This window comes from Pinus tabuliformis, chromosome 8 (assembly GCF_031772625.1).
Source record: "Pinus tabuliformis cultivar Carrire ecotype Pingquan chromosome 8, CPIR1, whole genome shotgun sequence".
In the NCBI taxonomy this organism is placed as follows: domain Eukaryota; kingdom Viridiplantae; phylum Streptophyta; class Pinopsida; order Pinales; family Pinaceae; genus Pinus; species Pinus tabuliformis.
In genome coordinates this window covers 540,943,697-541,015,785 of record NC_142294.1, presented here as the reverse complement: position 1 = coordinate 541,015,785, position 72,089 = coordinate 540,943,697, and the positions used below count along the sequence as shown (strand labels likewise).

General features: G+C 36.9%; 1 protein-coding gene and 1 long non-coding RNA gene across 4 annotated transcripts; one reads left to right on the top strand and one right to left on the bottom strand.

Moving 5' to 3' along the window:
- Positions 1 to 36,173: 36,173 nt before the first annotated feature.
- LOC149236548 (uncharacterized) lies at positions 36,174 to 43,164 on the bottom strand. 3 transcript variants are annotated; one of them, XR_016246231.1, is made up of 4 exons: positions 42,410 to 43,164; positions 41,486 to 41,923; positions 40,891 to 41,020; positions 36,174 to 40,656 (listed from the first exon to the last, which is right to left on the bottom strand). It is a non-coding gene; the product is annotated as an uncharacterized LOC149236548 (long non-coding RNA). The 3 variants fall into 3 exon arrangements; XR_016246233.1 differs by having other exon boundaries at positions 41,486 to 41,686; XR_016246232.1 differs by lacking the exon at positions 41,486 to 41,923.
- Positions 43,165 to 54,085: 10,921 nt separating this feature from the next.
- Positions 54,086 to 56,829, top strand: LOC149236547 (pentatricopeptide repeat-containing protein At1g11290, chloroplastic-like). Its single transcript, XM_089372428.1, has 2 exons — positions 54,086 to 54,259; positions 54,812 to 56,829. Exons 1-2 carry the CDS (start codon positions 54,131 to 54,133, stop codon positions 56,513 to 56,515), a joined length of 1,833 nt encoding a protein of 610 aa, XP_089228554.1. The 5' UTR covers positions 54,086 to 54,130; the 3' UTR covers positions 56,516 to 56,829.
- The last annotated feature ends 15,260 nt before the right edge of the window (positions 56,830 to 72,089 follow it).

The window sequence follows — 72,089 nt, the reverse complement described above, 5'->3', positions numbered from 1 at the left end:
AGTAATGTGTTCAAAATATTTCAATTATGCCAACTGTTAGCACCCCAAGAAACTCTCCTAGGTTGTAAATTGGAGATGCTTGGGAACATTACAAACTCAACAAATTGTTAATATTTTTTTCTGAACTATGGGAATAAAAGATGGTTTGGATCAAGCCAGATAACCATTTCTACTTTGTTTTTACTCAAGACACGCATGAACACCCTCAGCGTTACAAGGCTTTAGACCACTAATGCTCAATAGTTTATAGATTTAATGAATGGATGGAGAATAACTATTGTATCAATAGATGCATATATAAACACATATGAATGGCCAACTACAGGAAGTAAAAGAAGCTTGCAAATCTAATTTATCAATGCAGAGATAAGATGACAGTTATCTGGCATTAGACACAGAAGAAACATGAACAACGTGTTCAAGTGCAAGCTTGGAACAGAAGAGAAAATGGACATTGAACATATAACAATAAAAGAAGCTTATATTGCTAGAATGAAGATGAGAAGCTTGAGTAGCAAATTCTCAATAGTCTCCAGAAGTTGAACCTTTGTTACATGTAGTTTTCTACCTTTTATAGGCCCTTTACAATGCTCCTGAGCTCTCTAGAAGGCTCGGAGTTTTATACTTGTCTCATCTATCCCTTAACTGTTTGATTCCCTCAATAGGCAGGCATGACTCGGAGGTTTTCCTCTTCTGACAGAGGAATAACCATATTCCGATATTTTGGGCATCCTGTTGTGATGCCGAGGAGCTCTCTTGTGCCAAAGATGCCCCATCATGTTTGTTAGGATGACTGCTACGCTGGCAGGACTGTTAATTCCTCACGATTTCGTTTGATTTGGGTTGAGGGGTGCAGTGGCCCTTCTTCTTCCCTTTCCAGGCTCTGTTTGCCGACCGTTGTTTCTCCACTGAATCCTCCTTCTGGTATGTATCATGACTACAAGACTCCTCTAAGGATGGCTTGCCACCTAAACCTACAATGGAATGGCTATCGTGAGCAAAAGGGAATGGAGCAACAAGGGTCGTCGGATCTGGATGCGGCAGATCCGACGGTGATCGCAAGCAGGAGGTGCGCATAGTTAATGAGCGGGGGACCATACCAGAAGGGCGGTAAGCGGTTTCCCCGCACCGTTCTTCGGGAATGGTGGTTTCCGTAACGCGGGGCGTGATCGAGTAATAGAGTGTCGCGTGGCAGATAGGTCTGGCGGGAAACCGCCTTCCCCGCTGCCTAACGGACGTGCAGGTTCTAGCAGCGGGGGAAGCGTATGGCGTTGGATCAACGGGCAGAGGATCGGACGGTGGAGAATTAAGACATGTGCTTTGGGCGATGTGACAGGTGAAAAGACCCCGCGAGCTATGATTTTTATTATATGTGCGGGGTTATATCAATAATATCATATGGACTTATGGATTTAACAATGCACCCAAGAGCCAAGGGAAATAGAATTATAAAGGGGTTTATAAGGATAATAGAGAAAAATGCAAATAACGGGGTTAAGGGAGAGTAGGGGAAATGAAAGGGAAGGAGGAAATGAAGGTGGCAGGAGTTATAAGGGTAAAGAAAAAGAAAAGGGAAAGATTAAATGAACTGTTGTAGGCCTCCTTTTTTGCAAAAAACACATGGTAATAGTGTCTCTGACCCGGCAAAAAACCAAATTATGTAGCAGAGCTAACACTGGCTCCTTTTGGGGATGAGATCCTCCCTGTGAGGTCTCAAGGACCTGCAGATCAATGCCTTCCAGTTGAAAACAAATTAGCCAAAATTCCTAGTGTTCCATTGGGCATGGAGTCTACTGCATCTGTACTAAAACTGATAAAAACACAATATTTGCAACTTTTAAGTCCAAAGACCTTAAACAACATAAACTTTCAAAAACCGCCCATTAACTGGGCCATCAAAAACTGCTTCTCCCACCATACTTTTCAATATGAAGGTGTTGTTCCCTTGAATATTTGAAATGATGAAAGGCCCTGTCTAGAAAGCATAAAATTTCCCATGGTTGCCTTTCTTCTCCTTTAGTGCATCCCATTTCAAAACCAAGTCACCAATCTGAAAATTATTTGTTTTTGCCTTCTTGTCAAAGGCTTCTTTGATCTTTTTCTAATGTGTTGCAGGCTGTTCAACCAGTTGTTCTCTAATCTGATGCAACTCTGCTAATTCAGTGATCCTATTTGCCATGTATTCTTCCTCATTTTGTTCTGTTTGAAGGAATTTTGCCACAGGGAGAGTTAGCTTAATTGGAAATACAGCCTCAGTACCATATACCAGCTTGAAAGGAGAATTACCTGTGGATTTCTTAATGGTCACTCTGTCAGCCCAGCATACTTGAGCTTTGAATCCCAATTATTTTTATTTTCCTCTAACAGCTTTTTAATTATTATGATCAGACTTTTATTAGAGGATTCTGCCAGACCATTTCCTTGAGGATAATATGAAGTGGAATGAACAAGTTTAATACCCATAGAATCACACATTTCCACCAATTCTTTTGCCCTGAAGGCTGTTGCATTATCTACTAATAATTTATGTGGACAACCAAATCTGCTGAAGATATTCTCTGTCAAAAACTTCATGACCACATTATGATCAGCCTTCCTGGTAGGGACTGCCTCAATCCACTTGGTAAAATAGTCAGTGGCTACTAATATCCATCTATGCTGGCCACTGGAATGTGGATTGATTTCTCCAATGAAATCCAAATCCCACTACTGAAAAGGTCCTTTTGCAATTATTGGTTTTAGGGGCAGGGATTTCAACTACTGTTTTCCTTCAAATCTTTGGCACCTATCACAAGATTTAACAAAAGCAAATACATCAAAAAATAAAGTGGGCCAATAGTACCCAGCTCTGAGAATTTTATGGGTTGTAGTTTTCCAATAATGGTGCCCTCCACACATGTTGTTATGTAACTACTACATGACTTCTTTTGATTTTTCCTTGTCCAGACACCTTAAAAATATTCCAGATGGATCCCTCCAGTAAAGCAGATTTTGATTGATGCAATACTTTGCTGCCCTAAGTTTCAAAGTTCTGGCTTGACTTTGAGTAAGTTCTAAAGGGATTTCTAGCTTCAGCAAGAAATTAATTATTGCAGCATACCAATTACAAGAAGCTAGATTCTCGGCCACTAACTGCTTTCTGTCTGGTTCAACTGCTTCCTCTTTTTTTGCCTGATCATTTTTTGCAATTGTGCACAAGAAATCAATATCTAAAGACCTACAATTTTCTTCAGCCAATAGCTTGGCAAGACCCTGACCTCTGACCAGCTTAGTGGGCTTCAGCTCTATGTTAAATTCAATCAGTTTAGAAATCCACTTTGCCTTTCTTCCATCAACATCAGGTTGTGTCAAGACATCTTTAATTGCAGCAAAGGGTACATATGCAACTATCTTGGAATGCAAGATATAAACTCTAAAAGCTTTCAAGGATTTAATAAGAGCATATGCCTGTTTTTCAATAATATCATACCTCAGTTCAACATCCCTCAAATTCTTGCTGAAAAATGCTACTGGATGTTCTGAACCTTCTTCATCTTGCTGCAATAAAATAGTTGCAATGGTGTCTTCAGAGGCAAATGAGAAAATATGGAACTCCTTGTTGTAATCTGGGATGCTTAATGTGGGAGCTTCCATAATGGCTCTCTTAATGGACTCAAAATATTGTCTTGTTGTATCAGTCCATTTGATTTATGCTCCTTTCTTTAACATGGAGGTAATATGCTTCACCAATTCAACAAAATTTGGGATAAACCTCGTTAGAAAGTTAATTTTACCCAGAAAGGACTGGATGTCCTTCTTCGATCTCGGGACAGACAAGGTCTGTATCGCTTTTACTCTTTCTGGGTCAATTCAGACACCTGCAGCAAAAACAATATGTCCCAACAACTTGCCTTCTTCTAAAGCAAACTGTGACTTCTTAGGATTTACTGAAATCCCAAACCTTTTGCACTTCAAAAACACTTTCTTCAAATGTTGCACATGGTCTTGATGGCTACTGGAGTATATTGTTATATCATCAAGGTAGATAAGGACAAATTTACCCTTCACTCCCACAAATGCTATATCCATGACTCTCTAAAAGGTGGCTCCAGCATTCATCAACCCAAAAGGCATATTGGAATACATAAAGGTGCCCCAAGGAGTGGTAAATGCAGTCTTCTCCTAATCATATGGATGCACAACAACTTGATTTTACCCTGAAAATTAATCCAGGAAAGACATCACTTTGGCTCCTGAGACCTTCTGCAGCAAGTGCTCCATCTTGGGTAGAGGATAATTGTCTTTCTTGGAGCATTTATTTAAGTTTCTGAAATCAACACAAAGTCTGATTTCTCCACTTTTCTTCCTCACCACTACTAGGTTGGCTACCCACTTGGAATATCTGAGAGGGACTATGATTTTGGTATCCAACAGCTTTTTTACTTCTTTTTCAATTAGAGGGAGGAGCATAGGATTTATTGGTCTCAGCTTCTGTTTGAACGACATGGTGTCTTTCTCTAAAGGGATTTTACGCTGGATGATATCTTTATCATATATTTTCAGGTCACTATGCTCCCAGGAAAACACATCAGCAAATTGCCTCATTAAATTTCAATATTCAGCACTTTGATTGGCAGACAAATGAGTGGAAAAATTTACATATTTAGGCTGACTTGGACTTCCTATATCATGCTTACAGACTGCAGATTGGTCTTCTTTTTGGGCAGCTTTGTAAGGTACATCATTCTAGTCAAACAATCTTTCAAGAGGAATTAGACCCTTCGGAATATGATTACTAGGAAGCTGGACAATGCTTTCTTTGCCAATTTTGTTTCTAAGCTGGGATTAGGGGGCCTCTTGCAAGGCTTCATTTTCTTGGTCAATTTGCATTTCGAAAAATTCATCAATGACTTGCAGAAACCTATTTATCTCATCATCATCATCAAAAACTTTCCAATGCTGGACATTATCAAGCAAGGATGGTCTATATTTAATTTGAACTTCATAAACTAGTCTGGAGGCATAGGAGGGATAAACATGCTAGCAGACACAGCAAGGGAATCAGCAAGCTGATTTTTTACTCTAGGGATATATGAGATATAAAAACTATCAAAAGAACCTTTGAGTCTCCATACCTCATCTCTGTATGCTTTCAACCTTGGGTGCTTTGCTTGAAATGTTTTGTTTACTTGCTAAATGATCATATCAACATCTCCAAACACCTTTATGTTTCTGATTCCTCTGTCTTTAGATGCATTAAGGCCCAGTATCAAAGCTTCATACTCTGCCATATTATTGGTGACTTGGAAGGCTAGCTTAAAAGACAGCTCTGTGCTTTCTTGTTTTGGAGATATCAGCACCACCCCTGCTCCTGCAATCTCCCTGGAACATGCTCCTTCAAAGAACATCTCCCAAACTCGACTTCCTTGCCCTTCCTCGGCCTGAACTATTGGTTCCTTGAGTTGCATCGAGGTCTTCTGGGATTCTTCAATTTGGAGTATGCATGCTCCAAAATCGGTGCCCACAGCATATATGGGATGATTAGAAGGATTCTTTTCATCACTGATGATGTATGCCAGTTGTGCCTCTCTGTACAATCTCCTGCTTTCTCCTCCAAAAACTAGGACAGTGGCATAAGATAGATCATTCTGTAATGTCCCACCTAGTCTTTAATCCACCCTCTGGACAACCGCATGCCAAACTTGGGAGGGACATCTGCTACCACAATTTCCATCACCATCTCTTCATGGGCAGCTGAGTTAGGCTAATGGCTAAATCTTTGATCAATCCCAGACATTTCACTTTTCTTGAATCAAAAGAGAACAAATCATGATATGGTCTGATGATATCAAGGCCTAACTCTTCCATGACTGCTTTAGGCATTAGATTGTGGCTAACCCCTATATCTAGCAAGCAATTGTGGAGGATTTTATCATGAACGGTCAAGGAGACATAAAACGATGGAGAATTATCATCAGCGGGTTCGATCATTGGGCTAAGCACAACTGCAGGTTTATTATCTTGCAAATTGACAGAGTCATTGGAGGTTTGTGTGGCTTTCAGCTCAAGGGCTTTAAGGATAGGCTTTCTAAACTCTTCACTCTTTACAAGTTCTAACAGTGGTACAGATATTTTTAACTTCTGGACTTCTGCTTCAAAGCTGAAAGGGGAAGGGGACTTGTCAGAACTTCTTACCTCTTGAGCTGGTGCTTTGAGGATGACTTGATCAGCTGTTGGCCTTTTCTGTCTTGTGTTGTATGATTCTGTTGGGACAACAACTCTTTGGGCAAGATTCTCCTTGACATTATTTGCATTTGACCTCAGATTTTATCTTCACTGCTCATTAGTTTGTAGAACAGCCTCTCTGTCCCACCTTTGACTAGTTTGGTCCTGCATCAATGATTCTTTGTATGCAGCCAATGTCAAAAAAGCAGCACTGCCTTTATCTTCCATGCAATGAATTTCATCCTCATCTTCGAACTGTTCCTCCTCCATGACTACATTCTGGAAAGGAGCTTTAGCCTTTTGTTGCTCATTAACTTCTTTACCCCTCTGAATGATTTGCAACTGTTCGTTTGCTTTTCTGAATGGATTTGGGTTTCTTGGAGCAAATGTGCCTTGAGTTCTTGCATTCCTGAGTTCTGCTCAACCTTCAGCTTAGATATCTCTACAGCCAATGACTCTATCATTTTAGTCATTTTATCTAATTTAGGCTCTGAAGATGAGGTAGAGGAACAAGAAGCCTCACCCCTCTGTCTCCTTCTGTCACCATGACTTTTGAGCTTTTCTGCAGCCATAACATTTTATTCTACCTCTAGGGCTGCATCTTGCATATCAGCCAAAGTGGCACATCTTCTTTCTCTTAAAAGTAGGCAGAAGTCAGAGTCAAAAGCATTGGCATATGTAATTTTAGCAGAGGTAGTAGTGGGCTTTACTTCAGTTGGTATTTTGTTGTACATACGGTTAAATCTCTTATTAAAATCAGACAGCAGTTCACCATTTTCTCTCTTTAAGTTCCCAAACTCAGTGCGGTAATAGAGGAGATCCTTCTTATCCCCCTAATGCTTTAGGAATGCATCATCTAAAGCTTCGATATCCACTATAGATCTTGGGGCTTGTTCTCTGAACCATTTCCTAGCCTCCCCATCTAGGCTTTGGACAAAGACTCTCATCCACACATCATCTTCACTAATATCTAGATTATCAGCATAGCTATAAAATGACTCAAGATGTTCTTCAGCGGTGACACCTTCAGTCCCAGTGAACTTAGGCATATACTTCTGATATTCTCCAGTGGACATATCATTCAAAGGAGTGGGCAGTATCAGAGGTCCATACCTAGCGGCTATGATTCTTTCCATTTTGGTGGGTGCTTGCAGACCTGCCATAACTGTGGTGACTAAAAGAGTGCTAGAAGTCTGAATGACAAAAGGCGGAGGAGTGATTGACGAGACCAAAGGAGTATGGTGAACAGGAGGTGAGGTTCCCTTTGGGCTAACAACAAAAGGAGAAACTAAAGAATAAGGAGCTTTATGAATTTTTGAGATCTTTTCTTCACTGCTAGCATTAGAATCTGTACTCTCAACATGTATTTGTTCTATTGCAGGATCTTCTTGAAGAGATATAGAATATTGTTTAGGTTTACCTGAACCCGATTCTCCTTTCTGCAATAATTTCTTCCCCTTGATGGTCTTTTTGGGGTCAGGTGCTGGGTCAACTCGCGATTTCTGAGGATTTCTCCAAGTATGCCTCACAAACTGAGCCAAAATTATGGAGTGGAGTTGCCAAGAGGTTCAGCCTCCAGTAGAGTCGTTAGATAGATGATTACAACCAAAAATGTACCCAGACTTTGTCTATCATCAAATTTGGGTCTGTGTCGTTTCCCAGGGAAGTTGAGATTTAGTTTCCTCTCCCCGGAAACGGCGCCAATTAATATTAGCACCCCAAGAAACTCTCCTAAGTTGTAAATCGGAGATGCTAGGGAACATTACAAACTCAACAAATTGTTAATATTTTTCTCTGAACTATGGGAATAAAAGATGGTTTGGATCAAGCCAGATAACCATTTCTACTCTGTTTTTACTCAAGACATGCATGAACACCCTCAGATTTACAAGGCTTTAGACCACTAATGCTCAATAGTTTATAGATTTAATGAATGGATGGAGAATAACTACTGTATCAGCAGATGCATATATAAACACATATGAATGGCCAACTACAGGAAGTAAAAGAAGCTTGCAAATCTAATTTATCAACGTAGAGATAAGATGACAGTTATCTGGCATTAGACACAAAAGAAACATGAACAGCCTGTTCAAGTGCAAGCTTGGAACAGAAGAGAAAATGGACATTGAACATATAACAGTAAAAGAAGCTTATATTGCTAGAGTGAAGATGAGAAGATTGAGTAGCAAAGTCTCAATAGTCTCCAGAAGTTGAACCTTTATTACATGTAGTTTTCTACGGTTTATAGGCCCTTTACAATGCTCTTGAGCTCTCTAGAAGGCTTAGAGTTTTAGACTTGTCTTATCTGTCCCTTAACCGTTTGATTCCCTCAATAGGCAGACATGACTCGGAGGTTTTCCTCTTCTGACAGAGGAATAACCATATTCAGATATTTTGGGCATCCTGCTGTGATGCCGAGGAGCTCTCTCGTGCCAAAGATGCCCCATCATGTTTGTTAGGATGACTGCTGCGCTGGCAGGACTGTTAATGCCTCACAATTTCGTTTGATTTGGGTTGAGGCGTGTAGTGGCCGTTCTTCTTCCCTTTCCAGGCTCTGTTTTCCGGCCGCTGTCTCTCCGCCGAATCCTCCTTCTGTTATGTATCATGACTACAAGACTCCTCTAAGGATGGCTTACCGCCTAAACCTGTAATGGAGTGGCTATCGTGAGCAAAAGGGAATGGAGCAACAAGGGCCATCGGATCTGGACGCGGCAGATCCGACGGTGATCGCAAGCGGGAGGTGCGCACAAGTTAACGAGCGGGGGACCATACCAGAAGGGCGGTAAGCGGTTTCCCTGCATCGCTCTTCGGGAATGGTGGTTTCCGTAACGCGGGGCGCGATCAAGTAATAGAGCATCGCGTGGCAGATAGGTCTGGCGGGAAACCGCCTTCCCCGCTGCCTAACAGATATGTAGGGTTCCAGCGGCGGGGGAAGCGTATGGCGTTGGATCAACGGGCGGAGGATCGGACGGTGGAGAATTAAGACATGTGCTTTGGGCGATGTGACAGGTGAAAAGACCCCGCGGGATATGATTTTTATTATATGCGCGGGGTTATATCAATAATATCATATGGACTTATGGATTTAACAATGTGCCCGGGAGCCAAGGGAAATAGAATTATAACGGGGTTTATAAGGATAATAGAGAAAAATGCAATTAACGGGGTTAAGGGAGAGTAGGGGAAATGAAAGGGAAGGAGGAAATGAAGGTGGCTGGAGTTATAAGGGTAAAGAAAAAGAAAGGGGAAAGATTAAATGAACTGTTGTAGACCTCCTTTTTTGGAAAAAACACATGGTAACAGTGTCTCTGACGTGGCAAAAACCCAAATTATGTAGCAGAGCTAACACCAACATCCTTACAAAATATGACTTTTGAAGGAAAGTTGTTGCAAGATGACACTCAACTGGAAGATTATGGCATGCAAAGGAACTCTACCATTATACTAAACTTAAGGTTCCGAGGTGGAGCCCTAGGAGCAAGAATTCCAACTGGATCCTCTTATGTTGTTAGGGATTTGAGTTCATTTAAGGACGCATTGAGAGGAAAAGTTGCCACACCGGACAAACAATCCCCAAATCTGACAATTCTAGGTCCCTACTTAGTTGAGAAGATGGAGAAAGCTCCATATTTTTCAATAAAAGTGCCAAAGGTGAGTGGTATTTGCACTATTCTATAGGCCAAATCTATTATATGTCGATTCAATGGTTTCTAGCCCAAGTCTGATGATCTCCACTAATGGATCTACCTTAACTGGACTAGAAATTGTGATATGCACCTGTGTGCGAAGGGAATTTTTGTGGTTCATTTTAACAATCAGAAAGAGTTGGGATATATCATAGATGAAGGCCCATGGTTTTGGGCAAGGGCAAGTCTCTTTGTAACTCCATGGTTTCCTGGATTTGATGCCAATACAATGATGGTTACAAAAGTTTTGTTATGGGTAAGGTTACATAATCTCCCTCTTCATTTTTTGCACCCCAAATCTTAGAAGGCATTGGAAATTCACTGGGGATATTCCTAAATATGGATCGGGAAAGAATGGACAAAGGTATCTTTACTTTTGCACACATATGTGTGGAGATAGACTTAAACAAAGGTCTTCTAGATTCTGTCCATCTGACTCACCAAGACTTCAAGTGGACACAATTGTTAGATTTTGAAAATACTACTTTCAGGTGTTGAATTTGTCATCATATAGGGCACTTGCAGAAAACATGTCCACAAGAAAAGAAAAGGAAAAAAAAAATCACAATAGCCAAAAGGATGGCAATTTCCATATCCGCACTCTTCTGATGATGAAAATGAATAAATGGACAAGAACTGACAACAACCAGAGGCTCATAATCAACAAGTTTCCCAAATAGAGGAGGGAGAAGAGAAGCAGAAGGACCCAACCAAACATACAGAGGAACACAATGCCTTAGCAGTGATCGAGACTCCTAGAAACCAACATAAGGAAAAGAGAAATAATCATGGTATATGTGGAATAAAGTGAACACATGAGAGTTTGAACTCCGACAAGGAAGTGCTAGCAATATTAGAAGGAGAGGAGATGGAAATTGTTATGGCTACTCCATATTTTGGGGTATGTCACAAAGTTCAAAAGAAAAAAGGTAAAAAAGAGAAAACCAATTTATATGGGTAACTATAAATTTTGGTAGCTTGGCTACAATGAGGTCTTCAAGCACATACAAGTGGTCCTTAGGGATCTTATATGAATGCACTTGTGCATCTACAAACAAACAAAAAATTCGCACCACTGGAAAATCGACCTCCTACTGCAGAAAAATCAATCTCCAATTCTCCCCAGAAATATTTATGAGGAATATCTTTGGTAATCTCATCTCCAACCACTGATGATCTCTCTCTATTAATTTCCCTATGTTTCCTCTGCATCCTTATTATTACTGCAAATTTTTGTCTCGATGTATTCTCCAAAATCCCTTTTCTTTCCTCTTATAATCTCTCATTGAGGAATCAACGACTATGATCTAATCACAATCGATGGCTAAGATCATCTTGACCCCATCAAGTGACTTTTTTGGAAGTCTCTAGAGGACAATCTATTTACCCTAATTAATTATGATTAATGAAGCCAATTCCCTAAGTTAGACTTAGGAAAATTAATTAATTGGCTAATTAGTTCTAATCAAGGCCTTTTCTTGTGAAACCTTTTTTGGTTATTGGAGAAAATGTCTTCGCTAGCCACATAGACACAATCTAAGACTAGAACACTTATTTGAGGTACATAAACTAACACTCATATCATCTTAACTAAAAAACCAATAGTATTATATGACCTTCTTATCTTTTGTGTTCCCAAAGTTGAACTTGTTAGAACTAATTCATCCATTTTATTATTAGTGTGGATTGTAAAAAGGTAAAAACATTAATTGTTTGACCTTTTGAGTGAATCAAAATTGTTTTTTTCTTCTTACATATATAATTTCTTTTACCTTAAAATATAATTATTGTTATCCTTTATTAAGAGCGGAAATGATTTCCTCAATAATCTAATAGCTTAACCAATTATGTTGATTATTTTCCAAATTCACTTACTATTTGATTAATTTTCATTGTAATACATGTGATCATTTCAATGTGGTTCAACTACACATTGAATTAATCATCCACTTGTACAACCCCTAAACATAATAGATTAGTATCCTTTTATAAAAATAGACCATTCTCTTTTGCGATATAGCTTTCTCTAACATTGTTTACTTGACATGACATTAGAAAGTATATCGAGTAGAGTCATGTTCCAAATGAAATTATTTATTATTCCAAAAGCCATTGTGTTCATGTGAATGTTGATGTCAATATTTATAATATATGGCATTTACTTATCCTATGTTTTGGTGATTTATACCAATCTATACTTCCATTAAAATTGATCTACACTCGGCTTTGTTTTAACATTATGTGAAGTCTATCGACCTTAAATTATTTTAGAGAATAAATATGTCTTCACTTATTTTCCTCTACTTAGGAATGATATTCAGCGCAGTGACTAATTTATTCCTCCATTTAAGAATGAAATTAAGCGAAGTGAGTAATTTGTAATTTATACGGTCTTTTAATCAAAATATGAAGAAAATCTCACTATATTTTTGAATATTTTTTAAACCAATTAAAAAATGCTCTTGATAAATAACCAAGTAAGTTTATTTAGATTTTTTATAATATTTTTAAATAATTTAATATAACTATTATATTTTGAAAATTATTAGAAAATAGTTTACTATTTCACGATTTTTTAATTAAAAAATCTAGTTTGTGTAATTTTTGAAAAATGTTTGGTTTTTAAAAAATTTCTTTTTTCCAAAACGTTGAAGGATGTTTTAGGATGTTTTCGTTACCCTATTTTTAAAATAGATTTTCATTAACTATCAAAGATGGAATTCCAATCTCTTTTATTTTCATTAAAATAACTTATTAATGAAAACAATTTATCTAATTACTAACATCTAAACGTACTATTCAAAATGTGAAACCTTCATCCTTGTGTTATAGAGATAAATAAATAACATAATACTTACACATGAGTGCATGGCTCAGCGGATAGGGCAGTCGGCTAACTCGCACCCCGTCTATGTTCGAACCTCCTTCTGTTCTATGACGATTATTCCAACTGATGTGATAGCGAATATTCCAGTTGATATGATGGTTTCGGATGTGACAGTTATCGGCGTGTAACCTCATACCTATCCTATCCTTTACGCCTTAATTTCTACTCAATTATTATTTTATTATTTCTTAAGTTTTATGGCATTTTTGTTGTATATATATTGTTTATCTCTATAGAGTTCAAGACTTCTCATACTTTCCAATTTCCATAGGTAGGCAAATAGTGAGTTTCACCATTCTAGTGTAGTTTGCTTTTTAACGTCATAGGAAACTTACACCCTTTATAAAGTTCAATGTTATATCTCCAAACGATTCAATTATGAATAATCGTGTATCGAAGTTTTCTAAAGTTTGCCATTTAAATTTTCATTCTTTTGTCAACTGTCTTCAAATTTTCCTTCCAGTTGTTCTAACAAGTAACCTTAGCATTTAGCTTTGGCTTATGCTATTTGAACATTTTTGGTTTTCTCTATTAAAACATGATATTATCAAAGGTGCAATATATATGTTTGATTTAAATTTTCCTTTTAACTGTTGTAACATGTATTCATAACATTTAGATTTGGCGTAATACCATTTTAACACATTTACTTTTTCTATACTACATTATAATACATAAGGTTAAATTATTTTTTATGATACATATAGTATTAATTCTAAATAAAAGGAATGAAATCATAAAAGTTAATTTATCTAAATTAAATTAGAATCATTTTACTCTTTGATATATTTTATATAAATAAAATTTGTTGTGAATTTAAGTTTTTGACATTCAAGAGTAGTAGTCAAAATTCTCTTTCTCATTATTTATTTTATAAGATAAGACATATTTTGGGAATGGTTGTGGGGCTTTAAAGCGCTATTAGTATTAGAGGTGCAATTATATATGGTTATAAGGCTAAGGAGTTCTTTAGAGTTAGTCATTTCTATTAGTGGGCATCACATTGGTTCAAAATATTTTGCTTAGTTCATTTTATTTTTCTCAAGGATTAGTTTCATGTCTTTGCCAAGGGAGTCAAGCACATCAGAGGATAAGTTTACCAACATTATTATGGTAAAATCTAAATCATTCTCACAAGAATTAGCTAGTAGTTTGTTGAACTATCATATATAGTCTTAACATGTCATCTCAAGACTAGCTTACTTTTAAATGACTATGAGTTTTCAAAAAATGTTGACTCTATCCTTTCTTGGCTCCCTCTTTAGATAGGCTATGGACTCCAAGAAGGATCTAATAAGTTTTTTCAAGACTCTTTTGTTGGGGAAAGGTTAGAGTTGTGTCAGGATTTCATGAACAATTTGCAGTGATAGAACTTCAATAGTTCTATGTCAAAGTTGACATCCTAAGATGAATTTGAGTTATTATAGCATAGTGGTTTTGGTCCCGTGGGAGCTTGTTGCAAGTTTCTTGAATTTTTCTCATTCACGAGTCTTAGTCTATTGTTGTTGTATAGTTATTAATTAATTGTGTTGGGTTTATCTAATTATTGATTAACTGATTGACTGTTGTTTGAAGCTACTTTTCAGTGGCACTTATTGGGTCTAGACTAGTACATTTGGTAATTTCAAGGCATCATTTTTAAATTAAGGCCATGGGAAAGGAGACCTCTTATAGTGACTTTGGTTTGCACGAGGCATGGGTGTTTTCACTAGATGTTTGACCTAATATTTTAGATTAGTTGTATTCAATCAAGTTCAAACTTGATGCAAGCAAGTTATTAGATCTATTTGACACGTTCTTGAACTAGTATGCTTTTGAATCAAGCATTAATCCTTTGGATTAGTTGTTGGGAATATCAAAATTGATCCATGTAGGTTTTTAGATGTCTTTTGAGGCAATATTGAATTGAAATCCTCTTGAAGCAATAGTTGGTCCTTTAGATCAATGGCTAAGCCAAGTTGGTTTTGAGGTTTGACCTTGCTCTTCATGTAGATTTGCATGAGTTGAGAAGTTCTAGTTTATTGAGTTGGCATGATGTAAAGGGTTAAATAACTATGATCTCAAAGGGATTTTATATCCCCCATAGGCTTAATATGGACTAACCATGTCAAAGTTGTTGTTATTTAATTCTAGTAAGGCCAGGTGTTGTTTGAAAGTTTACAAGTTTTATTCATGTTTGAAGGTTTTCTTCACCTCATAAAATTAAAACAACTCATGTGGTAAGGATGTGTTGAAATCAAAGGAATTTTTAACTTTTTACGTCCAATATTACTACAACCATATGTCACCAATGTTGTTTCTATCTCCACATAAGGATATTTTGATATCAATTTTTGTCATTTTTGCATTGGGAATTTTGATACATTTGACAACATTTCGGTGCTTTGTTACTTCATTATTATTTTTAATTAGTTCCTTGAATTATGTTATGTATTCTACATTGCATAGTAAACATGCCTGCATATTGGTATTTGTTCAAGGAAGAAACTGACAATTGTTCCATTATGGGAGTTAAGTTATCTTGAGATGTAAGAAGTGACCTTTTTGAGTCAAAGATGATAGTAGGTTACACCTGCATAAGAACCTTGGTTTGATTAAATATTTACATGGTTTGTCCATATACATTTTTATATGGACATAAATATAGATGATCAATACTTATGTGGAATATGGTTGAGGTAGGTGTGAGTTTGAGTTAATTTTGATACAAGATATTCCCTTGGTTAGGGCCTCTTATCTCAAGGGATCTTAAAGATTACTGCTCAAGTAGATCTTATGGTCAAAGAGTTTGTTTTCACTCATAGAAATTGCATTCCCTGACACTTAAGGAACTTTTTGATCTAAATACAATCATTCTTTGGTTTCAATTAGAAGAAAAGAGACAATGTTTTTCCAATGATCTTCAAATTGGCCAAGAACCATAACATGAGTATTCCTTGGTTGACTAAACCCAATCTTTGATGAAAGCGACCAAGCCAATGCTATATGTTGCTAACATATATACCAATACAAGAGTATGTTATTATCAAATCATAAACGAAAAATCCTTCACTAAAGAATCTAAATCTATGTTTCTTTAAATTTTAGCCTAAATTTTTAAAGTCCTAAAATACAATTAGTTATTTTCCAAGAGAAAACAAATTATTCTTGGGAATGAAACTATTAACAATACAAAAACCAAAATGTTGAACTAATTACAAAGCATAAATTTCATCTTTCTTTCATTGTTATAATTTAAGATCCAACATTAAAATAATTTTTTTATAATCTTATATTATAAAATTGAAAAACAAAAAGATCCATTCCACTAGAGAGTGATCAAATAAAGAATCCAACATGTGAATTCTACATTCACTATAGACATATAAAAAAAAAAAACTTTAAAGAATGATAATATGACATGGTATGGACATATCCAATGTTGGATCTCATAAATGACTGAGAACATAACTCAAAGGATTATGGTGGAAATGTCACATGCTACATGGAATTTTATTATAAATAAATAAATAACATTGGTTGTCAAACTCACTATGTTTCCAAGCATTGGAATTGTGATTTTTTAAATAAATAGTCATACTTTTGGCATTATATCATTAGATTACTAATATCTTTGTCATTTCCACAACAACATGGATGTCAAAAACATCATTAATAAATAAAATATATCATCGAAATTTTGAATACATAATCAACACAAGCTCCAACCTTTTTTTTGTATTCACACTGACGAAATGAATGTTGTCTTGGGGACATCTGTCCCCAACTAAATAAGGAAAAATATCATCATAATATTACAATATATTATTGATATTATGACAATATGTTTTAGAGATTCCAATGTTTCATAAAGATTTTAAGAAGATAAAATGTTGGTTAGATGTTATTAATTCACTGGTGTTATGATGAGATATTATTTTATTTTATTTTATAATTAAAGCTTATTATGCAATATGCTTATTGGGTTGAAAATACAATTCGATTAAATGGCTATCAAATTCTTGATGTTAAATTTGCAGCATTTTTCCATTTTTTTCTTGACATTATGTGTGATGTATTAATGTGAGGACAACACTGACATTTTTACTTCAAATTTAATAGTATTTTTATCTTAATAATATCATACTCTTGAGTAAGCTCCAACATAATGCTTTAAATTGGACCCACTGGTAATGTAAGGAAAAATCCTATCATGATTGTCTTTGTGTTAAAAAGTTTTTTTTCCAATGGTAAAAAAGCATCCTATAGGGAGGAGGGCCAACAGGCTAGAGCTCAAGGCGCGAGCATACATAGAGAACGCTCACCTCAGGACATGAGCTTAGTATGGTCGATCGAGTGTTAAAACAATGGCAACTTAGTTGGGAAAAAAGAATAAGTAGAAAAATGAGTGGAGTCCAAGGCTAGGTTTATGATACTAAGTATATTTTCCCTCTTGAGAATGAGGAGAATCTCAAAGTAAAACACATTGGCCTACATTGAATGCCTTGGTTTTGGCCTTTCTATCAAAATGTTTTTTTGACCACTCATAATCAATGTTTCATATTAGGTAAGGAACATTTACATCATTATTCTAACATAAACAATGTATGGGACTTTTGGGATAAATTGGGGGAATCCAATTCTTCATTCTATAAGGAAAGACGAGAGGAGGATAACTCAAGCTCAACAAGCATAATGGGTTCTTATGCATACAACAATTGGAAAGGAGTCTCTTTAGTTCTATTTTATTTTTTGTCATAGTGTGATCAACTCATAAGGTGTATGGATGTTGAGTCTGCCATTAGTGAGGCTTGTCTCCTATTATTTTCTTTAAATTTTTTATTATGTTCTTATTAATTGATTCTTTTTCTCCCTTTCCTTAGGCATGATAAGTAAGTGGGTTTGAATGTTTCACTCTAAACTTGCTAAAAAATTGAGTAACTTTTCTTAAAATAAAGGCTGAACATTATAAAAAAATTATTTCTAATGGTAAATGAAATCAGGAGAAAGTTTTAGTTTCCAAACAATCAATTATCTACTTATTATTAGCATTTTTTATTGGAATATCATTAGTCCACTTAGTGAAGTATTTATTAGCTATAAGAATAAAGATATGAAATGTTGAATATGGAGGAATGGTTGCACCATTGATGTCTAAACCCCACTTTGTGAAAGGAAAATTTGAGACAATAAGCTTCAAGGATAAGGCTATAATTTTTTCTCTTCGGATTGTTGATCCGGATTTATGCAGGAATGCAACAAATGACAGATATAAACATAAATATAGAGATGCAATATAAATAATATTTCATTTCATTGATGTAAAATACTAAAGTATGCTTACAAACAGAAATGAAAATAAACTAGCTCGGGCGATGGTAGCTTATCTCTGAGGAGAGATGTGGCAGCTACATGCTTCTGAATTGTGTTACAATGAGGCTCAAAGGCCTATTTATTATTGAGAAACAATGGAAAACCCTAAACATCAAAAAACCTAACCCTAGGAGATGAAGCACCAAACTATAGACCCTGTTTTGGTAAATTGGTACATCAACTTCCCAGGGTCGTAACTTTGGCATACGATCTTCGTTTGACACGCACAATACCTCGTTAGAAAGATCTATCCGAGGCCTACAACTTTTGCATGACAAACATCAATTCGTGTTGGTCCCAATTTTCCAAAAAAACATCATTTAGGGCCTCAAAATGGCTCCGAAAGTTCAGGACCTTAAAAAACTGCCAAAAATAGTAAATTGTGCTACAATTAAGGAAACTGAAAAACTAAAAGAGACAGTTGTGGAGGTCCAAGTGGGATAGGCGAGTGGCCACCAACATCCACTTGGATCATTCCTCCCCCCCTCAAGAAGCAATGGTCCCCATTGCATTGAGTGCCTCCATGAGATGGGGAAACTTATGTTGATCTTGGTCCTTAGTGAGCCGTTGTACAATCTCTGATGTGTCTAGTAATGGTGGGAAGCATAGTTGAGGGCGGTCCACATTGAACACTCGGTGTAAGCCAAGGAATGGGGGAATGTTGTGCTCCAAAGCATTGTTTCCCACAACCTTGTTAATGGTGTAAGAACCATATCGGAGTGGTCTGAGCTTCCGATGGGCTCTTATAAGGCGTTCTTTCTACAAATGAAACCAGACTTTGTCACCCACTTGAAACTTGTGTGACACCCGATGTTGATTATGTCACTGCATGTACTTGGAATTTTCTGGAATGGAGCGGTGATATATTGGCCTGTTGGGTAGAGGTGCTCTGGTAGTCAGATCGAACGAATGTTTGACATGACAATGCTACGGTACCCCTGTGGGTGAGGAGAAGATGTTCTTGTATTCTTTCATGAATGTATCCACCTGCTTCTGTTGCGTGGAGGAACCCTTCCCAGGGACCATGGATGTGGCTATGATCTTCCCCTTACTTTGAGAGCAAACCAAAAAGAAAATAAATTTCCTAGTCTGGGAGATGATCTTACTGCCTTTCTTAGCATAGATCAAAGAGGTGGTGGTAAGTGGGGCTACCTCAGGTATCCTATATAATGAATTACCCAAAGAAATAATAATAGCGTGACGCCTTGACTCATACACAACATGTCGCTTCCACAAGTATGGTTGGCCTAATAATACATCACAAATATCAAGAGGTGCAACATCACACAATACCTTATCTGTGAAGGGCTTGATGTTATAGGGAAGGCGGCACTGCTGGCAGACTCGGAGATTGCGTCCTTGGTGAAGCCACCGATGTTGTACGGTTGTGGGTGTGGTATTGTCAGTAGGTCTAGACGCTTCACGACCTCTATTGAAATGAGGTTCTTTTCATTGCCACCGTCAACAATGAATTGCAACAGAAAACCCTTCACCCACATTTGTGAGGGGAAAAGACTCTCCCCCTCCTTTGGATCTTTGGGCTCATTCTTCTAGATCTTGGTGGTGGCAACAGTGGCACTGTGCTCCACATCAATGATCTGATTCCCTTTTTCATTCCTCTTTTCGGGTTTTGACTTAGGGTCAGAACATGCATTTGATTCTGAAGCCTTCAACTCTGCCACCAGCGACTGCTTGGCCCGACACTCACTTGTGTTATGAGTGGGGCTGTTATGGAACTCACACCACTTTCTTGTGTCCTTCTTTGACTTTGTGGTGTTTTTCTTTACTTGCGGCTTTGACGGGTTGACTTGGGTCACACCATCTTGGCTTTGTCCTTGGTTCTACAGTTTGGGAGGCCTTTCCCTTGCTTCGGATTCACGGATCCAAAGTCTCACTTCTTCTCTTTAAACTTCTGCTCGATCTTGACAGCGTATTGGTACATCGTGCTGAGCAAGGAGATGTCCAGGAACTCCATCTCGTCTTTGATGTACATGTGTAGGTAGTCGCGGTATTTGAGTACTAAATGTCGCTCAGAATCCTTGATACCCAACTTTGTGCGAAGGGTATGAAAAATGTTGGTAAACTCTGGCACGTCTTGGTCCCTTCCCTACCGCAACGTGGTCCACTTTATGTATTTATCTTCAGAGCTTCTAAGAGGGTAGTACTGCTCCTTGATGGCATCCCAGAATGAATTCCAAGTGGGTGCGGCTGAAAATAGTGAGGTCGTACTTTCGTCCTTCTACTTGTGGTAGGTTTCCCACCAGTCCTTGACGTGGGGGGTATAGCTTTGAGAAGAGAAAAATTAATATTTTCCCGGCTGGAAAAATCATGAACATAAAAATATCCTTCTAGTAGATTTAACCATTTATCTATGGCGTCTGCATATATTTGACCCTCAAATATGAGAATGTCAAAGTTAACTTGTACCTTAAAGGGTGTGGCACTTCCAGTGTAGCTGCTAGAAGTAGATGTGTCACCCTTGGGTAGCCACTAAAGGATCTGGGCAAAGTTGTCCACCATCGCATTCCTTTGTCGCTCGAGGGCTTCTTCGAGTAAGATTTGGATAGGATCTCCTGCTCCCTCGTCTTTCTTTTCATCCTCCATGGGAGGTCGCCGGGATTTGTGAGGCTGGTCTTGCAAAGGTTCGACCAGTTCAAGCCCTAACTCCTTCTATCCCGACCTCGTTGGGGACATGCAAAGAAAAACAGAGAAAGAGAAGACCCCTCTGATACCACTAATTTGGATTTATGCAGGAACGCAACAAATGACAGATGTAACCATAAATACAGAGATGCAACAGAAATAATATTTCATTTCATTGATGTAAAATACTGAAATATGCTTATAAACAGAAATTGAAATAAACTAGCTTGGGCGATGGTAGCTTATCTCTGAGGAGAGACGTGGCAGCTACATGCCTCTGAATTGTGTTACAGTGAGGCTCATAGGCCTATTTATTATTGAGAAACAATGGAAAACCCTAAGCATCTAAAAACCTAACCCTAGGAGATGAAGTGCCTAACTATGGGCCCCGTTTGGGTAAATTGGTATATCAACTTCTTGTGGTCGTAACTTTGGCATACGATCTCTGTTTGATGCGCACAATACCTCGTTAGAAAGATATATTCGAGGACTACAACTTTTGCATGACCAACATCAATTTATGGTCCATGTTGGTCCCAGTTTTCCCAAAAAATGTCGTTTAGGGCCTCAAAACGGCTCTAGAAGTTCAGGACGCGAAAAACTGCCAAAAATAGTAAAGTGTGCCACAATTAAGGAAACTGAAAAACTGAAAGAGAGAGTTGTGGGGGTCCAAGTGGGATAGTCGGGTGGCCACCAACATCCACCTGGATCAATTGTACATTAGCTAATGTCACAAAATTGCATAAACTTGTAGGAATATGGGAAACTAGAATGAAAGTAATAACCAATTCGAATAATATTTTGAATAGTGACCTTGGCAATGAAATGACCTCCAACATGGATAAACTGAGTGGCCATGCCTTGAAGGATTCTCACCATACCTGAGAAATTTATTAATCAATGAGTTATAAAAGCATGTCATTTACAAATCCATGAAAAAGCAGAGTCCCTGAGATGACATAGATTGACTCCTTAAGCCTTAATCTTTGTTTTTATGACTCTCAAGATGAGGAGGGCACTACTTGTTCATAAAAAATAGACAATTCTATGATACCAAGGGTGGTAAGCAACATCAACATACTTGGGATCAACAATACACAAGGAAGATAAAGATTCATCATCTCTATCTTCAAGATCCAATCCAACATGTTGAGATAAATGTAAAAATGAATAAAGTTATATTATTACAAAAATGAATAGTTTTAAATATAAGATGACGAATACTTATTAAATTAACATCAAATTTGTTGTTACTACGAAGACGATGTGAAAACTCATTTCAAAAAATTTGAGATAATGAGAAATTTATGGAATTGATAATTTGTTTTGTAAATCTAAATGGTTATAAATTTCAGCAAACTATTATTACAAGAGTATAAAATCTTCAAGATCCAAGTGATAGATAAATATTTTCAAAAGTAATTGAGAATTGTAAAAATATTTACAGCTTTCTATGTGTAAAAGAGACACATTATTTTTGTTTTATAGTTAGTAAATTTCTTATATTAATATATGGCACTCCTAGTAAACTTATCGATATAAATTAGTGCATGTGACTAAGCCCCAATTAGAATGAAACTAACATAAAACCATCCAAATGCTGAGCAAATTTTTTGAACTCTAAATTACAATTATTTAAATATAAAATCTAATAAATATGCAAGTTACTAATAAGTGAAGTATAAATTTATGGTTACTAATAAGTGAAATATAAATTTATACGGGAAAATGATAATGATTTAATTACTCTTTAAAACTCAGTTTATAGATTAATTTTATTTTTTCTAACATTTACTATTTAAAAATACTAATTTTAATTTAAATATTTTTTATTATTCACTGTTTTGTATTTTTTAATTAATTCAAATTACAGATTTCAAAATATCAAATTACAAAATTAAAATGTTACTAAAATTTTAAAAAAACCTAAATTAATTTATATATTCAAAATTATAATTTAAAAAATATAAAATTACAATTTATTAATCAGTGATTTACCAAATTCCAATAATAATTATCAATCAATTTAAAAACATAAAATATTTATACTCATCCCATCCATAACCATTAAAGATATAAAATTCATCATCTTCCCTCTAAAATGCTACATATAAAGTTATATCTTCCCTCTGAAATGCTACCTATAAAGGTGCCCTACAACATGTTTTAAAATAAATATAACTGCAAAATTTTTAATACCTTACTCTTTTCAAAATTTCATTTTAAGTTATATGGAGCATGAAATTAAACTTATTTGTCTTTTCATCTTAGAGGCATAAATTTTAAAGTTGACTAATGAAATGAGTGTAATTAAATTAATGTGTTTAAATTAATAATAATAATAATAATTTAATAAAAAACACTGACTCATAAATTTCAATTATCTATAATACATCTTCCTCCATATAACATGTTTTAAATTAAATATTCTTGTAAAATTATTAATACATTACTCTTTTCAAAATTTCATTTTAACTTATATGAAGCATGAAATTGAACCTAATTGTCTTTTCGCTTTAAAGGTTATTAGTGAAGTGAGTATATAATTAAATTAATATGTTTTAAAAAAAATAAAAAAAATATCTTTTATAGAAAATATTGATTCAGAGATTCAATCATCTATGATACATCTTTCTTGTTCATTACATTTTTGAACTTGAAAATGGTTTTGAGCTACTATGAGGGCTATTTCAAATTGAAAATGTTAGACCAGTTGATATGGTGTCATCCCATTTTTTTAGATGAGACCTTACTTTACTCTTTTTAGGGAAAAATGAAAATATAGATAAAATTTAAGTTCCTTCCAAAGATCATTATAGAATGATAACGCTATGTATGATCAAGCTTAGTTGCAATAAGAAATTCAAATTTAAGAATAGTTATTTTTTAATTATTATTTTTTATATTAGAGAAATTGGTGACTGAGCTGGTGGGTTCACCCAACTTTGGTGTCATAAATAATTTCTGATTTTGCACACATACCAGTTCATTATCAAGCCCCAATTACGTTGCCTTGAGAGATACCATTTTCCAATCTTACTTGGCTCGTCAATTTTATATTTTATCTCAATCTGAGGAACATCTTAATCATATTAATCTTAATCTGAAGAATTAATTCTAAAATCATTATTTTTTTCAGAACGAAAAAAGCTTTATATTATATGAGAGATATAAGAGTCCAAATAGTAGATACATCAGAGATGGTCTAAAATAGTCCATATGTCAAAATAGACTTAAGCTCCTAAGATCTGCATGGGGAATATCATGGTTCACAGCCCATCAAAAAACTAAATACAACATATGTCCTATAAACTATCAGGATTCACATAACAGAGAGGCCATATGTAAATACAAAAAAAAACATATGCAAATTGAGGTAGAATATGTAGATCCTCAGAGACTAGAAGTCCGGGAATGTAAAATCATGGATCTGGAAGGTTTCTCCCTCAGAGAAAATCTCTAAATACCATAAACCTGGAGTAGATAGGAGCCCCAATTTAGAAAGTGCATCAGCTTTCGAATTTTTGTCCCTGCAGATGTGCTCAATAGTACTGCCAACCATGCAGCCCCAGTAATAGTTGATCCTATCCCTCCAGTCGGCCAGGTGTGGCGCCAAAATATGATTTTTCCTTGTTACCGAATCAACCTATACCTTCAAATCTCCAAAAATAGATACCTGCTGTATATCAAGGAAGAGACATAATTTTAAGAGACCAGCAAAAGCGATGGCTTCTGCCTTATTATTGGAGCCGAAACCTCCGTTCCAGTATGTGGAGAAATGTGTATATTCATTCATCATGATGAAAAACGCACATCCGCAAGTACCCAGCTGTGCGGCCCCGTCGAAGAAAGCAACAGGAAAAGATGAGTGATCCGATGATAGCAGGTCGGGTATAATCTTCTTATGCTTGGTAGTCTTTTGTGGGAGAGCTTCCAAATTTACATAGATCCTATCGATGATTTGCGAATATGATAAGATTGCATCATTAAAGATGCTGTGATTGCACCATTTCCATATGTTCCACAAGAAAATAATACAGATCCTTCGCCATTGTTCATTCTATCCGCTACACCATAGAATCCATTCATGTATTGTGTCCTGAGTGCAATGCATAAAACCAAAATCTTTTTCTAATGCTAGCCATATCTACTTTGTCTTTTTACATTTCAAAAAAATATGGGCATTTGTATCCCCGTCTGATCTGCATAATGAACAGATATTTGGGCCGTGCCATCCATGTTTCATTAAATTCTCCCAAGTTAAATTCCTATTGTGAAAAGCAAGCCAAGCAGATAGGATCATTTTCGATGGGCAGCCATCCTTCCAGAAAATCTGAGGGAAAACAGGGGAGCCGGGACAAGAAGTTAAAAAGATCAAAACTATTTCAACCTCTTAGAATTTTTCATGCATCTAAATGACAATTTAAAAAGATGTCTATTTGAAACTCATAGATTTTGCAATGCATCTCAATGTAGATGTAGAATCTCATGTGTTTTCTCTATACTTATTTAAATATAAAAATAGAAATAAGTGATGAGGGAAAAATGGGCTTCATTTCCCATCTTATGAGCCATTGCAGACATGTTTCTATATTTTTAATTAAAGGAAACAAATCCAAATTAGGAAACATTTAGAAAACATATCACTCTGTCTTGATTTATGCTCTTCTTTCATATGTAACCGATTTAGTGCATTCTCTTTGCAACATCTAATGCAATTGCTAGTTATGTTCGCTTCCCTTGTAATGCGGTTTTAAAATGTAAGTTGGGAATTGGAAATGGTACAAACTTTGTTGTTGAGTTAATTTCTCTGTAGTGTGCTTTGAGGTTAGCTTTGTGGAATTTTTAAACTGATATAGACTAGTTCAATGGAAATGCGAATCTTAGAGTCCTTCACTTGGAATCATGGAAAATGAAGATCTTGCAACTGCAACTACAACAATAGTTTGATGATCTTCAAATCTTTCACTACTACAAGGAGCATAATATTCTAGTAGACCTGTAATCAAAGGAAACTTTACTTTTGAATGTTGTTATTTATACACGTTTACAATTCTTCAATGGTGTTTTGTCATCAATATTTTCATTTAATGTCTTTAATCTTTTTTTTTTTCTTTTTTTCTTTTTTTTTCCAGTCACATATTAGTTTTTTCTCCTTATGTATGACTAAAGCATATTTTGGATTTTAAGATAAGATGTATGTTAAGAAATCAAGTGAGTTGCTATGCAACCAAGAGATTGTACTTCTTTTATTTCTATTTGAGAAATATCAAAAGTTGTTTTTTCTTTTGAAAAAAAAATAAAAAAATTATATGCCCATATATATGTAATTTACAAATTTCATCTCTAAAGTTTTGTTTTTTTCTTTTGTACACTTGTTCACACTAGGTGCTCTGTTCACCAGATCTTGCTTCTGTGAGACTCTCTTTCTTCTCAAGCAATCTTCACATATATGACTTAAATCAAAATTATCTTTCTCTATGTTAGCTTTACTCTCAATATACAATGTGACAACATCTGCAACCATCACATTTTTTTTACAGCAATAATCCCTGATAGCTCTTATTAATAAAAAAGGAAAGAAAAAAGTAAATACATCAAAAACACAACAAAAACACAGATAAACCATACACACCATAATTTACCTTAAAAAATCCAAACAAGAAAAAAAACTAGCTATAATTATTGTTTGATGAGTTCAATTTAATATTCAACCAAATAACTTTAACTCTTTCCTCAAATCAAAGTAACTCTATCATAATTTTTTATCATTATCAATAAATTTTAATTTATTAATTTATAATGTTTTTTATTACAATATTTCTCTCCAAATTAATAAAATTATAAAATTCGTATTTCCAAATTATATTTATTAATTTTTTTTTTAAATGTTAAGAAAAATTATTAGAGTTTATTTATATAATTTAAATATATTAAAAATTTACAATATCACCCGACATTGAATTTATTTATATATTTAATAATATAATTTAAATAAAAAAAATTATTTTATAAAAAAATTATCATTAAATTAACCAAAACAAAAAAAGAATAGTTAATTAAATCAAGTTGTTTAATATAATTTAAGTTAGTCTAGTTATATAAATTAAATGATTGGCAATACTAATTAATGAACCACTTAGATTGTTAGAGATGACAATATTAGTGACCTATGCTTAAAAATTTACAATATCACAAGACATTGAATTTCTTTATATATTTAATAATATAATTTAAATAAAAAAAATATTATTTCATTAAATAAATTCAATCATTAAATTAAGGGAAAAATATTTAAAATATCTAATTAAATTAAGTTGCTTAATATAATTTAAGTTAGCCTAGCTATATAAATTAAATGACTGAACATGTCTCGGCCACACCAGCGCTAGGCTGATTGGATTTTAGCATGTCTTTGCCACACCAGCCCTAAGCTAATTGGATTTTAGCATGTCCACACCGCTAAGTTGATTGGATTTTAGCATCTCTCTGCCACACCAGCCCTAAGCTGACTAGATTTTAGCATGTCTCAGCCACACTGGCCCTACGCTGACATGATTTTAGCATGTCCACACCAACCCTAAGATTATTGGATTTTAGCATGTCCACACCAACCCTAAGATTATTGGATTTTAGCATGTCCACACCATTTCTCGGCCAGCCCTAATCATGTCCACACCAACCCTAAGATTATTGGATTTTAGCATGTCTGGCCACACCTCCCTAAGCTGGATTTTAGCATGTCCACATCAACCCTACGCTGATTGGATTTTAGCATGTCCACACATGTCTCGACCACACCAACCCTAAGCTAACTGGATTTTAGCATGTCCACACCAACCCTAAGCTGACTGGATTTTAGCATGCCCACACTAGCCCTAACTTGAGTGGGTTTTAGCATGTCTCGGCCACATCAGCCCTACGCTGGATTTGGCTGGATTTTAGCATGTCTCAGCCACAACAACCCTAAGCTCATTAGATTTTAGCATGTCTCCTCCCCCTAGCACGAAAGAGCAATAAACTAAAAAGACTCATTCTTAAATGATTGTGCTAATTAAACTTGACAATAAATTCTGAACATAAAAAAATCTATAAACACCTTATATTACACCATTCAAAACTATAGTTTTCACCAATCTTTAATAAATTTAAAAAAAATTGCCCACACAACTATGGTTACATTATGTTTAGAAGTCATTTTATTATGTAGGTTGGTTTAGAACCAAATATCATCTGACATCATGCGTGAGTGTATCGATTTCCCCCGCTCCAATCTTCCGGGATTGTTGTCAAAATAGAGAATAAGAGGAATGAACATATCATGTGACATCATGCGAGAGTGTGTTGATTTTCACCCGCCAAATCTTCCGGGGTTGTTGTCAAAATAGAGAATAAAAGGAAGGAAAATATCAACTGACATCATGTGTGAGTGTATTGATTTTTACCCCAAATCTTCCGGGATTGTTGTCAAAATAGAGAATAAAAGGAAGGTCAGTGTGAATGTCCGATGACTCCCATCCCTCTGAATGACGAAATTGTTCCCTGACATTGCATTACACAGAGCAGAACAACCAACGTGAGTCAAATAGAAGTGGGAGAGGGGGTCTGTATGAGTGCCCCCCCCCCCTTTGTCTGCTAACATGACGTTACACAAAGCAGAATCAGACAATGTGATACTACAATAACATTTATAAGACTTGTGAGCGTACATAAATATATATGAAAGAGCTGAACGGGAATAGTTGTATCAAATATTGCCCACTGGTTTATATCATTTCCCAATAGTTGTATCAAATATTGTTCACACGGAAATAAAATGGAGGTTTTCCTTAGATAGATAACGCCGACGAGGAGGCAAATGTCTGCAACAACATTATTAAAAGTTTGTTGAGGTAGCAGTTTGTTTTCCCATTTAAGAAACGGAGCACCTGTGAACAAACTGTGTCAAATTTTTTTATATGGTTTTCTGTCTATCAAGTGGAACTTCAGGTTTTAGATTGGAGGTTAAAAAAAACAAAAAAAAAATAATGAATGAAGACAGAGTAATGGATTTAGAAAAAGGGTACTTCACAAATTAATGGACTCGTGGGAGAAAAGAACAAAAGTGAGATTACACACTTAGAACTGCATGTGAGCTAGGCTATATGGAGATAATTAGAGCTATTTTAACTTGCTTATTGTCTGGTGAATTTGAGCTTCAAAGTTTGTCTACCAGTTTTTTTACAGCAAATTGACAACGTTGGCTGGCTTGCTGCTTGAATCTGCATCAGCTCTTGAAGCTTCACTACTTATGGACTACCAACGGAGCATAATAGCATACATGTGGTTAGATCTTTTATTTTTTCTGCTTATGTTACTGGTAATTTTGATGTTGTTTTGGCTCTGTCGAGTTGTAAGAAAAATTGATCCCGCTCCTGGGGAAGTCCCAGCTCCTGATGCTCAGCTGTGATGTAAAATGTATGAAGATAAAAACCTTTCCATTGCTATACTGATAATATGCTGTTTTTATTGACTTCTGGAACTTGAGAAAACTTGGTTCCTTCACTTGTCAGAAGATTAGAAGGATAATCTATGACAAATAGTGCACGCTACATCGTTTACACAATATTTTTGTTTTCTTACCTTGTTGCGCTAGGTGATCTAGTACATAGAAAAATTTCCAAATACTTGATATGAATGGGTTTTGTACTGATATTCAGAGTATAGTGAAAATTGTAAGCATTTCCCATGTTTTAAATATGCATTCCTTTTTAAATTTATGGCAGATTATCTATCTTTTTATTTAGTACACATGGTGCCCACCAATCTAGGGTGGAGACTGATGAGCCTGCATAACCTTTGAGTACAATTTAGTAGGCATGATCTTTGAGTCCAATTAGAAGATTACCAAAGTTCTGTGATTTTAGATAGGTAAAAGATGGATAAGATGTCACAATGTGTTTGCACGTGAGTGCATGATGTGTTGGTTGGGGCGGTTGGCTTTCGCACCCCCCAGCCATGTTCGATTCCTGCGGGAGCTGCAACGCGCAGCAGCATTTGTTTCGATGATGATGCGTATATGTTTCGATGATGACGTATTTTGCTCGCTTCGGCGATAATATTGTATGATAAAAATCTGCTCAAATCTGCTCGCTTTGGCAATATATGATGTATTATGATTCTTCAGCGGGGATTCTCTCCCACACTGAAAAAAAAAAAAAAAGATGTCACAATGTGTTTCTAAATTTTGTTTTGGAAAAAATTAAAGGTTTGAGAATGTGTTCAACTATCTTACTTGAAGCAAGTATATAGGGAGAGAAAGAGATATAAAAACGGATGGTTTATCCAAGATAGAATTGTGATGCAACTTGATACTTGGATGATTCATGATAATAAAAAATAAAGATAAAGATATTTCTGAATATTATCATCTTCACTTTCATGAAATAATGTTGAGAATAAAAAACATTAATCTTTAAAGCATTTTTCATTTTAAATTAAAGCTTACTTTTTAACAATTCTGATTATATCTTCAGCATGGAAAGAATATGAGAGTCCCCTGGTGAAAAAGTGTTTTTTTTTTTTTTCCCCTCTATTAATGTATTAGATAGATTTGATACATTTAGAACAACTTCATATCCCGATTTTATGTCAAAAACATATAGAGAATGTAATTTTGTAACTCATTACTATTGTTTGCTGAGAAAAAACAAAAGAAAAAGACTACTTCCATTTGCAAAGAAAAAGACTACTTCCATTTGCAAAACATATCTTTTAGTGTAGGTAATCTCAGAAATAAGAACGAAGATGGAACCACAGAACACAAACGACCTCATAGCTGCATGAAAAAAAACAAAAGAACAAGACTACTTCCATTTGCAAAACATATCTTTTAGTGTAGGTAATCTCAGAAATAAGAACGAAGATGGAACCACAGAACACAAACGACCTCATAGCTGCATGAAAAAAGCATAGGGACCATCCGTACAAGATGCAAAATGATTTCTCATCATCCTCTCTCTTTGAGATGTATGTATCAATGATGTTGACAGTAAAAAACAGAGTTTCCTTAATGAGCTCAAATTTCATCTCCACTTACATAAGGAAGTTGGGAAAAATACTATTCGGCTACTAGTAGCATTTAAGGCAAAGCTACAGTAATGGAGGGTAAATAATGAGTGTAATGTAAGGACTGCCTAATGGACAAACTCTACCTAAGTGAGCCAGTCAATCAATAGAGCCCTTAATGCTCATAATTTATGTTTCACTGCACCTACAAAAGAAAGTTGGGACAAATATTATTAGGTTATTAACAACATTCAAGGAAAAATTTACACGAATGGAGGAAAAATAATGAAAAGAGTGTAATGTCAAAACTGCATGATAGATAAACTCTACCTGAATGAACCAGATAATCAGGATAGCCCTCAATTCTCATAATATCATTTATGTTTGCTTGTTGAGGCATGTAGTCTTTTTAAGTTGCGGAGCACATATAAGACTCTGTTATTAATTGAAGGCCAATGTCACTCTCGATAATGATGCCTACGCTTTAAAAATTTCACTGAAATTGTGGAAAAAACCTTTGTGGTTTTATACAAACAATAAATATCTTGTACATTTTCTGAAACAGCCTTTGGATCTTCCACATCAGCCTCATTAATGTCTGATACCTTATCAACTTCTATGTTTCCACTTTGTAGTGATTCCTCATATGTCAAGAATTGTGACATGAAAAAACAGGAAAGTTGGAAACAAATTGCAGAGATGACAAACCATTTTGTCTGATAAGGATTGCCATCAACGAACCTTAAACTGAACGGTGGAAGATCTACTCAAATTTGATGTTGTCATCTGATATTCTATATCAACCACCACATAATTTTCAATTTTATGTGCCATTTGACCATATCCTTCTTCGCTGTAAATGACACTCGCCTTTTTTGTTTCGCTCAAAAGAGAGATCCTCATCAGGTCCATGCAGATATTGGGGTATCTTATTCAACAAATTAATGATTTATCCTTGCACTCAATTTTTACATGCAACTTAGTATCGAGCATTTAAGAAAGAGCAGGAAGCAATACATGTACCAAAAGCTGATTGTTTTGCCAGTGTTGAACATATAACAAAAATTCCAGAAGAAATGGCCTTTCGATTCCTGAAATGCAATGACAAAATTCCCAGATAAATAACCAAGAAATCTATGTCCTCCCCAACTATGTTACCAGAAACGAGAAACGGGAAACGGAACGGGAAACGAGAACGGTACCAGAAACGAAGTTGGGAGGTTTCGCATATAAGAAAGGAGGAGAGAGAAAAACACCATATTAAAAGTGAACAATATAAACAAAGCATTAATCATAAACCTGCAATGTTTTTGCTCATGATAATTTCAATGTCAATTCTTTGAAAACCAAAATTCCACATTGCTAGATCAAATGACTGTTGGGTAATTTATATAGCTTCTTAGTCCTAAAAATACAAACCACATTTCTTGATGCTAATATTCGGTGGTTATCTTGAATTGAACTTGAGATTTTGAAAACATCATTGAAAGATACAGGTTCATTTCAGTAATTTCTACCCAATTTCGACACTTTACTTGATGAACCTGTAGATACTAGACTTCATCTTTTCCATGTGACCGGCCCAAAAATAAATGATTGAGGGTTTTAAATTGTTCACCTTGTAATCCTTATTTTACTTATGTTGTAATCCTTATTTTACTTATGCTGAGACTTGCGAGGATACGACATAGAGTTCTCGATCTTATGCTCTTACTTCAAAACTAAGACAGGGCATAATACTCCTCTAATTTGTGTGAATGAGCTTGCAGCTCGAAATCTTGTAAACCATATGGATGTTATATAAACCTCGGGGAAATTTATTTTACTTATGCTGAGACTTGCGAGGATACGACATAGAGTTCTCGATCTTATGCTCTTACTTCAAAACTAAGACAGGGCATAATACTCCTCTAATTTGTGTGAATGAGCTTGCAGCTCGAAATCTTGTAAACCATATGGATGTTATATAAACCTTGGGGAAATTTATTTTACTTATGATGAGACTTACGAGGATACGACATAGAGTTCTCGATCTTATGCTCTTACTTCAAAACTAAGACAGGGCATAATACTCCTCTAATTTGTGTGAATGAGCTTGCAGCTCGAAATCTTGTAAACCATATGGATGTTATATAAACCTCGGGGAAATAAATGTAGAACATTGTAACGGTTCCTGTGATGCAAAGGCATACTCCAGAGAGGAGAAAAGTCGTGACAATTTGTACCCAAAAAGGTCCACGCTAATTGGTTCTTACTGTTTTCGGATCAAAGGCACGAGTCTCTTTGTTTGTGGAATTTGATACATCTTCGGATCTTCCTCTAAATCAACGGCCTCATATAAAATATCTGGGCTTCCAATAGATTCTGATATCGGGTAGTGATCGTTAAAACTGTGGGCTGGGATTTCTCCATTAAAACACATTGAAGATGCATCAGAAATTCCAACCCGAGGTGAAGGTCTAATGGAAGACCTAGGAAGAGAAGGAGATACTTGTTTTTGACCGCTTGGCAATGCAAGTTTCAGGTTCAAGCACCCCTCTTGATCCATATGGAACTGAACAGAGGACTGCTCATCCTCTGCAGATTGATTTATACTCATAGTACTTGCAACAGGAGAATGACAAGACCATATAGCAGAGAGTTCAAAATCCGCATACATGATACAACTTGGCAAGCATACAAGGATATTACAGGACTGAACACAGGGATAGTGCATTATGATATGAATAGTTGATCCCAGCGAACCTTACCTACCCAAATCTTGAGAGAATTTTGTGGTCTAGACTCTAGAACGAGCATTCATAAAAGAAAACCAGAGATTGAAGTGTGTAGGTAGTACCTTTTGACAATGCTGTTGAAGATGCGGGCGTGAAGCTGCTTGGCTCTGATCTGTGCCTGGCTTGCATGTGAGTAGTGATGGGTTTGCTCTCTTCTTCTGCTTAAATCCTTGAAAAAACATGAGCAACTGGAGTCTAGAACTAAAATTTAATGGCAACTGGTGTTTTTATTTGGCAACGCTCTCACAATACCCTGCGTTCTCAGCTAGTTCTTTCTTCAGCTACTCGCTGACAAATACCGTGGACTTTGGAGTTCTTATGTTTAATTTCCAGAAACTAACAGTCCAGCTCAGAAACTAACAGTCCAGCGCAACAGACTAACAGTGAACTGCGAATTAAACTCTCTGTATGTGTAATCAATTGATTTAACTGCAAGTCTATCCGGAAACGGCCAGAAGAAACTGTTTCGTTTCGCGGGAAACCGTTTCTTGCCAGTGAAAACGAAAATGGCCGTTGCAGACGGCGTTTCTAATATGGTCGGTTTTCTCCGAAGGTTTCTGCCAGAAACAGGGGACATCGTCCCGTTTCTGGTAACTAGGCTCCCCAAACCCTTCTTCCTAAAATCTAAGAACACAATAGAAAATAGAGAATTGCCATGTATCCAAACATCACATCCAGCATTCAGTAAAATAACAAACCAGTTATTGGAGGCCTTAAAAGCTATGCTCTTCAAACTAAGGCCGCGAGAAAAAATCTCCCGAAGTTTTCGATCTCTTTTTATGAATTCCTATGAAACCCAATCACCATTTCCCTCATTTTTGAAGTTTGATTTGCCATTTGGAGAGGATTCCATTCAACATGCAACCTGAACAATTCAAGGCTATAAGGAACATTTCTTTGCAGAAGCGGCAGGTAGGGGGGAGGAGCGTGCGCAGGAGGGCGTGCAGGGGTGAGCGAGAGGGAGCAGGAGGGCGGTAGGGCGTGCAGCAGCGTGAGGGGGCGAACAGAAGCGGGTGTGCGCAGGAGGGCGGTAGGGCGAGCAACAGTGTGAGGGGGCGAACAAAAGCGGGTGTGCGCAGGAGGAAAAGTGGGTATGCGCAGGAGGGCGGTAGGGCGAGCAGCAGCGTGAGGGGGCGAACAGAAGTGGGTGTGCGCTGAAGCGGCAGGCAGGGGGGAGCCGACAGAGGGTGTGCGCAGAAGCGGCAGGCAGGGGGGAGGAGCGTGTGCAGGAGGGCATGTAGGGGTGAGCGAGAGGGAGCAGGAGGGTGGTAGCGCGAGCAGCAGCGTGAGGGGGCGAACAGAAGCGGGCGGGCAGCAGAGTGAGGGGGCGGACAAAAGCGGCAAGCAGGGGCGGAACGCAAAAGCGGAAGGGGCGTGCAGTAGCGTGAGCAGGAGGGCGGGCAGGAGCGGCGAGCAGGGGCGTGCAGGAGGGCTGAAGTCTTCTGGTCTTTCGTTTTCTCTAAGCGGGGGCAAGGTGACTCCCCTTGCCGCCTCTGCTCCCGGTGACGCCTCTGCTCCGATGGGTCTTCCTCTTCTCGGCGGCAGTTAGGTCTGTTTCTGGCCACGACATATCCTTTGGAAAGTTGAGGGAATAGTGGTGCCTCTGCGCTGTTTCGTGCCGCTCCTATGGATGTCCCCGTTGGTCTTTTCTGCAGGTAGATGTGGTTGATTGTGGCAGCATTCTTCCTCTGTTTCTCGTCTAAATCGGATGGAGAGTTTGAGGGGGCGGGGAAGGAGTGGCTTCTTTTGCTGCTCTCTTCCTCATTTCATGCCTCTCCCTCCATTTTGGGCGGACAGATCTTGCTGCTCTTTCTTCAGATGCTTATCTGCTTGGTTTTTTGGTGCCTCTTCTGCACCTTATAGATGGATTGCCTTGTCTGGGGGGCAATATTGGCCTTTCGGGGCTTTATTTGGGAACTGTTTTAGCAGATTTGCTTGTGGCTCGGTCCACGTTTCTGCATATGCTTCATGCATTTGCATTATGTAATCTCCATATATGAATGTTTCTGCATATGCTTCTTGCATTTGCACTATGTAATCTTCTTATATGAATATATTTCACTTTTTCTTCTGAAAAAACTTATTTGTTGATGATATCATATTATTCGCCATGTTTTACAGGGTCTCTTGGTTGCGATTCTATGATATTATGGAAAATTTTCAAATGGCTACGGGTTTACAAGTTAACCAGGAAAAATCTACTATCTATCATTCTGATTTAAATCAGGAAGATGTTCTATGGTTATCAGAGCTGTTTGGAATGAAAGCACAGTCTATCAGCTGTGGCATAAAGTACCTGGGCTTCCGGATTAAAGCTAATGGTTACTCGAAATCCGATTGGGACTGGATTTTGGACAGATTCTACAGGAGAATTTCAGCATGGGAGTTTAGATGCCTTTCCTTGGCAGGGAGAATAATTTTAGTGCAATCAGTATTAAACCAGCTTACTGTTTACTGGGCGCACCTATTTCTTCTACCGGTGAGTATCATTAATAGCATGAATAGATTATCAGCTAATTTTATATGGGGGGGTCAAGCTGAAAGGAGAAAATTTCATCTTATAAAACTCGCCAGTATTTCATTACCTAAGAATATGGGGGGCTGGGGCTTATCCAATTTGCGATCCTTTGGAAAAGCTCTACTGTGCAAGTCGCTATGGAGAGCCATTCAGGGTGAGGGTCTGTGGAGTCACATGATTCGGATGAAGTATTTAGGCAGGAAGAGCCTTCAGTTCTGGTTCCGGAAAGGTTCCATTGGTGTTTCATATGGATCTCCAATCTGGCTTAGTTTCCGGAGGATTGAATCATATTGCTTGAAGAATTTAACCTGGCATTTACAAACTGGAAGTAAAATTCTTATTGGCAAAGACCGTTTCAAATGTGGTGCTGAAGATTTAGATATCCCTGAATCCTTACTAAATTATTTTCACAGAAAAGGCATATTTTACTGGGACAGTTTGATAGCTGAATGGCATGGCCCTATCCCGCGGTGGAAAGATGCTGGTGAATTGCAAATGTCACAGGAGATCGCGCAGCAATGGATTCGCATTAGGACGGGTCTTCGGAACTGCGGCATTTTCCAATCAAGGGATTCGGACTTCCTTTCGTGGAACATATCGAAAGAGATAAATGCTGTGACAGTAAAAGAGGTTTACCATCATATGATAATGCAGCAGTCAGGTATACAAATCCAATGTCTCCTAAAAATTTCATAACAAAATAAACCAATAAAAACAAAATATACGAAAATTTTGGAAGAGATGTAAACTTCATTTCCAATAATCCACCACGGAAAAACTATTAAACATCATAAGCAATATTTGTTATGACATTATCCCATCCATGATCAGCGTGATCTAATCTGAATGGCTGGGTTTGTGTTGATCAAACCAAATCTCTAAACATACACTGGATGTCAATGCATGTACAATCCAAGTGCTGACTGCAGTCTGTAGTTGTCCATCAGATAATACATACCCACTATTTTTTCTGTCCACAGTTGTTGCAGGTCTTTACTGTCAAACAGGCGAAGAGGGAAGATCTAGGGTTCACTCCTGAATATTATAATCCACCAGATTCCTCCCAGCAAAGATCAATCTCTGCTGCTCCAGTGGAATCTCCTACTTGTCCTGAATCTTTGCCTTCACATTATCAATAGTAACTGAGCTCTCAATTTCTATCGTGATTGTCTTGCCAGTCAAGGTTTTCACAAAGATTTTCATTTCGCCCCTCAGATGGAGGAAAAGGTGAAGAGTAGATTCCTTTTTGGATGTTGTAAGCAGCAAGAGTGTGTTCGTCCTCAAGTTTCTTTCTGGAAAAGATCAACCTCTACTGTTCGGGCACTTATCTTGATTCTCTGAGTTCGTTTCATTCTATGAGAAGTAGTGGTGTCAGAAGTAGACAGAGCTTCCAAAAGGTTGTGCTCTTCAACGCACACAAAAACATCACACAAATCCACTACATACCGTATGAAATTGCAAGAAACTTGTTTCCTTGATGCATCTTTGAGATGGGTACCTTAATGCCAATAGAAGACAATTATGAAATGCTTCAAAAGACCAACTTACAAATCTGGTTCAAATTTGTCTTCCTCCATTTTCACATGAACAAAATGATCTATAACACCCATCTCCTTCAATATTCTACCCATCGTTCGCTTGTCCCCATAGAAGCCAATTGTCAGAAAGGATTGTTGATTCAAGGAGTTAAAACTGGTTTGATATCAGGGCATTGGTTTTCTGCAGAATTAGGTACAATTCAAATACAGAGACAAGGAATCTGCTCTTCTGGAAGATGAACCTTCTCTACAAAACTCAAATCCTGCTTGTCAGATACGATTTTCATAACTTGAAATGGGGAGACCTCTGAATCCTTGCTTGAGGCTTGATCAGTAGCAACAATATGGTTTAGTAAATCAAATTGAAGGCCTTTAGAGTTCATAAATTCCCTTGGGGATTGGTTACTGGTGGTAACTGTTTGTGCTAGTGAACCCAGCGTCTACAAAACCCATTTTTAGTGTCTTGTGAATCTAAAAATAGAAGAGGTTAATAATCAATGTGTAAAACTTGTGCAGGCGTGATAAAAATGTAGACAAATGGATTTCAAAGGACGAAATAAAAGAGTTAATGAGTTTCTTGAACGTGTAATTTTCTTTGAATTGCATTGAAGGGCTAGATTTTCACGGAAGGCATGCTGAAAATCTTTGAATCAGTAATTTAATGGAAAATTATCTCGTAAGTTATTATGCTCAGCGCATCAGCTAACATGATTACCAAGCTCATGGAACAAGCTGAAAATCTCTGAACCAGTAATTTAATGGAAAATGATCTCCTAGGTTATTATGCTTAGGGCATCAGCTAACATGATTACCGAGCTCATGGAACAAGTTGAAGAGTATGCAAATTTAATCATGGAAGAGATGGGTCCAGACCATATGGCCTCTTTGCTCCCTGCAAATCTATTTTTCAAACAAATTTATTAAAAAAAAAAAAAAAAAATCTCGCAGATGAGTTTGTATCTATAATTGCTACTCAATTTTATCTTGTGTATAAAACTCTGGTGATAGCTAGATTTCTTTCAAAATGCTCTAAACCCGTAGACTTGCCACTCATTTTTTGGTGCGGTCAGTCTTCAAATACCGCTTAATTTAGTTTTGTCATCAGTCTTTCGGGATGAGGAAGAGAGCGCGATCCGTATCTTTTATTCGGGGTCTGCCATTTTTGAACGAAAGTAGAAGTTCTTATTTCCCAATTTCAAGTTGTAATTGGGACCTGCCATTAAAAAGAATGCAGAGGTTTTTATTTCCCAATTTCAAGAGTAGCATTAAATGTTTTGCATTGCAAAATAGGATCTACAGAGGAGATTGGCATATGAACATTTACAATTATGAACTCAGAATTTATCTGCCGATTTTAGAGGAAGCGAAGAAGCTTTGGATTCGTGAAGCACAGGAACACTGATGACGCTGCAGAAACTAAATACCCTATGAATAATCAAATAATTTGTGGGCATCAGATTAGTATTGTATTTGCTAAGGAGGATAGTAAAAGTCCAGTAGCGATGAATGCAAAAGCAAAAATCGCGTAGGGAGTTTTTCCTTATATTGTTATGAAAATTTCAGTCTCCAGGGATTTTCTCTTTCTAATCAAAACACATTTGTTTTCCTGTTTTATTTGGTGGTTACTATGTGCATTTTTAGATTTTCACCAGTGGTGGTATTATTAATTTATTTGGCAAATGCAGGTTCGAAGGGCACTCACCACGTTCCACAAGGCATCTCCATCATTGTAACCATTATCTGTGTGAGTGCCAGAAACTGTTAATGGCAACTATGTGTGTTTGTGCCCCTGTGGCTAAATTCTATACCTAAATAGTAATGAAGCTATCTTATCTTTGAGTCAAATTTTCAAAAAAAGTGTCTTCTCAGTGCATTCATTTGCCCAGTGAATTATGTTGTCTGAAAATTGTATGCTAATCTGTACATTTAATTGGAAATTTACTAATTTGCCTCTCACGCTTATAGCCCATAGGCACTCAATATCTCCTGCTCGGGGATCTACTTCAATGTAGCTGCTTCTTGACAAAATGCATGCTAAGGAATATCCAATTATCTAATCTGCAAAGTCATTTTCAGATGCTAGTTAAGGTTCTCACCATTCAGTGGTTCAAGACACACCTACCATCTATAAATTAACTTCCATGTTATGAGTATGTGCTAATTTTGACAATATTCCTATATTTTTACCAAGGTTGTTGTGTCACCATTGCTTAACTACTTCGACGGTGCACATATCATGCCCTGGCATAAGTGTTGTGGTTGAGCTTGTAAAAAATACAATTGTGGACTGCGTAGTCAAGGAAGAGTGTCTAGTTAACCAAGGTAGACTACTGGATGGACTCTATCACTAAACTAAAGCCCGTAGAATATTGGGAGTTTCAATCCCCACAGGTGGCACATCTAAAGCCTAGAATGAAAAGGACCTTGATAGGGATGTACAAAACCCATTTTTAGTGTCTTGTGAAATCCAAAATCAGTGTTGAAATAGGCATTACATTGTGCAAAAACATACACTAGCTTACAAAGACAGACTCCGCTGTAATTTGCATAGTAAATAGACGACATCTGTAGCTTCCCTTTTGCCAAGTGGAAATGCTCCAGACTAATTTACCTGCTGCTGATGATTTCCATATGCATAAGGAACATAACTGTACATATTTGGATCCTAAGGTTGTCGTGCATAACCATAACTTGCATCATATCCTTGTCCATTACCATAATAAGCCCCATTCAATTGATATGGATATGGTTGTTGGGAATGAACCCACCCCGCAGCTGCAACAATATAGATCCATCATATGAACTGACATTAAAAATAAGCCCCATTCAATTGATATGGATATGGTTGTTGGGAATGAACCCACCCCGCAGCTGCAACAATATAGATCCATCATATGAACTGACATTAAAAATAATCACTTAATCAACAACTGTAACATTATAAGTTTGCTGACCAAGAACTGTACCATGTAGCATTTGCAATGCTTCCTTTGTAGAAGACCTGTAGATGGAATGATTTTGTCAAAACCAATATAGAAGTTATACTATTAAAATGTGAATTAGCAGTGATTTTCAAAATTTTAGATTCTACGTGAAAGCTATTGTGGCAAGCTTATGCATGTTGAGAAAATGAAGAGCAACAAGCTACAGTATAATGCTTTGCATTGTAGTCTGAGATGCTAAAACATACAATACAAGAGTGCAATAAGGACTCAAAAATCTTCACAAGCAATACCTGTTACTAAACTGGACAAATCCAAAACGTTTTCCCCTTGGTATTTTGACATGCACAAGTTCTAAAAATCGCCAAGTAATGATCTCAGCATTTCATCTGTCACAGTTGGGTGTAAGCCGCCCACAAATATCTGTGTCGAAAAGGCATATAGAATAAGAATATAAAGGGATAAATAATAAATTCCTTGAAAAAATAAAAAGAAAAACAAAAACAGAGGCACAGACAAATATATTATTTTGGATCCTTATCTGAAGCAACTACTTGAGGAGGAACTGTCGCTGCTGCAAACAAATTACTTGTGAGGTTCTGAGGGGTATGGTACATATATAGAAGAAATGAAGAACACGACGAATACTAAACAGATGATATATCTCATTAAATTATCACACAACAAACCCTACCAAGATCAAATGCCTGACCATTTTCATCTACAACTGTAAAACTGAGATCCAAAATTTGCATATTAGTACGGAGACTGATTGCAGAGAAGCCCTTTGAAGTTTGTCCTAAGCACCCATTGAGATTGATTCTTTCAAGCTTGCTGTGGGAAATAAGTAGAGTTTCCAATTCCACATCTATAACTAACGAGGCTGACCTTAGTGAGAACTCCTTCAATTGCATCCCGCTGAAATTTAACACAGCCAGACATTTCCCATCACTACCGAAGCGATCGAGTGTGAGGGATTGCAGCACTAAATGTCGATAGTTCTGAACTTTAACCCAACAGGAGGCTTAAGCCTTAATGTCGAAGCAATACGCGTGTCCCGTTGCTGGACGGCACTGCCCATCTGCTCCCCTGCAAATGACTGAGAATCATGAAGATGGTCTTATTATCGACTTTGTCAGTTCACCAAAGAATATAGAATTTGATCTCCCAACCACGCCAATCGCAGGGATCGAGGAACAAATATTGATTTCCAAGGAGGGAGAAGAACTGTTACTTTGGGATTTCACTGTGTAATATCATCTTGTCTGATTCTGAAATATCCCAGGAATGTTGGGTTCAAGATCTGGGATCTTTGGGTCTGTCCATCTGGTGAAAAGGAAACTGGCATTAACCTTTTTAAATTGAGGACTAAAATACTTTCCTGACCATTTATAATTAGCAGTGAGAAAGGCACATCTGTATCTTCAGCAAAGAACAATGTATGATTCGGTATTGCCAGAGAGCTTCAGGAGAAGTCGTACTGATATACCTTCCTATGTTTAGGTTGAAGCCGGGAGAAACCCTAACATCATTTTCAAAATTTTGGACATGACTTATCTTGAGCCTCTGAGTTCGTTTTAGTCTACGAGAAGTGGTGGTGACAAAAGCAAACAGAGTTGAGAAGTGGTGGTGACAAAAGCAAACAGAGCTTTTAGAAGGTTATGCTCTTCAATGCACACAAAAACATCATCACACACATCCACTACATTCCGTATGAAACTGCAAGAAACTTATTTCCTTGATGCATCTTTGAGATGAGTACCTTGAGACCAATAGAAAATTATGAATACTTCAAAAGACCAACGTACAAACCTGGTTCAAATCTGTCTTCCTCCAATTGCCCATGAACGGAATGATCTATAGCACGCATCTCCTTCAATCTTCTAGTATTCTACCCATCGTTCTCTTGTCCCCATAGAAGCCAATTTTCGGCAAGGATTGTTAATTCAAGGAGTTAAAGGATTGTTGATTCAAGGAGTTAAAACTGATTTTGATAACAAGGCATTGGTTTTCTACAGAATTAGGTACAATTCGATTACAGAAACATAATCTGCTTTTCTGGAAGATGAATCTTCTCTACAAAACTCAAATCCTGCTTTTCAAATACGATTTTCATAATTGGAAAGAGAGACCTCTGAGTCTTTGCTTGAGGCTTCATCAGTGGTAATCTGGTTCAATTACTCAGGTTGAAGGCCTTTATAATTCATAAATGCGCTTGGGAATTGATTACTGGTGGTAATTACCTGGTTCAAATTTGTCTTCCTCCATTTGTACATGAACGAAATGATCTATAACACCCATCTCCTTTAATATTCTATCCATTGTTCGCTTGTCCCCATACAAGGCAATTTTCACCAAGGATTGTTGATTCAAAGAGTTTAAACCGATTTTGATATCAGGGCGTTGGTTTTCTGTAGAATTAGGTACAATTCGATTACAGAGACAAAATTTGCTCTTCTGGAAGATGAACCTTCTCTACAAAAGTCAAATCTTGCTTGTCATATACGATTCTTATAACTTGAAAGAGAGACCTCTGAGTCCTTGCTTGATGCTTGATAAGTAGTAGTCTGCTTTGGTTGAATGCCTTTAGAAATCATAAATACCCCTGGTGTGGTGGTAACTGTTTGTGCTAGTGAACCCAGCGTATCATTTGGAATCAATTTTGCAGGGTTTTCAAATACTGAATTCATCAATGTGGTTAGGCTTTGGTTATTGATGATAACGGTATGAAAATGGTCCATTTGTAAAGAGGCACATATAGTTTTCAGAGTGCAGTTCTCTCGGGAAATCAACCCATCGATGCATGATTTTTATTTTTTAATCCTCTAACTATGAATTTGATGGTTGATTTTTCTGTTGGCATTATGACACGGGTTTGGCACTATGACACAGGTGTTATCCTTGATGGCAACTCACTTAGATGACAGATCACAGTTCAGACTCTCAGAATGAAGGAAAAGAGATATACGTAGTTTCCTCTTAACCAAGCCGCGTATACACACGGGATCACTAATCAAAAGGCGCGTATGCATATGCATACACTTTCATGCAAGGAAAAGCACGTACATGTGGGAAAACTTATTTTTTAGTCCATGGTATTTAGTCCCTGGTATTTGGACCTATGGTTTTGGACCATGGTATCGCGTCCGAAGTGTTGAACCCACGTATCGAGTCGCAAGTATTGGTTCTAAGTGGTTTTGGACCATGGTATTGAGTAAGGTCTAAGACTATAAAAGGGGAAGGAGATCATTAGGCAAAGGCACTAACTCAAGGATTGAATATCTTATGAAGAGCAAGATCTAGAGCACTGGTCATGGGATTATGGTGCATAGCTAGATCTGAATCAAGGAGGAAACTAAGCGCTAGGAGAAGGATAAGTTCTATTGATGGGTCAAGATCTTAAGGTTTGAAGAGAAGTATCTTTGTGTGATTTTGATCTGTTATATTTGGTCCATGACATGATCTATAAATCTGATAATCTAGGTATAACTGATGTTTGAATAATTGAAAAAGGGTAAATTATTGTTTATAGATCTGTACGCAAGTTCGGCATAGCAAAGGCGTGTATACACGCAGGTTTGGTAATTCAAAACAGTGTATACGTAGGTTTGGCTTAATGTAGCAGCGTATGCACACAGGTTCTACATATTGAAGTAGCGCACGTCTTATAAAATATGTTTCAGCTACTTTTGTTTATTGTTGTAGTGTTCTAGGTTCAAGATTGGTGTCTGGTTACTGTTACTGCATTCAAAGAAGTGATTGTTTGATTCATTTTTGGTTGGTGCAAAGGGGATTGGTTGATGCAGATATAGTTGATGTTTGATTGATGTTACTTATGGATCCAGTCTGAAAATTTATGAAACGTGGTCCCTGGAAGAAAGAGAAGGTTGTAGCCTTCTGTAGGTCACCACCTACATACTAGTACATCAACTAGTACAAGAGCTAAGGGGGTTGTAGCTCCCTTCCAAGAGAAGTTGGAGAACGAGAGAAGGTTGTAGCCTTCTGCAGGTAGAAGCCTGCGTACTGGTATAAGACTGCACCAGTACAGAAATATTGTAAAAAGAAGTTTCTTATTAACAAGAAGATAGAGAAGCATTGCAGCCGGTGGTTTTCACTCACATTGGGTTTCCACCTTATATCTTATGTTCATATGTGTGATGATCTGTTCTGTTTACTGCACCTGTTTACTGTTCTTATGGTTAATGGAGTTCTAATGCACTGATTAAAGATCAAATGGATTAATGAAATCTTAAGTTTACTAAATATACGCTAGTTGCTGTAGACACAGTTGTGTGTATACACTGGTTTCCATATCTGAAGTAGTGTATGTCTAAGTTTGAACATGAAAAATTATTTAACTTAATAATATTGATTCACCCTCTCTCTCAGTATTATTTTCAACAATTGGGATCAAAGTAGGTCCTTCAGAAGAAGCTTGATCGCTTGAAGGAAGATCTATCATCATGAGCAACTACGAAAGGGAGGCATCCATCAGGCCACAAATCTTTGATGGGAGCAACTTCATTTATTGGAAGGTAAGAACCACAGCCTATCTTCAATCTCTTAGTGCAGAAGTTTGGGATATCGTGGAACGAGGATACACATTCCCATCAGCAACTCCTACAGATACAGCTGGTAAAAAGCAGTATGAAACAAATGCAAAGGCTATCAATACTCTATTGGAGATTCTATCTCAATCAGAATTCATCAAGGTTATGTAGCTCAAAACCGCCAAAGAAATATGGGACAAGATCATTCTAAGCTATGAAGGAGACGACCAGGTAAAACTTGCAAAACTACAATCTCTCAGAATGCACAATGATGAAGGTGTGGCTAATTATTTCTTCCGTATAGATGAGATTGTTAATCGCATGAAAACTTGGGTGAAAAGATAAAAGAAGTTACTTTAGTTGAAAAAGTTCTAAGATCTTTGTCTTCTAAGTTTGAATCAAAAGTTTCTGCCATAGAAGAAAAGTAGAATCTTCAAAGTATTACTATGTCACAGCTGCACAGAATCCTAACTACTTTCAAAATGAGAAAATGGGGACCATCAGACATGAGAGAAGCTGCATTCAAAGCTTCAAGAAAAGGAGAATACAATGAGTCAGGGCATACATTAGAAGAAGAGGAAGAATCAAACTTTGTCAAGAACCTTCAACGGGGTTCTGGAAGATTCAGAGGTAAGCTACCTTTCAAATGTTTTGCTTGTGGGAGAGTCGGTCACTATGCAGCCAAATGTCCTCATAAAGATAAGCTTGATAAAGGTAAGGAACCAGTTAAATGGAACAGAAAACAGAATGTAAGTAGGAAGAGCTATTATACACATGAAGACAGCGATGGACTTTCAAATAGTGATGAAGATGAACATGGTAATGATTATAGACTTTTGATGGCTTTTGAAGATGATGATTTCTTGGATGTTATAGATGAAGATGATCTCTATGAAGAAATTTTTAAACTTAAAATTTGTTTAGAAGAAAAGAATATCATCATAGATACTTTGACATTCCAACTTGCTGAAAGGGAAAAACACAATGAAAAGTTAGAATGTGAAATTGTGGGACTTAGAAAAGATATTGAGAAAACAAAAGCTCTTAATCTTAGATTTGCTAAAGGATCTGAAACTTTAGATAAGATTATCAAAGTACAGCGTTCTCCTCTAATCAAGACAGGTCTTGGATATACTGAAGAAGCATCTCAAGCACAGAAGTCATCCACCTCCAAAATTTATCTTGATGCAACAATGAGAAGTGAACAGGTTGACAATCGTCAGCAAAGGCATAAAATAGATCACCAAGTAAATTGGGGTCAATTTACTTCAAGGATGAACAGATGCTACAACCAACCACAGGTAAATCATTCTCAATTTGCCTCAAGAATGAATGTCAATGGAAACTACAATCACCTGGACGATAGATTTGATAATCGCAGGAATTTCCTTAATGGCCAATGTTTTTCATGTCATAACTTTGGACACAAAGCCGCTCAATGTGTTGCCTACAAGACCATCATGACTCGAGAAGCACGAAATCAAAGGAGCGTGACAGGGATCATGAAGAGGACCTACAATAACTTTTCTGCTCTTGAAAATGAAATAGAATGCTCTATTTGTAACAACTTCGGTCATGAAGATTCTGAATGCAAGAGTAAGTTTTGGCAAACATCTCAGAAGGAGCAACCTTCATTGGGCCGCAAAACATGGAGAAATAAAGAACCGCAACCAGAAAGATGTGGTATAACCTTATATGCGGAAGGACAAGAAAATCAGTGGTACATCGACAGTGGATGTTCGAAACATATGACAAGTGATAAAGAAAAACTTCAGTCATATAGTGCCTTAGAAAAGGAAAGGAAGGTCTCATTCGGAAATGACATACCTGCACTCATAAAAGGCAAAGGTTTTGTTCTTTTGAAAGAAAAAATCAAAGCTGGAAATGTTATGTATGTTGATGGCTTAAAGCATAATCTATTAAGTGTTAGCCAAATGTGTGATCAAGGAAATGAGATAATATTTCAATCAAATGGATGTATTGTTCGTGAGCTTGATACAGGAGAAACAGTGATCAAAGGCATAAGAACTCCAAATAATTTATACATACACAAGGGAGGACAACAACAATGCTATCTATGCAAGAATGATGAAGACTGGCTATGGCACAGAAGATTGGGGCATCTAAGCTTCTCTCAGATAAGGAAAGCATGCAAATACCAGGCGGTTCGTGATCTCCCAAACATCAAAATTCCAGACAATACAATATGCAAATCATGTCAGTTTGGTAAGCAAACCAGAACTAATTTCCCTGAGAAGAAAGGATCAGCTAGTAAGCCACTTGAACTTGTCCATACTGATTTATGTGGTCCATCAAGGAAAAAGTCACCTCAAGGAGAAGAAAACTTTATATTGTTCATTGACGACTTTTCCAAGATGTGTTGGATAGGACTTCTGAAGCATAAAGATGAAGCTTTTGAAAATTTCAAAGCTTTCAAAGCCTTGGTTGAAAATGAATCAAATCGTAGAATCAAATGCCTCAGGTCTGATCGAGGAGGGGAATTTACCTCGGATGAATTTTTCGACTTTTGTGAAGAACATGGAATAAGAAGGGAATTCTCTACTGCAAGGACTCCTCAGCAAAATGGAGTAGTGGAAAGGATGAACAAAATGGTTCAACAAATGGCTCGTGCTATGCTTGATGAATTTGGAACTCCTGCAACCTTCTAGGGTGAAGCTGCATTTGCTGTTGTTACTATTCTCAACAAAACAAATGTTCGAGTAAAGAGCACTCAAACTCCTCATGAAATTTGATATGGTAAGACTCCTACGGTAAAATACTTCAAGGTTTTTGGAAGCAAATGTTACATCAAAAGGACTGATGAAAATCTTGGCAAGTTTGAACCTAGAGCAGATGAAGGCATTCTTCTTGGTTACTCTTCCCAGAGTAAAGGATATAAGTGTTACAATAAAAGACTTGGAAAAATTGTTGAAATTATTGATGTGGTGGTTGATGAAGAAGGCAACAATTCAAAACAGATAAAAACCGAAGATTTTGAAGATGATGAGGACTATCTTTCAACATCAAATCAGACTAATGCTGAAGAAGAAACTTATGAGGCACCAGAAGAACAGATAAGAATATAAGAAAATACTCCATCCAAGTACGTACAGAAGAATCATCCAGAGACTCAGATTTTGGGGCAGAAAGAGGCAGGTGTTCAAACAAGAAGAACTATAATAGAAGCTTCAAGCTATCTAGCATTGCTCTCCTTCGTTGAACCACAAAATGTAAGAGAAGCATGCAAAGATGAATGTTGGGTCAAAGCCATGAATGAAGAACTTGAGCAGATTGAAAAGAATAACATTTGGGAATTGGTTCCTAGACCTAATGATAAGAATGTCATAGGGACCAAATGGATATTCAAAAACAAGCTGAACGAAAATGGAGATGTTATTAGAAACAAGGCCGGACTTGTTTGTAAAGGGTATGCTCAACAAGAAGGTATAGACTTTGAAGAAACCTTTGCACCAGTTGCTAGACTTGAAGCCATAAGAATGTTCCTTACTCTTTCTAGCTTTCAGAAGTTCAAAGTATATCAAGTGGATGTGAAATCTGCCTTTGTAAATGGAGACTTAGAAGAAGAAGTGTGTATTGAGCAACTAGATGGATTCATCCTTGGAAATGATCCAAAACTTGTATGCAGACTTAAGAAGGCACTCTATGGTCTTAAACAGGCTCCAAGGGCTTGGTATTATCGTCTGGACAAATACCTCCATCAACAAGGTTTTTCAAAAGGACCAGCAAATAGCAATCTATATATAAAAATTAATAATGATAAACTGCTAATACTTGTTGTGTATGTTGATAATATCATCTTTGGTAGCAACGAAGAAGCCATGAGTCAAAACTTTGCTTTGGTGATGCAAAAAGAATTTGAAATTTCCCTGCTTGGTGAGCTAACATATTTTCTTGGTTTACAAGTCCAACAAAACAAAGACGGTATCTTTCTATCACAAACCAAGTACCTCAAGCAGATCTTGAAGAAATATGGCATGGAAGATTCGAAACCAGTATGTACCCCTATGGTAACAGGATGCAGCCTCAGTGAAAATGATGATTTAGCAGCAGTACATCAACCAACCTATAGATCCATGATTGGTAGTCTGCTCTATTTGACAGGTACCTGACCAGACATCATGCATGCAGTGGGAATAGTTGGAAGATTCCAGGCAAATCCAAAAGAAGCACACCTTCAGGCGGTTAAAAGGATTTTCAAATATCTTCAAGGAACACAAAACTATGGCTTATGGTATCCTAGAAGTACAGATCTCACACTTCATGCATACACAGATGCAGATTGGGCAGGAAGCGTGGATAATAGAAAAAGCACTAGTGGTGGTGCATTCTTTATGGGTTCTAGATTAGTATCTTGGTTCAGTAAGAAACAAAGTTCAATTGCATTATCTACAACTGAAGCAGAATATGTGGCTGCTGCATCTTGCTACACTCAACTCTTTTGGATGATGCAAACTTTGCAAGACTTTCAAATCAGTTGTACTCCACCTATCTTCATTTTATGTGATAATACAAGTGCAATCAGTATTTCAAAGAATCTAGTCATGCATTCAATGGCCAAGCACATACCTATCAAATATCATTTTCTCCGGGAACAAGTGCTTGAACAAAAGGTCAAATTGGAGTATGTTCCCTCCAAGGAACATGTTGCTAATATATTCACCAAACCACTGCCCAGGGAGACATTTTAATACCTCAGACGGAAGCTAGGAGTAGTTGATGCATCATCTTGCTGTTGAAACTTATCTATTTCAGAGAAAAGTGGTTGTACGCGAGTTTAATGAGGAACATCCACGCACATACACCGGTTTCTGTGGATACAGTCGCGTATATGTTGATTTGAAGAAAAACAGTGGGCCAGACTTAGGATGAAAAGAGTCTGACATGGGTCTGACAGAGACCATCTGGCACAGGTTCAGGGGGAGCATATACTTCTAATAATGCATTGTTGGTATTATCTTAGAAGATCTTGGTTCAATTTCACAATTTTTTTTTGGTTTTAGGTGTTGAGGGAGAAAATGGTTGTTGGTCTGAATAATGATTGACAGATGTTGCTGATGATATTTGTTGATGACTATCATAGCCTTGTTGTAGATATTTTGTCTCTATGTCATGTATATCTTTTATCATCAAGGTCATGTAACGACCTATTTTGTTTCCCCACTATGCCTGCGATGGATGATGTAATGTTCTTGTTTTATCATGTGTAAACTTTTGGTGTATCCCCACTTGGTTGGGTGGATTGGTCAATATTGGTATATCTCCACTTGGTTGGGAGATGGATGTATGTATGAGTCTTTGGTGATAGGAAGGTCATTTATAGAGTCATGTTCTTTCTTGTAGAACATCTTTTTGCAGACCTTGCCTATAGTCAGGGGGAGCATGGACAACGCAACAGAGCTAAAGATTTCAGCATGTACTCAAGGGGAGCATCACCCTTTGCCCTTGATGACAAAGGGGGAGATTAACTTGGAGTGACTTGGGGTTGCCATCAAGTCCAAAGGGGGAGATTGTTGGCATTATGACACATGTTTGGAACTATGACACAGGTGTTGTCCTTGATGGCAACTCACTCATATGGCAGATTACAGTTTAGGCTCTCATAATGAAGGAAAAAGAGATATACGCAATTTCCTCTTAACCAAGCCACGTATACATGCCGGATCACCGATCAAAAGGCCCGTATGCATATGCACACACTTTCATGCAAGGAAAAGTGCTTACATGTGGGAAAACTTGTTTTTTAGTCCATGGTATTTAGTCCCTGGTATTTGGACCTATGGTTTTGGACCATGGTATCACGTCCGAAGTGTTGAACCCAGGTATTGGGTCCCAAGTATTGGTTTTAAATGGTTTTGGACCATGGTATTGAGTAAGGCCTAAGACTATAAAAGGGGAAAGAGATCATTAGGCAAAGGCACTGACTCAAGGATTGAATATCTTATGAAGAGCAAGATCTAGAATACTGGTCATTGGGTTATGGTGCATAGCTGGATCTGAATCAAGGAGGAACCTGAACGCTAGGAGAAGGATAAGTTCTATTGATGGGTCAAGATCTTGAGGCTTGAAGAGAAGTATCTTTGTGTGATTTTGATCTGTTATATTTGGCGCATGACTTGATCTATAAATCTAATAATCTGGGTATAATCGATGTCAGAATAATTGAAAAAAGATAAATTATCGTTTATAGATCTGTACGCAGGTTTGGCATAGCAAAGGCACGTATACACGCAGGTTCGATAATTCAAAATAGCGTATACGTAGGTTTGGCTTAATACAAAAACATATGCACGCAGGTTCTACATATTGAAGTAGCGTACGCATCATAGAATATGTTTTAGCTGCCTCTGTTTATTGCTGCAGTGTTCTGGGTTCAGGATTGGTGTCTGGTTACTGTTACTGCATTCTGGTTACAACATTCAAAGAAGTGATTGTTTGATTCAGTTTTGGTTGGTGCAAAGGGGATTGGTTGATGCAGATATAGTTGATGTTTGATTGACGTTACTTATGGAACTAGTCTGAAAAATTATGAACGTGGTCCCTGGAAGAAAGAAAAGGTTGTAGCCTTCTGTAGGTCACCACCTACATACTAGTACATCAGCTAGTACAAGAGCTAAGGGGGTTGTAGCTCCCTTCCAGGAGAAGCTGCAGACCGAGAGAAGGTTGTAGCCTTCTGCAGGTAGAAGCCTGAATACTGGTATAAGACTGCATCGGTACAAAAATATTGTAAAAAGAAGTTTCTGATTAACAAGAAGATAGAGAAGCATTGCAGCTGGTGGTTTTCACCCACATTGGGTTTCCACCTTATATCTTGTGTTCATATGTGTGATGATCTGTTCTGTTTACTACCCCTATTTACTATTCTTATGGTTAATGGAGTTCTGATGCACTGATTAAAGATCAAATGGATTAATTAAATCTTAAGTTTACTAAATATACGCTAGTTGTTGTAGACACAGTTGCGTGTATATGCTGGTTTCCATATATGAAGTAGCGTATATCTAAGTTTGAACATGAAAAATTATTTGACTTGATAATACTGATTCATCCCCCCTCTCAGTATTATTTTCAAATTTGTCTTCCTCCATTTGTACATGAACGAAATGATCTATAACACCCATCTCCTTTAATATTCTATCCATCGTTCGCTTGTCCCCATACAAGGCAATTTTCAGCAAGGATTGTTGATTCAAGGAGTTTAAACCGATTTTGATATCAGGGCATTGGTTTTCTGCAGAATTAGGTACAATTTGATTACAGAGACAAAATTTTCTCTTCTAGAAGATGAACCTTCTCTACAAAAGTCAAATCTTGCTTGTCATATACGATTCTCATAACTTGAAAGAGAGACCTCTGAGTCCTTGCTTGACGCTTGATAAGTAGCAGTCTGGTTCAGTTACTTAGGTTGAATGCCTTTAGAAATCATAAATACGCCTGGTGGTAACTGTTTGTGCTAGTGAACCCAGCATATCATTTGGAATCAATTTTGCAGGGTTTTCAAATATCAAATTCATCAATGCAGTTAGGCTTTGGTTATTAATGATAACGGTATGAAAATGGTCCGTTTGTAAAGAGACACATATAGTTTTCAGACTGCAGTTTTCTCAGGAAATCAATCCAACAACGCATGATTTTTATTTTTTAATCCTCTAACAATGAATTTGATGGTTGATTTTTCAATCCTCTAACAATGAATTTGATGGTTCAAAGGAGTGTAGAGTGGCAGTGGGGGAGTTAGAATACGAAGTAATTACAATATTAGTTTGTCTCTTTAAAAAGCATCATAAAAAAATTCTATAAGTTAGAATACGAAGTAATTACAATATTAGTTTGTCTCTTTAAAAAGCATCATAAAAAAATTCTATACATTTTTTTTTTCTTTTCTTCCAGATAGCCCCAATTTTCTAATAATTCTTGTTTTCTTGGATGTTAAGGGTTTGAAATGTTTCACAAAGGCAACTCTAGCACCAATTCTCTTATAATTTTTGTTTTCTTGGATATTAAGGGCTTGACATGTTCCACAAAAGCAACTCTAGAATTATATACAACATCATTAAAAAAAAAAAAAAAAAAACCATATTTCTCCCTAAAGAAATACACGGAAAAAAACCATATTTCTATCTAACCAAATACCCCATCACAAACACCTAAATAAAAAATAAAAAATAAATAAATCTATGAATCCAAAGCCACTTAGGGAGTTTCCAAACCACCAACTTTCTATTTTTAAGACCAACAAAACCTTTTTCTAAACAATCTTCAAAAAAAAAACAAAAAACAAATAGATACTCAATAAATTTAACCATACTTACTTCTGCCATTAAAATAATAACAATAACAAATTTATTACTAAATAGTTTTCCATAATTAACTTTTTAAAAAATAAATTATAGTGTATATGATTTATATATTCTTGATATTTATATAATTATTATCATTATTTCTTCACTATTGTTTTTATCTCTAACTATTTATATTTTTATATTATTATTAAATTATTTTTAAATAATATAGTTTCATTTAATAATAATTATTCTTATACTCTCCAATAACGAATGACATGATTATAATAAATTTATAAATATAATAATTATACTCTCCCATAACTAATTGATTGTAATAAAAATTTAAATATAGAATATTTAATGACTTAACTCTAACCTAGTCAACGTTAAAATAATTTCTCTCTCTGAACATCTTTTTTAAGTAGAAAGCCCATAATAATGATAAATTTACACAAATAAAATACCCTCATTTCAATATAATATGATTTTCTCTATGATTCAAGTCAGGATAATGTTGCGATTGATTTGTGTTGTCGGAGAATACTCTTACCGCCACGTTGTAATTTATTTAATATATATTATCTTTAAAATTGAAAATCCTTGTCCACATCCTTTTGAAGGCATACTGTCATACATATCATTTGGGTAGCTTTCGGCTCCACGCCAATCCCTCAAAATATATGGCTGCTTTTGCAATTGCAGCCGTGTTGGTAGTTTCACCTCCAACCCAACAACAGCAGCACTGCAACAACGCCGCCACCAACGATGATAAAATCGATAGCAGTTCCAAGACCAGCTGTTCAAACCAGGTACGCATAAATCATGAATTCAATCACTCTATTCACACTCATGAAAAAAACTTTCCACCAAATGGAACCAGGCCTCCCAATCCTCAGAAACGAGCTAAAAACAGACCAACAAAACAAAACCAGAATGCCCACAAGCCCATCTATTCTCTGTGTTTGGAGGGCCGGTTGAAGGAAGCTCTGGATCTTCTGAATGCCATAAACGAAGTAGGTGATATAGTTGAATCCGATATCTATGCTCATCTGTTGCAGGCGTGTGCCAACTTGAAATCCCTGGGAGAGGGCAGGCAAATCCATTCCCTAATAGTTAGAAATGGAATTTGCCCAAATGCTTTTCTGGGCACCAGGCTTGTTAATATGTATGCAAAGTGCGGAAGCCTGGCTGATGCCCGGCTTGCTTTTGATGTCATGCCGGATAGAAATGTTTTTTCATGGAATACAATTATTGGAATATGTGCAAGAGATGGACGTTATGAAGAGGCCATTGAGCTGTATTATCAGATGCTAGATTCGGGGTTTGAGCCTGATAATTTCACATTTCCTTCTGTTTTGAAGGCCTGTGCAGCTCTGGGAGTTCTGGAACAGGGTAAGGAGATCCATCGTGATATACAGAGATGTGGTTTTGAGTCTGATGTTTTTGTGGGGAATGGTTTGATTGATATGTATGCAAAGTGTGGGTGTATTGAGGAAGCACGCCAAGTGTTCGATAAGATGCCTCGGAGGGATTTGATTTCCTGGAATGCCATGATTGCTGGTTACGCGCAGAGTAGTGGTAATGGAGAAAGAGGGCTGAGGTTTTTCCGTGAGATGATATCGGCGGGTGTGAAGCCCAATTCAGTCACAATTATGAGCTTGTTCCCCAAATGTTCAGACTTGGTAACTCTGAAACAGGGTAAGGGGATCCACTGTTATGTCATGAGAATGGGGTTTGAGTCCAAAGTAGCAGTACAGAATGCACTTGTGGGTATGTATGTGAGGCTTGGCAGTATTGAGGATGCGCACACGATATTTGGCAGAATCTCACAAAAGAATGTAGTTTCATGGACTATCATAATTGCGGGCTATGTTGAGGATGGGCAGAGTGAGATGGCCTTGAAACTGTTTCGACATATGCAAGTTACAGGAATGATACTGGACTCTGTTGCTATCTCTACTGTTCTACCAGTGTGTGCCCACTTGGCAGCTCTGCGACATGGTAAAGAGATTCATGGTTACAGTATTAGAAGTGAGTTAGGGTTTAATGCTTTTGTTGAGAGTGCTCTCATTTATATGTATGCAAAATGTTGGTCTATAGAAAATGCACGTCTAGTTTTTGACAGAATATCTCAAAGAGATATAGCCACTTGGAATGCAATGATTGCAGGGTATGGAATGCATGGATATGGTACTGATGCCATCGCTCTTTTGGATAAGATGCAAGAGGCAGGATTGAATCCCAACCATATCACCTTCACGGCTCTTTTGTCTGCCTGCAGCCATGCAGGTCTTGTGGATGAAGGCTGGAAATTCTTCAATTGCATGATTCGAGATCATCATCTAATCAGGCCTGCCCCAGAGCATTATGCCTATATGGTTGATCTTCTTGGCCGCGCTGGACGCTTGGATGAAGCCTATGAGTTCATAAAAAATATGCCGATTGAACCTAATGCCAATGTATGGGGAGCTTTACTGGGTGCTTGCAGAGTTCATTGCAAAGTAAACCTGGGAGAATGTGTAGCAAATCGCCTTTTTGAGTTAGAGCCAGGAAATGCAGGAAATTATGTGCTGATGTCCAATATATATTCTGCAGCTGGAAGGTTGGATGATGTAGCAAAGGTGAGAGCAACAATGAAATCCAGAGGGCTCAAAAACACACCAGGATGCAGCTGGATTCAGATTGAAAAGAAGGTGCACACATTCCTAGTAGGAGAGAAATCACACCCTGAATCTGAGAAAATCTATGCAATGTTAGAGAACTTGTCTGTGAAGATGCAGGAGCTAGTGCATGCGCCTGAGACAAACTCTCTATCATGCAATATGGAAGAGGAGAAGGGAAACATACTATGTGGTCATACTGAGAAGCTTGCTGTTGCTTTTGGGCTTATCAAAACAAGTCCTGGGACAGCTATCCGAGTCACCAAAAACCTTCATATGTGTAATGACTGTCATAATGCCATCAAGTTAATTTCAAAGATTGTTGGGCAATTGATTATTATCAGGGATACCAACCGTTTCCATCATTTTAAAGATGGGCAGTGTTCTTGTGGAGATTATTGGTGATGTGAAGGAAGGGAAAAACTCAATCCCTGGCCACAAGCTTCCTATTATAATCACAGTCGCAATTGAAGTTTCAAGTAGGCAATATATTTTGTTTGTCACAATTAATATTAGTGTCTGGAGATCCTTGATGCTGTAACATGGCAATAGAAAAGAGTCCCGGAACACTCAACTATCAGGTGCCAACTTTATCAATTGTAGAGTTCAATGTCATTTTATAGAAGTTGGGCAGTACTGATTACTTAATCAAGAAGGCATATAAGGTAACCATATCAACCACCTTGTTGAGTAGGATTGAAGCAATTGTACAATTCAAATTTTGAAAGGATTGAGAATGCGACTTTTATTGTGTCCTTGCATAAAGAAAGATGTATAGACACAAAAGTTGGTTTGTCTGTGTACATATTGCCCCCTATTCTTCCAAGGACCTGGCAGTAATTCGGGTTTATTTATCCACAATAATAGGCTTTGCCCTGTAATCTGACATTTCCCCATAATATATCAAATTGTGTATATTAATACATGTGGTAGTAATGGCCTTTGGTTCACTCTAATCACTTTTCTTGGTCAATGTGTTGATTTCTTTTTAATTCACATGGCACACCATCGGTCTCTTATTATATTCTAATGTTACCATTTTCTGAAATTGAGCTACCATTTTATTTTTCCATTACATATATCAAATCAACACCATCAATTCTATGCTGACTGGTTTTATAATTAAAATAAGCAAGAGAAAGGAAACATAATTTATTTTCTTAGGACAGCACTTCTTTAAACAGTCTTCTTGTAAAGCACTTTTTCCCCTGAAAAATACTTCAAATCTTCTGTAAGTGTAATAGTTGTAGATGTGAGGGCGTCAAAGATGAAAACTTACCAACCATGGGTGCAGTGGTGTGACAGAAAGAGGCCCTTAAGACGTGGGCCAGCAATTGAAGTGCAAATGAAAGGGGAGAGAAGAAGCCATATAACTAATTATGAAGCTCTCAATTCTCTTCAAACTTTGGTCGCAAAGCTCGTAAAACACAAGAAGCAAAAATTTTGGAAGTCAACTCTGCAAATATTCTACACAGCTTGCGACTTAAGTTATTTTCATGAATACCAGAGTATTTGTTTGTGCGAAAATTCATTAAGGAGGTGAATTATCCCTAAATAGTAGTTGTATATGGACTACCTAAGGGTTTGAATAATGTTGGTGTGCCTTAGAAATTTCTTCAGCTTCAAATAACTATTTTCTTTTTCTGTGATGTTCTTTGTACTCCATAGCAAATTCAATACAACTTCCAATAGCAACATTTTCCACATTAGTGTCATATAAAATTGGATATCTATCAATGATGGGCTAGGGCTAATATATTCATGTTAAATGCAATATTCCCCTATAAGTATGAGAGCTAAGATTTTAAAACACAAATCAAATATGGTTGCATTCAATGGAATTCTTTCGTGTAACTAAGGTTTTGAAAATGTGATTTAAAATGTTCATAATTTTATTGATATTGATAAACAACATATCATATAATATTTCAATTGTATTTGTTGTAGTGTTTGTTCACCTAGGTTGGGTCTGGTTTCAATTTGCACGCCCTGTCAAAAGTTATTTTCTCTAAAATATTTGGAATAACAAAAAATTTGAAATAATTTATTTTAAATTAATGATATCTTCACTTTTCAAATGTTCATTTGAACAATTTTATTTTTTTAATTCTTGTGTAAGAATCCAGATACTTAATTTTTTTTCTTCAAATTTTGTATAAAAAAACTTCATAAATTGATTAGAGTGTTGCAACCCAATTTGTCTCCTATTTTATTTTTTATTTTTATTTTGAAACATATTTTTCCCCTTTGCCTAACTTTTTTTCCATGCCATTTGTTATGCTTTGTGAAGGATGAAACGCATATCATAATTAAGAATTTCAATTGCTATTTTTTGGCTTTCAAATGTTATGCTAAATTTTTGCATTTTTGCAAGAGTTTTAGTTGCTTTATTTTGTTTTTCCAATCTTGTATTAGACTTTTTATATATGCCCTTTATTTAATGAGATTGGTAAACAAATAAAGGTGTTTGATATACCTTTCTATTTTTGTCATTTATAACTTTTTGGTTTTTTTGCTTTGATGAAATCTTAAATGTCATTTTTCTAAAATGTTCCTGAAAAACACACCTTGAAATTCCACTATTTTAGATAGCACATACTTTTTTCAATTTATGTGTTAGAATGGAAGAGTATTTACTCTACAAAATTTGTTCACATCTTCCTTTCAACATGAACAATTTTTAAAATGCTATTTGATTTAATTGCATAAAAAATGGAAAAATAAAAAATATACATGCATATTTAATAATATTTGTCTAGGATACCTTGCAAAGGTGACTAACAACATCATATAATAATATTTGTCTAGGATACATTGCAAAGGTGACTCGCAACATAATATATTACCACTATAGATTTATCTTAATCATGGATCTATCAAAGGCCCAAAGGGATCAAATCTCTTTAGGTGCAAACTTCTTTTAAAATGCAAAACTTGAAAAAAGGTTTGCCCCTAGAGATATTTGATCACTCTCCACACTTGATATAGTCATAAGTAAGATGGATCTATGTTGGAGAGAGAGAAAGAGATAGAGAGAGCATGTGTAATTTTTTATTGTTTGAATGTATGAATGGATTCAACCCCTTGAAAATTCCCTTGGGCATTTGAAAATGTGTTGATTTCTTTTAATTCACATGGTACAACACCATCAATTTCTTATTTATTCTAATGTTACTATTTTCTGAAATTGAGCTACTATTTTATTTTTCCATTATATATATCAAATCAGCACAGACAATTCTATGTTGACTAGTTTAATAATTAAAATAAGCAAGAAAAAGGAAACAATTTTATTTTCTTAGGGCAACGCCTCTTTAAACAGTCTTTGTGTAAAACACATTTTTCCCTAAAAAATACTCCAAATCTTTTGTAAGTGGTATAGTTGTAGATGTGAGGGCATCAAAGATAAAAACTTACCAACCATGGGTGCAATGCTGTGAAAATTATCCTCTGTAGAGAAAGAGGCCCTTAAGACATGGACCCAACAAGTGTAAGCGCAAATGAATGGGGGAAAGAAGAAGCCGTACAACTAATATGAAGCTCTCAATTCTCTTCAAACTTTGGACACAAAGCTCATAAAACCCAAGAAGCAAAAGAAATTTGGAAGTGAACTCTGCAAATATTCCACACAGCTTACGACTTAAGTTATTTTCATGAATACCAGAGTATTTGTTTGTGCGAAGATTCACTAAGGAGGTGAATTATCCATAAGTAATATTTGTATATGGACTACTATAGGGTTTGAATAATGTTGGTGTGCCTTCGAAATTTCTTCAACTTCAAATAACTACGTTTTTTGTGATGTTCTTTGTACTCTATAGCAAATTCAATACAACTTTCAATAGAAACATTTTCCACATTAGTGTCATATAAAATTGGATATCTATGAGGGGCTAATATATTCATGTTAAATGCATTATTCCACTAAATGCAATATTCCCCTATAAGTATGAGAGCTAAGATTTTAAAACCAAATATGATTACATTCAATGGAGTTCTTTGGTGTAATAAGGTTTTAAGAGTATGGTTTAAAATACTCATAACTTTATTGATATTGATAAACAACATATCATATAGTATGCCAATTGTATTTGTTGAAGTGTTTGTTCACCTAGATTGGGTTTGGCTTCAATTCGTACATTTTATCAAAAGTTATCTTCTCTAAAATACATGTAATAACAAAAACCTCGAAATAACTTATTTTAAATTAATGATATCTTCACTTTTCAAATGTTGATTTGAACAATTTTTTTAAAATTTTGTGTAGGAATCCAAATATGTATTTTTTTCTTATTCAAATTTTACATAAAAAACTTCATAAATTGATTTGAGCATTACAACTTACTTGATTTTCCTATTTTATTTTAAAACACATTTTCCCCTTTTGCCCAAAAAGTTTTTCCATACCACTTGTTATACTTTGTGATTGTGAAGGATGAAATGTATGTCATAATTAAGAATTTCAATTTTTTTTTTTTGGCTTTCAAAGCTTATGCTAAATTTTTAGCAAGGGTTTTAGTTGCCTTATTTTGTTTTCAATCTTGTATGAGACTTTTTGTATATGCCATTTATTTAATGAAATTGGTAAACAAATAAGGATTTTTGATATACCTCTCTATTTTTGTCATTTATAACCTTTTGGTTTTTTTGCTTTGATGAAATCTTAAATGTCTTTTTTCTAAAATTGCTCTCATAAACACGCATTGAAATTCCACTATTTTACATAGCACATACTTTTTTCAATTTATGTGTTTTATTTGAAGAGAATTTACTCCACAAATTTTGTTTGCATTTTCTTTTCAACCTCATCAATTTTTTAAATGTCATTTAAATAAATCAAATTGCACAGAAAATGGAAAAATAAAAAATACACGTGCATTTTTAATAATATTTGTCCACGAGGATACGTTGTGAAGGTGACTAACAACATCATATAATAATATTTGTCCGAGATACTTTGAAATTGTGACTTACAACATCATATATTACCAATATAGATCTATCTTAACCATGGATCTACCAAAAGCCCAAAGGGATCAAATCTCTTTAGGTGCAAACTTATTTTAAAGTGCAAAACTTGAAAAAAGGTTTGCCCCTAGAGATATTTGATCACTCTTTGCATTTAATAAATTCATAATTAGATGGATTTATGTTGGAGAGAGAGAGAGAGAGAGAGAGAGAATGTGTAATTTTTTATTATTTGAATGTATGAATGATTCAACGCCTTGAAAATCCCCTTGGACATTTGTATTGGGTAAACTACACAACTTAAATGTACAAAGAGCCAAAATCTAAAATAGTTAAATTACTTCAAATGTTTTAACCAATTTTTTTTCAATTACTTTATAAAATATATAGATAAAAAAAATTAACTATATATAATATATACACAATTGAAATTAAAATATAATATTCAACATGTCCATTAAAATATTTTATTTATGAACCACATTGTATACATTAAAATGTTTTCTAGTTATCAATATATTTTAACCATACATCAATATTATTTGACCCTATATATTGAAATGTTTTATTTTTTATCCACATTAAAAACTTTTATTATTATTATTTAATTGTCATATATTAATTTTATCTTAAAATTTAAATGAATGATTTTTTTTTATTATGATCAACATTATTATGTGTGTGGGGTTCAAAGACCTCAGATATTAGTGAACTCTACCTCCACAAAATATTTGTACTAAACAAATCCACACTAAGGGATTCCTTTTTATGAACTCAACCATAAAGCCTAACCTCGAAGTGTCGAGTGAATTAAACTAGTGACTTCTCAATAGAAAATGTCCTTTAACGATGCGGACTCAACCAATTGAGCTAAACCTTATATATATATATATATATATATATATAAGGTTTAGCTCAATTGGTTGAGTCCAATTGAGTCCGCATCGTGTATATATATATATATATATATATATATATATATATATATATATATATAAGGTTTAGCTCAATTGGTTGAGTCCGCATCGTTAAAGGACATTTTCTATTGAGAAGTCACTAGTTTAATTCACTCGACACTTCGAGGTTAGGCTTTATGGTTGAGTTCATAAAAAGGAATCCCTTAGGGTGGATTTGTTTAGTACAAATATTTTGTGGAGGTATATATATATATATATATATATATATATATGGGGAAATAGATAATAGATCAATTAATATGGATATTCAAATAGTTTTTTTTACCCTAAGGAAAAATCGTAATTTTCATTGATATTAGGAAAATTATATATTGTAGATGTTATGTAGCATATGTTGTAAGCTGGGGTGACTCGCCCATCAAAAAATATCAAAGCACAAAAATTCTCCCATAGGGAGTACAATTATAGTTCTGTCAATATGTACGTCGAACAAACAGTAAATATGTACTAATAGATAAGCAAAAAATAAACCATGAAATTAGGCCCATCGGGCCCTTATGCTCTGAAATCCATATATGGTCTATTATAGTATTGGTAGTGTTCATCGTCCCTCTATTCATGTATCATCCATGTACCTCTAGGCCGGATCGCAGCTTCCTTGGATAGCTAATCAGAAATCTGGTTGTGTTTCCTGTATATATGATGGAAAAAAAAGGAGTCAACTTGTGCTATAAGTCTTTGTGCCTCATCCAAAATGTGCCTCAGTGAGTAAGCATGATAGTTAGAAATATTGTTGATCCAATTTATTATGATCTTTGAATCCCCAAATATTTGAATATTTCTACACTGCTTTTCTAATGCAAATTGAAGTAGATGTCTGAAAGTAATGAGCTCGGAAAAATTATTTGTACCCATTCCCAACCCCATTTGAATTTTGAAGAAATGAGTATCAGATAGGTATAGGATAGCTCCTCCCCACAACCTCCTTCCTATGCAGACCCGTCAAAATATACCCAAGGGTAATTTTTATTGGTGGATTCAGGGATAACATGCCTAGAAGAAGGTGATGTATCATCATCAGGTATAAGATAATAAGTGGCCAAAACTCAGGTAGAGATAAGGTGCTAGTTTGGTAGATGGTTTGAAAGAATGAGTTCATTCTGGGCTAACCAGATGGCCCAATAGATGAGGGGAGGTATGTTCCTGACTTTGTTCAGATTGCACATTGCCCACCGGGAGTGCCAAGCATCCAAGACATAATTTCTCTTCCATCGGATGGGGATATGGGAGGTAGATAGGATCGAATGCCACAGATCCACAGTGACAAGATAGTGAAGAAAAAGGTGGTCTGAGGATTCTGTGTTGTTCTTGCATAAGTAGCACCACTATGGACCATGGAAGGTTCGTTTCATGAGATTGTCCCCGGTGAGGGCCTTGTTCCTGAGCACGATCCACATGAACAATCGTGATCTAGGTGGTGCATTTAATTTCCATAGCTGACTCCACAACTTTTCCAAAATTAGTGGTCGATGATCCGCAAAGATGTTGAGGTATCCTTCCTTAGGAGAGTACTTTCTGTGTTTTTCCAGTGCCCATATCAGTTCATCTTCTCCGTTGGTGATCTTGATATGAGATTCGGTGAGGTAATTTAAATATGATTCCAAACTTTGATGCCATATTTCAGGTAGGTTTAGTCGGTGAGAAGATTTCCAGGCTTGTTGGAAGAGGGTGGTGTTGTCAGGATCTGCTATGTGATCAATATGTGATATGCCAGAATTGGTGAGCAGCATAATCAATACCTGAGGGAGCATGTATGAGTTGCCATTTCATATCCAAGGATCCAAGCCAATTCGCACCGAGGAGACAAAATGTATTCTCCAAGTAATCCCTTCCCGAATGTGTGGAAGTGAGTTAAGGACTACTTTCCAAATATTGGATATACATATTATGTTCCATGTGGGGTGTCTGATCCAATCGTGTGTTTTGAGGGGATGAATGTATTTCATGGATACAACCCTCATCCATAAGCTGCAAGTGGTGAGAAGTTTCCACCCCAATTTTGCGGCCAATGTAGTTGAGAAGTGTGACAGACTTATAATTCCCCAACCTCCCCACTTCTTGGGTAGTGATATCAGTTCATATCGAGCCCAAGAAAATATCCTGCCTTCATGTTTACCTTTCCAAAGGAATCTGCAACAAATGTTTTGTATTCTGGAGAGTATACCCCTAGGGATCCATGCTAGGGACATCCAATAGACAGGGGTGGCCTCTAGGACAAATTTTATGAGGATAATTCGACCTACTCTGGATAGATATTTGTGATGCCAAATGCAAAGTCTTCACTCGATCTTGGAAACCAACCAAAGCCAATCAACGATTCTATATTGGTGAGGTTTTTAGCCAGTATCCAAGATATTTTAGTCCATCATCCAGGGAGTATAGCGTGAATGGAAACCTTTGGAGAGCAAATTGAATTTCATGAGGAGAGCAGCCTAATGTAGTGATGGTAGACCTGTTGTTGTTAATCTCCATGCTCGATGCAATGTTGAAGATGGTCATGATAGCTTGTAGCCCGGTCAGATCCCAAATACCTTCGTTAAGGAAGAGCAGGACATCATCTACAATAGTAAATGAGTTCGTATGTAGTTGTTGGAGATCTTAATTCTTTATATTCGGCCCATCCTATGTTCTTCCAAGATGAGTCTGTTTAGACCCTCCATAACGAGCAAAAATAGTAATGGGGAGAGGGGGTGGCCTTGTCTGAGTCCCCTTTCCGAGTGGAAATAGGGTGAAGTCAAACCATTTATGAGAACAGTGAAAGATACTTTTGTTATACAACACATAATCCAATTGATGAAATCTAGAGGAAAACCTAAATGAGTTAAAAGCATTCTTATATATAACCAACTAGCGCGATCAAATGCTTTTGAGAGATATACCTTGAGAATCATACCTTTCAGCTTTTTGACTTGATGGAATGAAGTACCTCTTGGACTGTACAAATAGCTTCATGTATCTGACAATCCTGAAGGAAATAAATTTTCTCAGATGAGATGTGTGTGGATAGAATGGGGCAGAGGTGGTTTGCTATGATTTTGGCTATTATTTTGTATATGCAGTTGTAAAGTGAGATTGGGCAGAAATCATTGAAGGAGTCTGAGTTATCATATTTTGGGATGAGCACGATGAAAGTGGAGTTGAAGGCCTCGTACATGCAACCTGTAGTGTGACAATCTTCAATTATTTGAGGAGATCCTCACCAAGGATATCAAAAAATGCAATATAGAACTCTACATGCCAACCATCTAGTCCAGGACTCTTTTCCTTCTTGAACCATTTTAGAGTAGATTCAAGCTCCCCCATCGATATAGGCTTGATAAGATCCTTTGCATCCTCCTGATTCACAAAGCGGGGGAAAAGACAGCCAAGCCTAATGATTTCAGCAAGAGAAGCATTGGGAGGGGCCTTGTACAGATTCCTGAAGTGCGAGGTGCCAAGAGAGGCTAATTGCTGAAATGAATGTACCTAGATGCCATGCTCATTTGTCATTTTCCAAAAGGTATTGATTGCTCTACATCCATGGGTAAATTTATGATAGAACTTAGTGTTATCGTCTCCTTCTTGTAGCCAAATAGCTCGACTCTAGAGCCTCCACGATTCTTCTATATCCTTAAGGATCTTATCCCTCTGAGTGACCAGGGATGTGAGATGATCCTTGTGTTCAGCAAACAGATATCCATGCCCATGTTCGTCTTCCATATTAGCAATCTATCTCTCAATGTTTCTTAGGGTTTCATCATCGCGCAGTCTATTGTTGTGAGCCCAACTCATAGAGAGGCACTTCAGATTGATTAAATTGTGAGAAAATCCTTTTGATAAATTTTCCCCTGCACCAGGTGGGTGGGCCTTCCAATAGTTTGAGACAAGCCTGGTGTAGCCTAGGGCCTTTAACCATGTAGCATTGAACTTGAAAGGTTCTTTGGGCTTGTTGAATCTTCCATTGAGATCAAGGTAAATGGGTGAGGGATCAGACAGTCCCCCCAAACCAACCCACTAACAATAGATGCACCCTTCTCCTAGAAATCGCTCTTTAAGGAGGAAATAGTCTAATCTTCGAGCCATCCTTGCATCCCCAGTCCTTATGTTCCTCCAGGTGGGTTGAAGCCAGGTAGAAGGAATGTTAATTAATCCATGATCCTCTAGCATGGACTTGAAGTAGTCAGATAAAGAGTCAATCTGTGCATTATGTCCCCATGATTCTGAATAACCAATAGAGAAATTAAGATCGCCTCCTAGAATAAGGTTATCCACTTGGAGGAGGCTGGATCTGAGTAACTGATCCCAGAAAGTGACCCAGTTTTGATAGGGACCATAAACATTGATCATTTTGATTTCAATGACAAGCTCAGGTGTGAAAAAATCCGCCCCTATAGATCTAATTCCTCCCCATATATTGATTAATTTGATCAGCCTGGGGTTATAACCCAGCGCAATTCCCCCAGATCTCCCATTAACATCTAGGGCATGGGAATTCCATCCAGGTAACATGGCTTCAAGAAGGTGAGTGATAAGCTCGGCTAATCCCAGAGTCTCTAGGAGGAATATAACATCCACTCTTTCAATGTTCAATAGCCTATGGAAAGCTAGATTTTTAGCGGGACTAGCTAACCCTCTGCAATTGAAAGAGAGCAGCTTCATGAGGGGGAGGACACCAGGGTATTCTGTGCTCTAAGAACTTGGTCAATGGAGGTTGACAACTTACAACGACATCCATGCCTTCTTGTATCTTGGCCTTGGACATAGATGAAGGTCGACCCCGAGGAGGTTTCGAGGGAATGGTGGGGAACAATAAACCAATACCTAAGGAGTTTAGAGGCAAAGACCAATTGAGAGAACGAAGATTGTAGGAGTGTGAACGATTCACAGAATTGGTGGCGGTGGAGTGATCAGCGGAGGAGGTCGGCTCTTGGAAGGAGGGAGGGGTAAAGGAGATAGTCGGAGGGGGGGGGGAGATTTAGTGGGCAAGCTAAGGAATGAGGGGATGGAGCAGATGTGAAAATGCAATGTCGCCTTGAAGTGTCAAATGCAGATACACGGGAAGAAATGGAATAAATAAAGGAACACAAATTAGAATTAACCGAAGAGAGAGCAGCCGCCGCAGTCGCCCATGCCCTGGTCATGGGAGGTGAGGGAGGCCGAGTTGGAGTATAGTCGCGCTTCTACAGAGTCACTTTGGTAGCCTTGTTCTAGTCAGTACTAGTGGTCACCCGATGATGAGGTGCCTCTGAGTCTATGACCGGGTCCTCCGTTTGGTGTTCCGAAGCAATGGATTTCTTGTTCAGAGGAAATTCCTTATATAAATTCCCAACCTTGTGGTAGCGTCGGCGACGGAATAGGACACCTTCATAATCAAGAATCTGAGTGCACGTGCAGTGTTTCCAATGCAGAGTGATATGTTCCTCTAAGCCCTCCCTGGTGTCGAGGTGTATCAAAATCCGCGCCAGGGACATATTTCCCGAAGATAGATATGAGTTGTCATGCTCCAGATACGTGTGAAGGGGAAGACTAGGAAGTCTTACCCACAGAGGCCCTGCTCCAAGCTGCTCCATCTCAAGATCAAACAATGGGCTCTGTTATCACTCAGAAGTTTTCCCTAGAAGTTATAAAATAAGGAATAATCCAAGGTAACCACAAACCAAACTTTTAGGCTCAAGTTCTAGCCAACCTAAGTTCAGAGAGGGCTCTCCCTTTATAATTTAGCTTTATTTTTATGAGATTTTAGGCTAGTTCTTAGTTTTCATGGGGTTTTGATTTTGGATTGAAATTTGTGTGGTGGAATTCTTGGACCAGATGGACAGAGCTAGGTCTTCAAACCATTGGGCTATGGAGTCAACTAATGGATAGCATAACTGGACTAGATCATTAAGCGAATGTTCACAGGGAAGGCTAGCAAATAAAAATGCAAATATTTAGGCCTAATGGGTGAAGTGATTCTAACTAGGGTGAAAGGGCACTTAAGAAAAATTGGAACGGGATTAGAATGAAGAACAGAGGGTGATCATGAACAAAGGGCAATTAAGAATCCTTTGTTATAGACCAGAGAAGAAACTACGGAAGTTAAGGAGCAGTTAAGAATTCCCTAGCTAAGATAGTTTAGGAGAAAATATTCAGAATGTAAAACAATCAAGACAGAGTGCATTCAAGAAATTTCTGAAATATCATTCCTTGTTATACATTTAGATTTTTTAGAAAAATAGACATCATTATGAAGAAACATAAGAAAAGATAACATTGAACATGAAAGAATACTTATTTGTTTTCTGCTTTACACAAGAATCCTGTCAAATATCTGAACTTTATTCCTTGATCCAACAAGCCAATCCAGCCATTGATACAATAGAACTTTGATTTGAGAGAAAATGTCTATAGAAATGTCTTGGAATACACCCTACATACTTTGAAATGTGAAGTATTTATACAAAAAATAATTACAAAATATCTCAAAACAACTTGAGATTTAATCTAGGGAATTAAAATATCTTCTTGCATGAAGATAGAGACAGATGGAGAACTGCTTCTTGCTGTCCCTCTTATTATGGTGTTGTTGGCTGTTTCTGTTGAGTTGAAGCCCTTTAAGCTGGTTGATATGTGAACGCTGGAATATTCTTTACTTTGATCTTTTCACTGATACTCTTTGACTCTGTTACTCATTGACCCTGCTAATATATCTTTTATCTGTTTCACCTGGTTGCCTTCAGATTTACTGTGGTAACTTTCTGACGTAAAACTTTTTCATATTAAATCTGTCATTTTCTCCCACCATTCATCCTCAGGTAACTTTACTCTCAACATTCTTCTGTAAATTTCATCTTCCTCTGTGTATTTTTCAAAATTGGGCTTGGTGACAAACAAATGTTTTACCTCATGTTCTAGGAAAAACAGGTTCTCCAAAGTATCATAGAATACTTTTCCAATTGATAGGGCTTTAATACCTGAAGAGCTGGCTTGTTCCTTGGCCAACCTCTTGAGTCTATCAGTATAGTCCAATTGGGTCATGAGTTTATCATGGATGACCATAGGACTGGGAAGGCCTTTGTCCCTCAAAATTTGAAATTTAGCCATAAACTTGTCAATGACTACCTGCATGTTATGGCATTTTTCTTCTAAGTTGAGCATGAAGTTTCTTTTGGAAAGAACCTTTCTAATCTCTAGGATGGCTTCTGTTATCACTGAAAATTCTGTTTCCAAAAAATTGCTCAGACTAGCTTATGGGCAAAGTGTTTTTGCAGCGCATGAATCCTTTTTTAGCAGTTTCGCAGCGCTACCTGTTTAGGTGGTTTCGTAGCGCGCTACGAAATTGGGGATTTGTTCGAATCCACAGCCTCTCGCAAGTCATATTATCTAGAAACCTTTTGAGGTCCTCGGGATTTGTTAAGCAGCTCATAGTTCTCCTCAAAAATGAATCTTCTGCGCATCGAAGGGATGTAGAAAACAAATAACGTGTGGAATGCCTTGTGTAGGAAGAAACTTGGTGCTTCAGGGCCTCGCCATGGGTATAGTACATTAATGACTGATCAAGGTTTTGAAAACGCTTTATAACAGACAATTTCTGCAACGGCATCGGAGTATTTTTGGTATTTGAGGTTTTTTCAATTCATGCAATGTGGCGAGCTATATTTAAACTGCAGGTTTTGGGACACTTGTGGTACTTACTTTAGAACATAAGCAGTTCTCGCCACTTGAAGCTGGTCTGTTATCTGCATTGGAACGATTCTATTTTTTGGGAAATGTTGGAAGCATGGAATCTCTCTGCTGTGGATGCTATTGCTACAGAGAGCGGATTACATTATTATCAGGTGTTTGTTTCCAGTGCTTTGGTGCTTTGTGCAAGTCTTATTTCACATCTGTTTTTGGCCATACTCACTAGCCACTTGTTCGTCATGCAAGCATGGCAGAAGATCTAATATGAATGCCTGACACTAGTGCTGCTGCAGTATGGTAAAATGTGAGATCGAAGTAATTCAATTTCAATAATCTATATTATTTCAGTGGGGTTTAACTTCCAGTTAGAACCTTCCTCTTTGTGCATATTGATCTGCATCCAGACATGGGTGTGGTCAACTTGTTTACTTCAGTAGTCATACAACTTTGTCCATTGTGACAAAAGAAAAAGTAAATGAATGAAGAACAGCTGGGAAAGGTGTTGAATTGTTAATATCGTGAAGCATGGCTGGACGAGGTGCAGCAATGAGTTCTGCTATGTTGCAGTTTTAGCGGGCTCTTGTGCTTGTAATAAAAGGATAGTGGGAATGAAGGTGGTCTGATGGCTGTGAAAGCATTTTTCAGAATGCAACCTGATGTGCTTTGTATCCTAGGCTAGTGCAAAGACCTAAGAAATTCTTTTGATGTCTAACAAGGCAGTAAAGAGTTTGTAGTGGTTGACAGAATATTTTCATTGTGATTGGTTTTAGAGCTAAATGTGTAGTTCTGGTTGGATGTTCATGGCTGCTATTCTCCAGCCACTTGGTGAATGTCCCGTTGCCTCTTTAGCAGTAGATTTGTCAGATTTGTGCACAATCGAAGAATGGAGAGACATAGACTGGCACTGTTTGACCTTCCTCTTTGTGACATGGACAATATTCAGCAGAATAATAAATATCTGAGTTTTTATTTCTGAGGTCTATTACGTTACCCTTTTCAAAGCACTAATGGAGCGGTATAAGATCATCAAGCAACTGGAGGATGGCCATTTTTAAAGCATCTCAGCCTCAGCCCAATCAATTCACTATTCTTGTTCGCGGCATCCCATTGACAAATGAACATAGCTTAAGTAAGACAGTCCAGCTCTTTTTCACTTGGTATCATCTTTTGACTTATCATTCACATCAGATGATTTGTCGAACTGGCAGAGTGCAGGCACTTATGCAAGATGCGGAAAAGATGTATAAAAAGATTGCGCACTTGAAACATAATCATCTCTGTCCAATACAGCCCAGAGAGAAGGCTTCTTTCGTCTTTGTTGTGCAAAGATAGATCCTGTGAATCTATACATAAAGAAACTTGAGAATGTCGAGCGAAAGGCTAGGAATGAAACCAAGGAACTTTCGGCTGCCTTTGTTACCTTTAAGTCACGATATGGTGCAGCAGTTGCTGCACAGGTTCAGCAGTCATCCAATCTCATGTTGTGGGTGACAGAGCTGAGAAGATGAGGCATGAGTCAGTGATTTCGTCAACAATGCCTGTTTGGTTGCCGCCAAGAGAGCCGACTTCGATTTAAGAAGAAAAAGGGCGACATGTCAAGCATTCTTCCATGATGGTTCTTTATTGCTTACACAATCCTACAGCACCGGCATTTGTAACCACATGAAATACCTGTCAGCATGATATGGATGCATAGCGCTGGACCAAATTCGGGATTCGAGAGCGGCAGGTAAACGACATATTTGATGTTGTATTATGCAGTGGCATTAAAAGATTTCACAATAACTACTGTAGGCAGCTCAGAGATGCCAAGGTCAAATATTGATATGGAGTTTGATTGTGCTCATGCGACCTGGATATTAAGTGATGTGGCACTGTTCTCAACAAAAACAGGGAATCTGCCCCTGTAATTCCTTTGTCTTTCTCCGGTCCTTGATTTAGTGTTTCAGGAGAATGGTTTAGAGCAATTAGGCATGGAGAATTTCATTTGCTTCCATGGAAAACTTCACGGAGATTTCAGAGCTTTTAGATCGGTTCCGGTTTCAGGTTATAACTATAAGATTAAACTGCATGCCATTGCAGTGGATAAAATTGCCAGATAAACTGGTTTTTAGTGGATGATTGTCGAGGTGCTGCAGCTTATAATGGTTGCACTCAATGATGCTGATCTACGTTTTCCTTCTAGAACTCCAGAGTTTCTGTTATTCTTGTTTTACTAGGGTGGATTTTCGTGGTTGAGCTTCCTTTTATCTCAGTGAACGGTACCAGGTCATGGGTTTAAAGAATTATTTGCAGAATGTTCACTGTCAATTTTCAAGCAGTGTTTTACCAGTTTGTTGATCTCCTATTTGATTATCTAGACAAAGCCATGGAGCGTTATAAGGTCATAAAAG

Bases quoted from the DNA above. Each gene is read 5' to 3' on its own strand.
- LOC149236547 (XM_089372428.1), top strand. From the start codon at position 54,131: ATGGCTGCTTTTGCAATTGCAGCCGTGTTGGTAGTTTCACCTCCAACC. The intron at 54,260-54,811 runs GTACGCATAAAT...TCTGTTTTGAAG, and splicing joins AGACCAGCTGTTCAAACCAG to GCCTGTGCAGCTCTGGGAGT.